Source organism: Triturus cristatus, chromosome 9 (genome assembly GCF_964204655.1).
Source record: "Triturus cristatus chromosome 9, aTriCri1.1, whole genome shotgun sequence".
In the NCBI taxonomy this organism is placed as follows: Eukaryota; Metazoa; Chordata; class Amphibia; order Caudata; family Salamandridae; genus Triturus; species Triturus cristatus.
The window spans coordinates 600,609,160-600,681,248 of NC_140592.1; positions in this window are offsets into that span (position 1 = coordinate 600,609,160).

Genomic DNA, 72,089 nt, shown 5'->3' on the forward strand with positions numbered 1-72,089 from the left:
CTTTGGAGTATTCTTGCTCTACTAATTTCATTTAAAGTTACTGTTGATACATTAGAAGGACATAGTGATAACATAACTAATATAGGGAAGGTTCAAAAGGTAGTTCCAACTAGAATAGATAAAAACTATTTACATAAAGACAGGTCAATAACAGATTTTTCTAACAATGTGTTTTCAAAGTTGTTGTATGAATATGTAAAAACTATCGACGTAAGGGATTGCTACGTTTGTATGCAATTACCTGCATCTGTATCTGAAGGAGTGACTTATCATCACCTTCCTGTAACATATGGAATAACATGTAGTGTAATAGCTAGTTTGTTGTATCAAACAGGTAAATTAGAGTATTATTTTTCAGATGTAGATACTATATTTTCACAAGTACCAGCAATTAACAAGCTAAATAAAGTAAAACCTGCAAAAGTATTAGGTGAATTTTTCTTATAGACAATTGAATTAACGTTAGAATATATATTTGGAAATAACTTGACTTGCAGTTTAAAGAAAGAGGAGAAGACATTTTTGGATATGGTTGAAGAAAGGAGATTGGAAATTCAAAGAAAGGTTTCAGAAAGGAAAGTGGAGAAAACGGTTTGGGATGTAGAAACGGAGAAACATTTAAGAGGAGAATCGAGTCCAATTATGGCTTTAGATTGGCCCCAGAAAGGGAAACTGTGTATAAGAAGGAATCAGATGGCATATGACAATTATTTTCTAGGGAATAGTGAGTGCCATGATACATACCGGATCATGGGAGGATGGGGATTTAAAGGTGGAAGAGATCCAGTCTTTCCAGGACTGTATTTCATTTGTGGGAACAGGGCTTATTATCGTTTGCCAGACCATTGGTATGGCACATGTTATGTTTGCCTGGTTTTTCCAAAGATGTTTCACATGGATAGAGGAGAAGATGGTGCACATAGTTTAGGTAATCATTTAGCACGTAGCAAGAGAGAATCTTGGGCTGAAATTGTAGGTGACATTTCTGGAGCACTGATACCCGCAGTGGGAATATCTCTGAATGCGAACAAAATGAGAAAACTTTCAACAGTAGTGGATCGCTTGTCAACAAGCACCGCTGGAGGATTCTTATTGGTAAATACTGAAATGGTTGCCATGTGTGCTATGGTAATGCAAAATTGACTTGCCCTTGATATTTTATTGGAAAAAGAGGGTGGAGTCTGTGAAATGCTGAAGGTTCAACATTGTTGTACTTACATTCCTGGTGAAAGTAAAGATGTGAACATTTATAGTAGGAATATTACAGAATTGCATGACGAAATTGTACCACTGGAGGTTGAAGGTGTTTGGGAAAAGATTGGTAAGAAAATATCTGCTATTAAAGACTTTGTAGTAAAACTAGGTAGTACATTTATAGGTAAGATATTATTTCCATTAATATGTGTGATTATTTTAGTATTAATAATTAGACTATGTTGTATTTGTTGTAGAAAAAATAAAAACCAGAAAAGAATAAAAAGAGAAAACTTAAGGATAAGAAACAAGAAACAGAATTTGAAGAAATGGAACTGGAAGAATTAAAGGATAGCATGTATAAAACAGCAAAAAGTGAAGAAACAGGGGAAACTGAAATATGAATGAAACAAGAAATCAATTCGAAATTTCCGTAAAAAAGAAAATACAAAATGTTATGTTAGTGTGGTGATTGCTGGAGCGGGTAGTACAACATTTTGTATACCCCCCCCATTCTGCATGTTTATATTAATCCAAATAATCAATTAATTGTAATATTATGAAGTGATAACTCACCAACTATATTAACAAGAGAAATACACGTGGGAATTGCACTTTGCATGGCTATATTAATGGTATGGCACAGTCAGCAACACCCGCAACTGTCCCGTGATGGCAGGTACACGGATAATTACACCTCACATGTGACTCCCAGTGTGCTACGATGTGACTATGTCATGTGTGTGTCATGTGTTCCCATGAGCTTTCTGTTGGTGTTCCGTCAACTCCATCTGATGTTGCAGCTTCCAACATGTGTATGTGTGCATTTGTGCATGACACACATATACGCACACCATGCCACATGTGGACTCACACGTTACATGTGTCATGATGGTTCGAAGATGACTTCCTGACATGAGGCAATATCGGCGTTGTATCAATGTCTGTGACATCAGTTTTTGACATGGACCCCTTAATGGAAATGTGTGTCATCTGTCCGTTTCCAGATAACATGTGACCTGTGCGTCTAGACTACCGCCAGCTGTCTGTATGAGATGACATCCTTCTAATGCTGATATGTGGATGTCTGTCACTCATGTAATGTATCTGGCTTGTCACTTACACTGGCCAACAGCTATTTAATGGCATGTCACGTCAACATTGCCATGCAACTATTGTGGCTGGCTCTTCGTACGAGTATCACCTGGCTGGCCCACGTGTCCTGGATGTATTGCACAGCACAGACTCTGTATTAAGCAGATGTGTATTAGCTGTTGAACATGTGCTCACCTCAGTGACATTGGTGTGGTAATGTACTCACTCTTCGTTATTCCTTCCAAATCTCTGCAGGGCACCGCCTCTCCCCAGACGAATGCCAGACTTGGATGCCATGCGTGAACATGACTGCATACGCAGATTCCGATTCTCGCAAGAGTTGATAGAGGACTTGACCCGCCGGCTTGCACCACACCTCCAACCCCAACACAGGTATCCTACAGCTCTGACCCCCAAGGTGAAGGTGATGGCAGCCCTACATTGTTTTGCCACCAGCACGTTTCAATTGACCATAGCTGATGTCGGTGGCATGTCCCAGACTATGTTCAGCCATGTCCTGCATGATGTTATAGAAGCCATGTTGTTGCACCTGGATGAATTCATCCATTTTCCCACTCGTGAGCAGTTGACAGGTGTCAAGGGTGAGTTCTATGCCCTGGGAGGGATGCCTCATGTAATTGGGGCCATTGATGGGACACATGTGGCTTTGGTACCACCACAGGCACGGGAGGTAGCCTATAGAAACCGAAGACATTACCACTCCATTAATGCCCTTGTGGTGTGTCTTGCTAACATGCTGATTTCCCATGTCTGTGCACGTTTTCCAGGATCCGCACACGATGCATACATCATGAGGCGTAGCAGGGTGCCAGAAATGATGCTGCAGCTGCACGCGGAACAAGCATGTCTTGTTGGTGGGTATACTCTGTTAGTCCTGTGTTCATTGCTATCTTTGTATCTTACGGCATCTCCTGACCCACTTCTTCACATGAAGTTTCCATGTAGGGGACTCTGGCTATCCCAACATGCCATGGCTGATGACGCCTCTCCGCAACCCCAGAACAGCTGCAGAACACTGGTACAACGACACCCATGGGCAGACGAGGCGCGTGATTGAGAGGACGTTTGGACTCCTGAAGAGCAGATTCCGGTGCCTCCACAAGACCGGCGGCGCCCTCCCATATGCCCCGGTGAAGGTCTGCAAAATCTTCATTGTGTGCTGCATGCTGCACAACATGGCAGTGGAGAAGGCCGTGCAACTCATCCTTGATCCGGATGAGGAGGATAATCCACCCGTGGAGGATGAAGGGCTCGGGCACGGGGCAAGTGAGGATGAGGATGAGGACATCCGGAGTCAGCGTATCCGCAACTTCTTCTCATGATGGTGAGTCCCTGTGCCTGAGTGTGCACGCTTTGAGCCTTGTGTGGCATGTGTTGCAATGTGTGTGTCGAGCTGACTGTGTGCTAAGTGACTTGGAGGTGTGTTCTGATGTGTCATTCAAGTCATGATGTCATTCCACACATATTAGCTGGGACACTAAATTTGTTAAGGGCATGGTGACAACATCATTCCTGTAGAGTACATGTACATGTCTGCGGATTACTAGCTCTTCGCTGAATTGTTGTGTGTCTGTCCTCCCCAGGTTCTTGCGGCTGTCGTCTGCTCATGTCATCATTGCCCTCCTGCTATTCCTTATGAGTATTGCAACGTGTGCTGGATCAGAGTTACATGCACAGACATGGTGAAAAGTCATTTGGGGTAAGGAGTGCAGCAAGGCATTTTGTGTGTGGTACGTGATATGTGGGGACTGCTCCTGTGCATGTTGTGTTACCATGCATACATGTCGACTCACCATGGGCCACATGACGTGTTGCATGGCTCCCATGAATTGATGGTCACCCTTCCTGATAGTCATCTGTAATGGTGTATGGATTCTGATGAAGGCATCAATGTGTGTATAACGTCTCCAAGGAACACACGGGATGCTAATGGTGGATATAGTGTGGGACATCCCCATATGAGGCTCAATGGGGAATTGTAGACTCTCCGTGTGCAGCAAGGGGTGTTAGGCTCAACCCCTTCACTTGTGTGCCAGCTCAGTAGGATTTACACATCTGTGTGTTGAAGGGGGTGCCCAGTGTAGGTCACACAAGGTCAGCCAAATGACCTGTGAGTCTGTTCCAATTGATGGATTTCCCTTAGTGTGAGGCTGAGTAATAAAGGTGTTTGTCACACTCCAAGGTGCCTCATCTCTGTCAATGCAGGTCTCTTGCCACTTTGCATGCGGCATATCTGGCATAGTTGTGGAAGATTATGCATAGGAGTCCATGTGTAGTTTAGCAACATGCATGTAGTTGCTCATGGGTTAGGCTCCCTATTGGGCATGAAGTACATGGTCGTGTATGTTTTTTGGCATGTTGGTCTGCACAATGGGCCACCAACAGCTGCTGAGGCTGTGTCTCCTGTGCGCAGGTCGGCCTTCAGTTTCCTGATCCGGTGTCATGCTTCTTTGGTGATTGTGCATGCATTGTGTCTGGGTGTGCCATGTGACACTGGACACTCCTTACTTTACACACGCGCCTGTTGCAGTTGTCCTTCTGACATCCTAGTCTATGTGTGCAAATTCTGTCATTTTGCAAGGAGATGCCGCCTGCTGCTGCGGCCCCTGCAGCAAGGGCCAACAGAGTATCCAGATCTGGCAACACACACGCCTCCAGGATGCTCCTCACTTCCTCCCTCCACCCATTCATTTTGCTGTCCTCAGCTTGTCTATGCCACTGTTGCCCCACGCGGTGCCAAAGGCTGGACCATCAGCACATGCAAGGTGCACATTGCACCACCATCCTGTCCTTGCATTACCCACATCACACTACAGTCTGATGTATCAGCCACACTCCGAGCTATGTCCATCCGCACATCTAACGCCTGCTGTCAGACACACCCTGGGCACACACACGACACCTTTGCATGCTGAGTGTGCAACTCCAACGGCCTACACTGCGCTGCCCCGCCTTCCAGGCCCTGTCACACCAACCAGGTCACGTCCCTAATACTCCCCACCGGCTCTGTAGCCCAGCAAGGGCATGGGAGTGGGACTCAAGGCTTCAGCATGTAGTATGGTGTCATCGTCTGGGACATGGCACAGGTATCATCTCTCAGCATGTCAATCTACAGAGTGTCCAGGACCCCCCTCTCCACCATCACATGCGCACAGCACCTCATCATCAGCTCGTATGCCATTGACAGCCAGGTGCTCCTCACCCTCAACAAAGACACAGACATTGGCAGTTCCATCATTCAAGTATGCATGAGATATATTGATGAATGGCTGCACACGAGCCACCTGAGGCTGGACTTGTACAGGACTGAGCTGAACATCTGAGGATTGTCCCCTTCCAGCTGGGTCAAGTGCCTGTGTCCCACCCGCAAGAGCCCTGCACAAGCACCCAGTGGCCACACACACAATATGGTGTGCATCATGTTTGGCTCGCTCACATTTGCCATGCTAGTCCACAGCATCTTTACCTCATGCTGCAACGCCCTCTGCATTATGCACATGATCCACAGATAGATCCACTCCAAGACCCTCCCCCAGGTCCATGACAAAATCCATGTCAAATACTGCCCTGCCCTCTACGGAGCAAGTACATCCAAACTCACAGGAAACTTGTCCACATCCAGGGGGCATCTGTACACCTCAGATTCAACACCCTGCGCCCCAGCCACCTCACCGTCCACCATGGATAGCTGCAATGGAGCACTGTCTGCTGCAGGGTGACCTCCACACTCCCCGCCCACACTCAGGAGGCAGTCCAAAACCCCGACCCCAACCAACCTTGTACGTCTGTCATCCTAGATCCTGTTGGGCCATCTCCGTGCATCCAACCCTGCCCTGGCCACCGTTCTTCACATCCACCGTACTCCAGCATACAGGACATTGTTCTCCCACCTGGCTACACATACCTGGGCCTCCCTCCCCGGGAACCTCCACATGAGCCATGACCTCTACGCCTTGATGATGATCTCCCAAATAGGTCTCTCCGCACAGTTTAGCAAGCCCCCTCAGCAGCCAGAGGCCATCACAGGTGAGTGTTGTGCTCCATGCCTACATTGAATGATACCTTGTGACCCATGTGTGTCCTGTACCAGACTCTGATCCCAGGGTATGGATGGCTGGAGTTGGTTCAACACTCAGCCATAGTTTGACATTTCCACACACATATGTCGTTGAATGATGCAAAATGACAAGAACGTCTCATGTCCAAAGTGAAATATTTATTTACGGTGGGGTAAGTGGTTTGGTAGATGCAATTGGGTGCTGTACCGGGGGAATAGAATCCAAAGTTCACAGGGGGAGATGGTATCCTTGGCATTGGAAGTCATCAGAGTCCAGACCACAGAGTTGGTCATCATTGGTCGGACTGTGACCAGCAAGTCCATGTGGCAGAGAATGTCATTGGATGAGGTGCTGGTGTTGCACCAGAGGGCCAGGTGCCAGGCTAGGTGACCTGGGAGATGGGGATGGTCCGCTGACTCTCACGGTCTTTTCCGTAGACGACCCACCTTCCTCCGGGGACCCTCAGATGCAGGCCTTGACGATGCTGGGGATGCTTCGTCAGATGAATCCTCCTCCTCCTCCCTCCCTGTGTCTGATGCTGGTCTACGCCTGGTGGCACAGGGAGGGCTTGCCAGGCATTGGGCGATCTGTCGGAGTGATTGGCTCACGTCCCTGTGCACCGCCAGGAGCTTAGCCAGTCTTGCCTCCATCCGTCCTTGGTGTTGTTGATGACTGGCATGATGCTCGACCTGCAGGTTCTTAATGTCATCGAGGGTCCCCTGCATCTCGAAGAGTCTTGACACGACCTGGTTGATGCCTCTGGTGTCACGCCGGTATGAGTCCAGGATGTTGCGTATGTGTGACATACCGGGGGCCTGAGCTGGCTGGTCAGGTTCGCGCCTCCGCCTGCCTCCACTCCCACCACCCCTGCCCACTTGAGCCTGGCCTGCCCTTGTGGGCACATCGGGTCTACGGGACCCCTGAGGGATGGCATTTGCAGGGTTGCCTGCCTCCTCCTGGGTGCCCGGAGAACCTTGTCCCTCCTGGTCAGACTGGCTCTGTTGTTCAGTGTGAGCAGGGCTCCTGGGTGTGTCCTGGGATGTGGCAGGAATGGGGGTGGTGGTTGGCACAGATGTACCTGATGCAGGTGCGGCAGGGGCGTGGGCACCAGAGGGTCCAGGTCGGTCGGGTTCATCCACGGAGTGGTGAGAGTCGTCGCTGCTGGTGGGATCATTTTCACACAGAGCCTGGGACTGTAAATCTTCCCCCCCAGTGTTGGGGGGAGATCGTCGACGTTGCCCTGTGTGTGAGAGAGAGAAAATGTTAATGGTGTTTCATGCAACATCTATGTTTCATACATATTCAAGTTGACACAGTTCCTCCAGGTAGTTGGATGTGCCTAGCATTCCTCTCAATGTCCACTTGGGGATGGGTATGTTGCGGGGGACAGATTGGGATGTTCTCCTGAGTGTTTGACCTGTAGATTGTTTGCTCTGATGCTTATTTGGCTCTGGATTGGTCTTGTTGTGTCACATGTCCATTGTGGGAGTGTGTAAATCCGTTGCCTGCCCCGGGGGTGTGTGCTTGTGTTAGAGGGGGGGTTGTGACAGGGCATGCTGTTGTGTGAGTTGTCATTGGGTCTCCCAGGTGATGTGTGTGTCCCCTCATGGTGCATGCTGGCATGACAGTGAATGTGAGTTCCTGTGCTAGATACCTGTGCCTGTGGAGTTGGTGTTTGAGTGTACAGTGGTCCCAGGAGGGCCTTGTGTCAGCTACCTTGTCAGTACTTTGCCAGATCCTGTGCATTGTGCATGGGTATGTACCTATGCCATATGGGCTGAGGGCATTGGTGTCTGCGTCTCATTTTCACAATGTGTTGTGTGTGACCCACTCTCCCAGCCTCCCGCACATCCAGTCTTTTGTTTGTGGTTGTTGTAGGCTTGGACATGGCCTTGCCTTGATTTTTGAAGGGTGCATGGAGACGTTAGTGGCATGAGCGTGGTTTTTTAGTGTGGTTGTGTGCGGTGAGTGCTTGGGGGAAGTTGCGTGCATTTGGTGTATATGTGGTGTGGATCCCATTGCCCCCATGTTACGTAAGTTGTTTGTGTACTCACCAGGCTCTGCGACTCCTTCCACTCCGTGTACTCCCACCGGCGGTAGCAGGGCCATCACCTTCTCCTCCCAGGGATGGTAGTGTACGGGTCTGCGGGGCGGACCACCTCCAGTGATGTTACTCTGGGCATACTCTTTGTTCATTTTCCTCTTGACCGCCCTGCGCAGATCGTACCACCTGGCTTGGTATTCATGCCTGGTCCTTCGGATGGGCGCAACAGCATTCACCTTATCTACAATCCTCTGCCACATGGCAGATTTTTTAGCTATGCTGGTCTGTCTGACCAATGTTCCAAACAGCTGTGGCTCGACTCTGATGACTTCGTTGACAAGGAGGTCCAGCTCCGCCGTTGTGAACTTTGGATTCTTGTCTGTGGGCATGGTGTGGGGTGTGGGTGTGGGTGTGGATGGTTGTGGGTGTGTGGGTGTGAATGTGATGGTGTGTGTGTGAATGTGAAGAGGGTGATGTTTGTGGAGGAGGTTCTGTGAAGGTGTGTGAGTGAAGGTGTAGTGGAGGTATGAGTGATATGGAGTAGTTTCTATGTGGAGTTGTTTCTCAGTGGGGTCTGGCAGCAGTGGGTCTGTTGCAAAGGCTCATGGGTTGTGTGTGCGGGCCCTTTTTATTGGTCCATTTTTGGGTGTGGCTGTGTTTGAATTTTGGTGGGTGTGTTATAAGAGATGGTTGTGATTTGGGGCCTTTGTTTGCCTGTTTGGATGTGCCAGGTCAGTCATTGAGATGTATTTTGTCATGTAGACGTGTTTTGTGGTGTTGTGTGAGTCGAATTTACCCTCCTTGTGCTGTTCTACAGTGTCCTGGTTCTGTAAGAGTCCTTTTCGCGTAGGTACGATCTGTACATATGCGATGCTGGGTGAGGGTGCTGGGGTACGGTGTTGGAGTGCGGCGCATACATGCGGTGGGGGTTCGGTGCATACACGTGCGGCCCTGGGGTACGGCGCGTACATGCGGAGGTTCAGCACGTACATGGGGGGACGGCGCGTACATGGGGGGAGGGGGGCGCGTATATGAGGTGGGAGGGCGCGTACATGCGGTGGGCGTACAGTGCGTACAGGTGTGGCCATGGGGTACGGCACGTACATGCAGAGGTACGGCTCGTACATGGGGGGTAAGGCGTGTACATGCGGTGGGGGTACGGTGCATACACGTGCAGCCCTGGGGTACGGCGCGTACATGTGGAGGTACAGCGCATACATGCGATGGGGGTACGGTGCGTACACGTGCGGCCCTGGGGTGCGGCACGTACATGCGGAGGTACGGCACGTACATGCGGGGGTGATGCGCCTACAGGGGGGGTATGGCGCATACATGGGGGGTACGGCACGTACAGGTGTGGGGCTGGGGTACAGTGCGGACAGGGGGGGTAAGGCGCGTACATGGGGGGGTACAGCACGTACATGGGGGTGTATGGCGCGTACAGTTGCGGGGCTGGGGTACAGTGCGGACAGGGTGGTGTACGGTGCTGACATATTTGGGGGTGGGGGGGCTGTATGCCTCGAACACGGGCATGAGTTTACCCGTGTACATGTGTGCTACTGTGTTGGCTCTGTGCAGGGACTTTATACGTGCGATTGTGTATTCGGACGGACGGTCGGGATCGTACTTGCGCGCTCGGACTTGTGTTTTACGATTTGCACGTAACAATGTCCGGATCACTCTCGTACACTTTTCCCGACGATATTCGGACGTGAACACTTTCCGACGCACTCTCGTAAACTTTTCCCGACGCTATTCGTAGATATTTTTCACGGACGAATCGTACTTGCCCGTTTGTACTGTGCTTCTCCGGCTCGTACGTAAACAAATACGGATACGGGTCGTACGCAAATTATTTTTAACAGATCTGAATCGGCACCTATATGATTAGAAACTAATATTTAACAACACATACACATAAAAAATAAAAAAACAAGGGGCGTATTTACAAGCACCGTGCGGCACTTTTGCGTCATTTTTTATATGGGAAAAGTGATGTATGGGTGGCACAAGGGGCTTGTAAATATGCCCCCAAAATTCTAAAATTAGTTATAGTTAGTAAAAGTTAGTTTATTATTTCCATGCAAAATCAATGTGAATGACATAAACGTTATAGATTCAAAAGTTATAGTTATATATTTAGAGTTATAACATAAAGTTATAATTATTCCCAAGCAAATCATGTTATAATTTGCGCTCCTCCATTTACAGTGCTGTCCACTTGCTAGCCAGACTAAATTAACTATAAATCAGCTATTATAAATGATGTTAGTTGTGATGCCATGAGTGTTGTTATGAATGCTATGCTTTAACATGCTATAAGTGATGAAATATAAAAGTGTATAAGCAGTGCATGATGAAGGCACGAGTTATAGTTAATAAATATATATATACATATATATCACTGAAAAGTACAAATGTCAAAGTAACATTATAGTTAGGTTTGCTAAAAATGTCTGTTTTCATGTTAAAAAACCTTAAAAATTCATAGAAAAAATCATTGGTTAAAACATTTGAACTACAAAAAACACAGAAATGTATCCATTATAGTTAGCAGCTGTTAGACCTTGGCATCTTTTGGTGTGATTTCCCATGTCTTTGTGTTTTCTGACCTCCTGTTTTGACTGCGTGCTGAACTTCATTTTGGCTGGTTTTAGGACTCTGGGCACCTTTTCACTGCTGACAAGTGCTAAAGTGCATGTGCCCTGTGCTTAAAATGTAAACAGATTTGGTTCCTCCATGATTGGCATATTTGATTTACTAAGTCCCTAGTACAGTGCACTACATGTGCCCAGGGCATGTTATTCAAATGCTACTAGTAGGCCTGCAGCAGTGATTGTGCCACCCACATGAGTAGCCCTTCAAACATGTCTCAGGCCTGCCACTGCAAATCCTGTGTGTGCCTTTTTAAACTGCCATGTCGATCTGGCAAGTTCAACTACTTGCCAGGCCAACACGAATAGGACACGTTGCAACGCAAACATTTACAATGCACGTTTTTACATCGCGGTTTTTACATCGCAACACCCATTACAACGCATGATTTTACAACGCATGCCATCACAATGCATTTTTAGAAACTACATTTACAACGCATACCATTACAACGCATACCATTACAATGCATAATACTTTTAGGGCAACAGTAGGGTAAGTGGTAGGTAGTGTTGGGATACAAACTACTATTCTCAGTCCAGCGAGTGCAACAGTGGGGTAAGTGTTGGATAGTGTATGGGTAAAAAATACTATTCCCACTCCAGTGAGTGCAACAGTTGGGTAAGTGTTGGATAGTGTAGGGGTAAAAATTTCTATTCCCCTGTACATCAGAACCCATATCCACCCTAAAACTGAAAAAAAATCCCCATTACTTACCTTATAATGCGTCGTGATGGCATGCGTTGTCGTGACATGCATTGTAATGGCATTCGTGGTAGGGACATGCGTTGTTATGGCTGTGTTGTAATGGCATGCGATGTAAAGGCTGTTGCGTTGTAACAGCTGCGTTGTAAAGGTAGTGCATTGTAATGACTGCGTTATAATGGATGTTTCCCGTATTTAAAAGGTAGGAAATGTGCTGTTGAGTTTTACATGCATAAAGAACAGATGATGGACAGAATGCTGAAAAAATAAAACATTCCCCCCAATCACAGTTCGGGATTTAATCCATCGATTTTTTTCTCACCACGCCATCCCAGTTTGGAACCAGCAATATGCAAATCAGTCTTGACCCTGCTTACTATGGGAACAGCCGAGCCCGAACTGCCAGGCCAGGTCCTCACTGGATGGGAAACAAGCATGTAGGGAGTGGTGGGAAAATAGGGCTGCCCTTGACACGTGAGGGCCGCCCCGGTGCTGAGGAACTTCGTTTTTCGATTGTGATCGTATCGACCCGCCATTTTGTGCTCCGCCGCCATCTTGTGTTGCCCTGGATGGATTTAACCCAGATCTCTTGACTGGGGGTGAATGTCTGCATTGTCAGCATTCCGTCCATCATTTGTTTGTTGTAACGCTTTTCGCCCTAAGTGGGATGGGTATTCCCAGACGTGGGACCCGTGCTCACTACGCCACTGGAGTCAAGCTATCCTGGCTGATGACGGCTGATAGCCAGAAACCGGTCCTAGGATGCTTGATTCCGGTCCAGGGAAGACATGGCTTGGCAGTTCGGGCTGGACTGTTCCCATGAGGCACAGGGTCAAGACTGATTTGCATATGGCCATGTCCAAACTGGGGTGGTGTAGTGGGCAAAAGAACGATGGATTTAACCCAGATCTCTTGACTGGGGGTGAATGTCTGCATTGTCAGCATTCCGTCCATCATTTGTTTGTTGTAACGCCCTCACTCAGGCAGCACGACGATCGAAGTCTTTTTCTGCTTTTCCTGCAGCTACGTGTCAAAATAAGTCTTCTGCCTCTATTTGCAAAGCTGGTGTTAGGATTGGCCGAGTACACTAATCCCTGTCTGGTTTTTCTAATCCCCGTCTCAACTATCTGTTGGTTCACACTATTCTCCTCAGACTTTATCTTATCGTCTGGCTTTCGCTATCCTCTGCTAGCATTCTCTCGTTTCACAACTGTCCTCCAACACACACAAACGTATCTCGCCACCCGCAAGTAAGTTGCGGATCTGTTAATGAATTAGTTTGAGGGAGGGGTGACAAATACAGTTGGAGGAGAGGTTTCTTTGAGTCATCTGATACTTTGTTTTCAAACCTTTCCTATTGGTGCTGTCCTGTTTTCCAACTTTTCTTATTGGCTCTTTTTTATATGTTCTGGGTGTGTATTTAGTTAATGTACATTTTACATATGTGGTATATAAGATTGTGCGCCACGGAGTGAAGTGGCAGTCTCCTGAGAACCTACCTCGTGTACTTCTGGGACAACTGTACTAGCTGCAGCTAATAAATCTGATCTTTTATGCCGACAGAGTGTCCCCGTGTCTCTGTGTAGCTAAGCAGGAGAACCCAGGAGATTAAGGCGTACCCTGTGCCGCCAGGTCCAATAGGTTCTGGTTCTTCAACTGGCGCCCAACGTGGGGCGGCTTCAGTGGTACCGGTCCTGCCCGAAGGTCGTGAAGAACCCCGCAAGAAAATTCTGGAGGAATCGCGAGCCACGTCAAGCGACCCCTGTATGTCGAAAGTGGACCGAAGGTCACTCTTTCCTGACGACTACTGACAACTGCTCTGACTGCCGCCCTGCCTTGGCCCTTCTTTTTGGTGATGTATGGTATGGCGAGACGATCGACGGGCCTCTGTTGGTGTAAGAAGACGTCCTTAGTTAAGTATTTCGTGGGTCGCGCCCACAATTTTTGTCCTTAGTTCCTCTGGTTCTTAGATTCGACTATTGCAATAGCCGAAGCCGAGAGTAAGTGCATTTGTGCTGCTTAAACTGAGTTTTACCCCCTTGAAGTTTGTGAACAGTCAGGTGAAATCACGAGATGCCTGGTCTGACTAAGTTTTGAAAACTTTGTTGCTTTGGTTGTAATAGGGATTCCCGGCTTGAGGACTCTTGTCCGATTCCTTCGGTTGGAACTCCCACATATGAGCTCTATTCAAAACATGGTATTGGCCTCATTGTCTTTAACGAGACATGGACCCGATACACGAAGAAAGATGGTGTTTTAAAATGGCCAGAAAATGGTAGTTTCGATTCTGATGTGCTAGATAATTTGGAAGCAGTTTTATTCAAAAGAAAAGCCCGGCCGGCAATATTTGACTCTTTCCGCCTTTGGCGTAATAAAGCCAAACAGAGAGAAATTAAGCAAGCAAAACGAGATAGCAAAGCACAGGGTATGACTATTATACAGGCTGCCCAACAATTCAAAGATGATGAAATTAATAATGCGATGGAAATTTCAGAAAAACAGCATCGTATGGCGATAGATAAATGTTATGCGGTATTGCCTGCTTCCCCTTCCAATAACAAGAAAGATTTAGAAGAAGATCCCCTAATGTCTCATTTATTGAGGATGCCTCCGCCCTATGCACAAGGTACTAATGCACCTCAGTTGTTACAGACTGTTCAGCTGCCAGCAGTACCTCCACCTGTTCCAGCTCTTCCGCCTTTGCCCCTTTTATTATCTCCACCTCTACCAGTGTTGCCTTTAACTTCAACTTCCTTGCCCTCATCTCCTGATCTTCGATTTCCTTTGCCTTCTGCTCCTCCTGCAATTACTGGTTCTCGTTCCACTAGTTCGCCTAATACCTTGTCCCCTATTCTTATGTCCAATTCTCTGTCTGTGCGTAAGCGTCTCACGGACACCGTTACTGGTATTCTATCACCTTTCTTTGAAGCTTTAAATGTGTTTCCGGCTTTTGCTCGAAGACAATCTCGTAGTCAGTTTCCAGATTCTGAAGAACGAGAAAGGTTGGACTCTCTCGCACGTAAATGGATCAAGAAGGGTCCTCAGTATAGTGTGCCTGATATTATGTCTTCTTTTTCACAATGGAATGCGCCTACGCAAAGATATGTTTTTAATGCAATGTGCGATACTCTCATTAAAGAATGGGAAGATGTGAATTCGAGTCCAATCCCACAGGATCTGTTAGATGTTCAGACCGATTTCGACAAAGGACTTGTTGTGGGTTCTAAGGTTGAGAAAGCTGTAAGGACACTTATTTCTTATAGATCCTTATTGTCCTCTCAGGCTTTCCTTGATTCCGATCCGTCGGTTAGACTAACACTCAAAAATTATCCTATGAGAGAGGTTCCTCCAGTATGGAAGGAAGAGGTCGCAGCAGTAGGTGCTAATCCAGCTATTCCTGCTCATTTTCAACGTATATGGGTACATGTTCCATTGAAACGATCTGAAGTTTTGGCTCTTAAGCAGACTCTACCGGATCCTCGTAAAAACCCTGCAGGTTATTATAAAGAACTATCACAGACAGTTGACGCTTGCATCATGAACCTAGCTGATATCGATATGTTGATGAGAAATGTAGTCCCACAGACAATATGGGCTAGGATTCGTAAAGAGAATCACGCACAGGAATTAGGTGCTAATTGGGATGTTATAACTGCCACAGATAGAGACCAAGTGGGTGGTGCAAAGCCTGACGCTTTGATTTCGGAACTCCCTGGTAGGATTATTACATTAATGAAAACGATGATGCCTGCCTTGAGAGTTAACTGGGATAAATTAGCAGCATGCAAACAAAAGAATGACGAGAGTGTCTCTGATTTCTTCACTCGTTTTGAAGAGACATTTTTTGACCACAGTGGTCAAGATATGGCTACAGAGGGTGGTCAGCGATTATTTGTGGACAAATTCGTATTTAATTTGCTTCCCGAGCTGTCACACAAATTAAAGATTCTGAAAGTTCATGGGCTGTTTCTTCTTCTGCCCAGATATTGGCTACTGCACAATATTATGAAAATAGAGATAAAGAAGAAAGAGAAAAGCAAGAGAAAAAGACGAAAGAACTGAAAACAAAGGTTCTCTTGCAACAAGCGTATCCTCCTCGCTATGTTCAGCCTCAGTTTCAACAGCCTCCGCAGTTTCAGAGGTTGTATCAAAAACCTGAGCCATATATTCCGCGACCTTTGTTAGGTCCTAATCAATGTGCCTATTGTAGAGAAAAAGGTCATTTTAAAAGTAGTTATCCAGTTTTATTGCAGCGCAATGGAGCATTATCTGCTCCACGAGGTCGTGCTTGCCTCCAGTCAGCAAACAGAGGTAGAGGTCGAGGTATGTCAACTCAAGAACAACGTTCCCTTCCTCTTCCCAATTCTGTGAATTATTTTGATCAGCAAAATGTTAGGACTACACAGTATTACAATGAGGATTGTTATGTAGAAGGCGAGAATGAGAGTCTTCATGCTAACTAGGACAGCCATGGACAAAGTAAGGGAGTTGTGTCGATTCCAGTAGATCAGAATGGACCCTATGTCAATGTCACTACAATGGGTGTTTCAGAGCCATTTCTCCTAGATACTGGTGCGATGAGAAGTTCTATCATTCATTCCAAACTCCCTGGAGCACCTTTGTCTGGCTTAACGAATATATCCGTAGGATTTTCTGGCGCCCCTGTTCGTAATCCGGTTTCTTGTCCTTTGCCTATTTCAATTGGCCCTTATGATTTGGAAGCTTCACTTCTTTTGACGAATGGTTGCGGCGAGAATCTGTTGGGTTTAGACTTATTGAAAAGAATGCATGCTACGATATATTGTTCTCCTTCTGGTGTACATCTTACTTTAGGACAAAAACTGATGTCTCCAATGTATTTGTCCAAAGATCAGTTTCCACCTGAATTGCTTTCTCTTCCGGCAACGCTTTGGGCCACGGGTCCGAATGATGTGGGTTGTCTTGAGATTCCACCTTATGTTGTCACTCTTAAGGCTAATGTTGAATTGCCACGTGTTCCGCAGTATAGAATTTCTACTGAAGGTGAAAAAGCGCTCTTGGAAATCATTCAAGATTTGATTCAGAAGGGTGTGGTTGAGGAAACGAGAGGTAACATATGTAACAGTCCTATTCTTCCTGTTCTTAAATGCACTGATCCTTCTCAGCCTCCTGTATATCGTTTCGTGATTGATCTCCGGGAGGTAAACAAAATTGTTGTACCACAATTTCCCGTAGTCCCAGATATCACTGCTCTGTTGACGATGATACCTTCCACAGCGACTTGGTTCTCTGTTATCGATCTAAAGAATGCCTTCTTTAGTATTCCCATTGCTGAAGAGAGTAGGGATATTTTTGGCTTCTCTCTTGGAGGCCGAAGCTTCCGGTTTAAGCGCGCACCTCAGGGCTATTGTGAAAGTCCCTCTATTTACAGTCAAGCTTTAAAATGTCATCTTGATGCTTTTCATTTGCCGTCGGGTGCTGCTCTTATCCAATACATGGATGACTTGTTGATTGCTGCTGATTCAGAAGATATTTGCAAAGATGTGACTGTTGCCTTGTTACGCCATCTGTTTAATCTGAATTATAAGGTTTCACCTTCAAAACTACAATATGTTCGTCGAGAGGTTACCTACTTGGGTCATCTCCTATCAAAGGAGGGACGACGATTAACCCCGGAACGAATTCAGGCGATTGCGCAAATGTCTGTGCCATCCACACAAAGGGAGGTACGTGCCTTTCTGGGTATTACTTCTTATTGTAGGCAATGGATCCCTAACTTCTCTCTACTGGCCAAGCCTTTATTGGCACTCACTTTGAAAGATACGCCTCAGCCCCTTCCATGGACTGACGAATGTCAGAGGAGTTTTACTGACTTACGTACTACTCCTGTATTGGGTACTCCCGATTACAGTAAATCCTTCACACTCTACGTTTATGAAAGAGACAGTAAATCCTTCACACTCTACGTTTATGAAAGAGAAGGGTGTGCGTTGTCAGTTTTAACGCAGCGATTTGGAGACAAACAACGGCCATGTGCATATTTTTCGGTTACATTAGACCCAGTAGCTAAAGCATTGCCTAGTTGTCTCAAAGCAACAGCAGCAGCAGTGATTTCTATTCGACAGTCTGCTGGAATAGTGTTAGATAACCCACTTATTGTTATGGTGCCGCATGCAGTGGATACCTTACTAAACCGAACAAAAACGCAGCATCTTACGAGTGCTCCTTTGTCTGGATATGAGTTGACACTTTTGGCTAGTCACGTGCACATCAAACGATGTAATACTTTAAATCCAGCTACTTTGTTGCCTCTTCCAGTAGACAAAGATGACCAAGAACAACATGATTGTTTCCTCCGTACTGAGGAAGAGACAAAAGGAAGAATTGACTTGAAAGATACGCCACTAGAAAATCCGGATGGAATTCTATGGGTGGATGTTTCTTGTTTCAAGCTTCCTGATGGAGCTACAGTTTCAGCCTATGCTGTTACTACTTTACATACAGTTGTGGAAACCGCACGTATCAGACACAATTCAGCCCAAGCAGCAGAATTGATAGCTTTAACGAGAGAATGTGTGTTGTCCAAAGGAAAGAGAGTAAACGTGTACACCGACAGTCAATACGCCTTTGGTGTAGCGTTTAATTTTGGACGTCTTTGGAAAGAGAGGGGTTTCTTTACTTCTCATGGCACAAAAATACAACATGGTCAATTAGTGACTGATCTTCTTGAGTCACTTTCTTTGCCTGCCCAAATAGCAATTGTGAAGTGTAGTGCACACAAAAAGATTACAGATGATGTTGGTCGAGGAAATGCATTTGCAGATGGAGTAGCGAAAGAGACAGCGAGAGACGCTACAAGTCGAATGTATGTGGCGGGTCCTGCAAATTGGGTTAGAGAGAGAGGAATGTATGAGGATACAGTGGAAAGTGTAAGAGCCATTCAGAAAGAGGCTACAGAGAAAGAATTGAGTAAGTGGAAAGAAAGTACAGGAATGTTGGATGAGATGGGATGTTGGGTGAAATTGCCTGAGCACCAACGTTGGCTGTTACCAGACGCCTATGTGCTGCCAGTATTCACCATGGCACATGGTCCAGCCCACCTAAGTGCAAAAGGTATATGCAAAAGGTATATGCAAGCTTCTGGCTTCAGTGTGGCAAAATGAAGGAATCCCATAGTGTGCAGACAATGTAGTGAAACATTGTATTGTTTGTTTGATGTACAATCCGGGAAAGGGAACCCCAACTACGGCAGGTCACTTTGCCCCTCCGACATATCCATTTGATGTGTTGCAGATCGATTATATTCATATGGAGCAATGCAACAACCTCAAATATGTTCTGATGGTAGTATGCGCCTTTTCAAGATGGATAGAAGCATACCCTCTAAAAGACAACACAGCCTTATCCACAGCTAAAGTTCTACTAAAAGAATTTTTCCCTAGGTTTGGTTTGCGGCGCATTGTCTGGAGTGACAATGGGAGCGAATTTGTGGGCCAAGTCATGCAAAAAGTCTGTGCGGGTCTTGGTATCAAGCAAAAATTCCATGCGGCAAATCATCCACAGTCAGCGGGTTTAGTAGAATGCTACAACGGTACACTAAAGTTAAAACTAGCGAAAGTTCAGGCTAGTACAGGAGGACTCAATTGGCCCGATGCTTTACCATTGGCTCTTCTGTCCACCAGGACTGCAGTGGATGTATGATGTTACATCGCTAACCGCCACAACGGCAGCAATGACCACGCAGTTTTTACATCGTGAAAGGCATTACATCGCACACATTCACCGCGCATGCAGTTCCCACGCTATTGTAGTGTCTCTGCTGCTTTAGGCAAATACAACGCAGTTCACGAAATCGCATGCTATTAAATCGTTTTTCCCACTGTGTTTATTAAGTATCTGGGGCGTGTTGTATTGTAAACCTGTAGTGTTAAATTTGTATAATATAATATGAAACGGCAACATACGCTCACCAATCGATTACTTAAAAAATGTTGTACATGTTTTCAATTAAAGGCTTTCTTTTGTTTTATGTTGCAGAAGCGCTTTTTGGGGATTAGTCACGGGCCACATTATCTGTTGCTGCTAACGCTTTTCAGAATAGACATCCAGCTCGATATTGCCATAATTCAAGTGCTTAAACGTCAGCTCCTGACCGTCATCCAAAACTGAATGCTTCAATCGGGCAATTTTCCTTGTTTTGTCACGTGTTTTTTGCCAAGCATCTAGTAATGAAGCTACACACAACACCAAAGTCTGACTTCATCATTCGAGTGCCTGTCCGTCATCCAAATCCAAATGCTTCAATCAAGCAATGCTGTGGAACATGCAGTACGTTTCCCTAGATTGGGAGGTAACCATGTTTTTGCAAAACTGCACGCATTATTATACAGATGTTTATAGGTAATTTTAAGTTCTTACCTTTGCGGAGGTCTGCCTTCCACCTGCTCTCTGTCTCTCGTCGAGTCCCGGAACAACGTCCATAACGTCTGTGCTACTTAGCATAAACCGCCTGTTGAGCAAATGAAAAAAAGACTGTCACCTTGCTATGTAATATTTAAAACATATATATGTAAGCCTTGAAGTCACATATGTAAGCCTTGAAGTCACTTACCTGGACGTGACCTGCCCTTTGTTCATGTCAGCACTCGTTGCATCTGTCATCTTTGCGTTGCATCTGTCACCTTCCGTGGCTATGCTATGAGGTCATGTCACAGCATAGCATAATGTGTATTACTGGTGCTTAAATCCAAACCGTTGAGTGTTCGTGCCCCACCCCCCATCCATCTGCCCCTGCTAATTGCATATTCATTTTTAGTCAATACAAGTCATCGCATAATGTCTGTCCCGTGGATATGTATTGTTAATAAATGAATTTGCATAATTCATCGCATAATGTCTGCCCCGTTTGCATACGCATATGATGTCTTGTCTGGCCCGTTTGCATATGCATCTGTAGTAAAATAATATTTGATAATCCGTTATGTAAAACGTTTTTCATGTCATAATCCGTCACATGCCCTGTGCTGTCATCTTCCGTACAAAAATGTTTTTCCCTAATGTAACCATATGTCATTCCATATGATGTCTGCCCCGTGGCGCATATGATGCCTTGAGAATCCCTCACGTGCCCCGTGCTGTCATCTTCTGTGCAATTGTATCTGTAGTTAAAAATGTATTTCCCTAATGTGACCATATGTCATTGCATATGATGTCTGCCCCGTGGCGCATATGATGTCTTGTCTGGCCCGTTTGCCCATTTGCATGTAAAACGTTTTTATTTTGAGCAAGTGCATGTCATCTGTAGTAAAATAATATTTGTCATAATCCGTCATGTAAAACGTTTTTCATGTCATAATCCGTCACGTGCCCTGTGCTGTCATCTTCCGTGCAAAAATTTATTTCCCTAATATAACCATATGTCATTCCATATGATGTCTGCCCCGTGGCGCATATGATGCCTTGAGAATCCCTCACGTGCCCCGTGCTGTCATTTTCTGTGCAATTGCATCTGTAGTTAAAAATGTGTTTCCCTAATGTGACCATATGTCATTGCATATGATGTCTGCCCCGTGGCGCATATGATGTCTTGTCTGGCCCGTTTGCCCATTTGCATATGCATATGATGTGTGGCCCGTGACTATGTTATGACGTCATCATGTCTGTCCCGTGGCGTGCTTATTTGGCGGCCCGTTTGCCATTTGCATATGATGTGTGGCCCGTGGCTATGATATGACGTCATCATGTCATATCCCGTCATTTTAAGCCTCGATACAAAAAGCGTTTTTATTTTGTCTTGTCCTCGATTTTCATGTTATTCATTCCGTCACCTTCCATCTCCCATCTCCTATGTCACTCCTATGTCACCGCAGCACGCATGTCATTAATCCCGTCACCTTCCATCCCCTATGTCATCGCAGCACTCGTTGTCATGGCTAGCGATGTTATTGCCAATGCGCATTAGTAGCATGCGTTCTAAAAGCATGCGATGTAAAGCCTCCTGCGATGAGAAAGTCGCGTTGCGATGGCAGCGCGTGAAAACACCATCGTTGTAATGGGTGTTTCCCGACTGCAGTACACTCTCGTTTGGGACTTAGCCCTTACGAAGTGGTTTTTGGATGCCCAGCTAATGTATGGGGAGTCCCTCGCCCTAAGAAATACTCAGACTTGCCATATCCAATGTTAATTGACTACTTGCATGACCTTACGACTAAATTGCGTGTTCTCCATCAACAAGTTCAGAGTGCTTTGCCGGAGGTTTCCACAGACCCAGGTCATTTCATTCGGCCAGGTGATTGGGTCTGCACAAAGAACTTCCAAAGGACGAAAAATTTGGAACCCAGGTGGAGAGAGCCCCGAATGGTTTTGCTCACCACAAGAACAGCAGTAAAAGTCGAAGGAAATAAAAATTGGATTCACGGCGTGCACTGCAAGAAAGTGCCTTTGCCTCTTCCATTCGATCAGTGGGTTCGTAGGGGTGTTGGTGACTCTGAAAGTGAAAAGGTTCCATGATTCATTCCTTTTAGTGATGCACGCCTGAATGGAACATTGTCTGAGAAAGAGGACGACGACATTCTGTAGGAAGCGATAATACCACATCATCGCTGGGATACGACAAATCCACGAACATTGTTCCAAGACCAAACAATATCTGATAAAGAACATTATAATTTGAGACCTAGACCAAAGAACTCTTAAGATTTCTCTCTCCTATGTAGTATTCTGTCCCGGTTGCAAGGTAACGGTAGGAGTCTTAGTTGCGACCTGAGTAGTGGCAATAGGCCTGCAGGACTTGCAGTCTCATAGGACGGCAGACTAAGTGATTGAGGAAGATTGCCGTGCGCATCCACTTAGAAAGATGGAGACTACATTAGGCAAAAGAGAAAGTAAAGATAAAAAGAATCATTGTAAAGAAATGTATAGCCGTTTTAGTATTGCTTTGTGTATTATTATATTATTGTGTATTCTTTTGGCGTGTATAAATTGGATTGTCATTGCTCTGCAGCAACAAGTTGTCTCTCCTTCTACTTCTTCATCTTCTTCTACTGTCTCTCCACATCTGTTTCATACCCTTCCTCAACATGAACTCATTAGAAGAACTGAATATTATAACAATTCCTTTGTCCAGTTGTTACATCAACATCAATTAGTGATCAATACAACTGACTGTTGGGTGTGTGGACTCATGCCACATACCGTAGAAAAAGGAATGCCGTATTTAGTCCTTCCGTTCTCCTATGAAGGTTCTGCTTGGGCTTATTTTGTTATCTTCTCCAATGCCTATCAAAGCAAATTCAGACGATCCGTTAGTTCACGGGTTAGTGATCTGGATTTTAGTCATAGTTTGTTGATAAAAGTAATGGTAGCTATGGCTAAAATCATGGAAAATAGTAAGATCTCCATTGACGAAAGAAAAGCGTACACTAACTGGAACGTCACCCATTATGTCACTAGCCTTGGTGATAAAGTGAAACAAGGAAAATGTCCACCGATTTGGACCATACCAAATCAGGGTAATTTCTGTTTACAGATAAATGTTCAGTCTGCTGACACTGTACAAAGAAATAGCTGTTCCCACACATATGTCTACTCCTCTTAAAACTCGCCTCCTCTAGTGCCGTCTCAAGGCACATATTTCATTTGTTATAATAGGGCTTACACATGGTTGCCAACTAGTTTTTCCGGTACCTGCTATATAGCTTTTCTTCTTCCCCCTACATACACCGCTTCTGCAAATCATCATCGAAACAGGTATGGCAGAGGGATTATTAAGGACACAGCAGGACAAGAGGGAGGAGATTTCCTCAAAGGATTTCTTCCTTTTTGGGGTCCAATGGCCAACAGCAGAAATATAAGGCAATTGGTTTGTGTCGTAGAAACCACCATAGACATCACTGTAGGAGCCTTAAGTAATATCACTGCAGAACTACAGGCAGATCGTCTTATGACTTTAATAAAACCGAGTTGCCTTAGACTTTGTTCTTGCAGACCGTGGTGGAGTATGCAAATTGATCGGGTCAAGTTGCTGTATTTTCATACCTAATGACGCTCCGACAGTATACCAAGCTATCTCTAAGTTACATATAATCTCTGAGTCGATTCATCAGGACGAAGGAGATTGGTCTTTATTAGAGTGGTTTTGGGGACTACTGTCCAAATGGGGTTGGAAGGTATTGACATTCCTTGGAGTAGTTTTAGCCATCGTATTCTCTTGTTGCCTTTGTATGCACTGTGGCCCCGCCATCTGCGACCTTTGTGTTACTATGTACATCCCTAAACCCAAGTCACAAAGAACAGAGAATATCAGAATGATGCTACAGCAACAGCTCGATGACCTTATGGCCATCGGCATTGACTCAGATTTATGTGAGTCTGAGTATCTTGCCTGAGTTCTGGCAAAAGGAGGGTCTGCGGAACTTCGATTTTCGATTGTGATCGTATCGACCTGCCATTTTGTGCTCCGCCGCCATCTTGTGTTGCCCTCACTCAGGCAGCACGACGATCGAAGTCTTTTTCTGCTTTTCCTGCAGCTACGTGTCAAAATAAGTCTTCTGCCTCTATTTGCAAAGCTGGCGTTAGGATTGGCCGAGTACACTAATCCCTGTCTGGTTTTTCTAATCCCCGTCTCAACTATCTGTTGGTTCACACTATTCTCCTCTGACTTTATCTTATCGTCTGGCCTTCGCTGTCCTCTGCTAGCATTCTCTCGTTTCACAACTGTCCTCCAACACACACAAACGTATCTTGCCACTCGCAAGTTAGTTGCGGATCTGTTGATGAATTAGTTTGAGGGAGGGGTGACAAATACAGTTGGAGGAGAGGTTTCTTCGAGTCATCTGATACTTTGTTTTCAAACCTTTCCTATTGGTGCTGTCCTGTTTTCCAACTTTTCTTATTGGCTCTTTTTTATATGTTCTGGGTGTGTATTTAGTTAATGTACATTTTACATATGAGGTATATAAGATTGTGCGCCACGGAGTGAAGTGGCAGTCTCCTGAGAACCTACCTCGTGTACTTCTGGGACAACTGTACTAGCTGCAGCTAATAAATCTGATCTTTTACGCCGACAGAGTGTCCCTGTGTCTCTGTGTAGCTAAGCAGGAGAACCCAGGAGATTAAGGCGTACCCTGCGCCGCCAGGTCCAAAAGGTTCTGGTTCTTCAGTGCGAGTAGCAGGCGTGGGCCTGCCAACTGGCTGGTGGGGTCAGGCTGACAACGCATCATAGTGCCAGAACTCCCAGACCTAACAGAGCAGGCCAAAAAAACAATGACCAGCGCACTGCTCCCCCTTCTGCAGGGAGTACCGGCCGTAGAACTGACAATCCCAAAACCTTGCTGCATACATATTAATACCCTAGGATATTCACAGGGATTCTTATCAGAGGCCCACACATGAATAAACTCTTGGCCTGCGCTGTGGCAGCTACACCCAAATAATTGGCAGAACTGAGGGTAAACAGACCAAGCTGCAGTTTGAAGCCTGCAAATCTACTCACACACAGCAAAGGAACATGAACAAGTCATGGCGGAAGGCTTGCATACCGACACCCAAACTTCAGCTGATGACTTGAAGGAACGGCTTCTCACAATGAAACACAGCCTCACCTCCATAGAAAATAAAATGGACAGCATGTGCACTTGCATGGACAAGATAGCCCAAAAACTTGTGAAACATGATGGATGGGCGTATTACTGAGGCCCAACACTGAATCTCTGAATTAGAGGACACATGTACCGGCTGAAAGGAGCAGTTACTTAATATGGAATGCCTGTTGAAGGTGATAGCGACCAAGAACGAGGACCTAGAATTAAGATCACACCGCAGCAATATATGCATCCTTGGTATAGTGGAGTTCACGAACACTGGGAGGATGGACGTATACTTTGAGTGCCTACACACCACTGTCTTTGGAGCAGAAGCGTTTTCAGTGCTGCTTGTAGTAAAAAGAGGCCATAGATCACTTACGGGTCGGCCCCCTCCTGGGGCCCCCCAAAGCCTAACATTGCCAGGCTGCTTAAATACCACGATCAAAATACTGCCCTCCGGCTGGCCAGGAAGCAGCAACAACTTACCTTTGAGGGGTCGGCCATTGCTATTTACTCAGACTTCACCATGGTGGTACAGGAGGCTCAGAAACAATTCTTGCTGGTGAAGAAGAAACTCCAACAAGTGAACATCACATAAGCCATGTTATAGCTGGCACGTCTTTGAGTTACACATCAACGGAAACAACACTTTTTTACAAACCCACAACATGTATCTGACTTCCTGAAGAACACCTCCAGACAATCACCCCTGAGGGCGGCAGACCGGGCTGCCTCCTGTTCTCACTCACCAATGTCAGAGCCGGGCTGAGGGAATGTGTGAAAAATGGCTTTGAAGAACCTGAGTCTATGACACTGATGCCCTGGCTCATGCCCTTGAATGGCATTTTAGTTTGGAAATTCACAATTGAACTACGGACCAGCTATATCTACGGTGACTGAGAGGGAGGGTAACCATATGCCAGAGATGTTCCTGTTGCACTGTTGCACTGTTCATAACTATATCGGACAAATGGGATAAGAAAGAACACTTTCTGGGCATCCTAACACTTTTCAGGTGGACCTGCTGGGCCCTCCTGTGGCACCCCAGAAGGACATCCCTACTGTAAAATGTTCTTGACTGTTGGCTGAGCCCTTCTGTCCTTACTGTTTCTTGTTCCCTGACCTTTTCTTAGTCTGCTCTCCTAGCAGATACCCTGTTCTATCTTCACCTATTCTGTTTTTTCATGGTGCTTGATGTCTACCGAAAGCTACAATCATTCAGGGAGCTCTAAACAAAGTTCACTTGTTAATCTCATTGCAGGCACTCCTGTTTCTTGCTTATAACTTAAATTCTTGTTTATAACTGGTTCACTCTTGAATGTTGGGAAAGGGGGGATGTTGACTCTGGCCGGTTTGTGCTGCTGTTGTGGGTGGAGGGTGGGGAAGGAGAACTTCTAATGGCTTATATGATGCTAAATAATGATGGCTATGGTCTGATTATGTTAACAAGCTGTAATTTGGAATCCGCGGTGTGACTCCCCCGATTTATCACCTGAAGATGCATATGCATGGCAGCTAATCCCACACAACTAAGATACAATTTTTAACGTGGAATGTGAGTGGACTAGGCAACCACTGCAAGCAAAGGGACATCCTAGCCTACCTGGATAGGTACAATATGTATTGTGCCATGCTCCAAAAAGCACATTCAGTCCCCTACACACATACTACCTTCACTTCCCAATGGGTGGCACATAGAAGCTTTGCTGCCTCCTCTACGTACGGCGATACTCATTAAGAAAAATGTCCCATATGCAGCTCTGGGCTCCATGCAGGACAAACTTGGCCGATATAACCTCAAGTGGGGTAGATTGGCATCACAGTCCATCACACTGGTGTGTTGCTGTGGCCCCAATAATGATGACCCTAATTTTGTTTGCTACCCGATTGGGTAAGATAACAGACATAGGGTCCACTCACATTGAGTGGGCGGACTTTAACATAAAAATAGACACAGCTGGATAGATGACATCCCCAGGCCCACCACCACACTAATGCCCAGCACCGACTCTGGGAGATTATCACTGCTTACCAGTTGATAGATGCCTGGCGGACCCCGCACCCCTCAAGAATGGAGGGAACGTGTCATTCCACAGTAGATAATACAACAAGGAGTCCGTCAGTCTAGAAGTTAGGCACGGTCTCAAAAGAGATAGATATAGATGTGGAGTATGAAAAAGAACCTTAGAGTGCTGAATGGTTATATAGGATTTCCATCAATAACCAGTGATTGGTAAGTGTCATCATCTGGATATCCAACCTTCCCACCACTATGAATCACTCCATCCTGGAGAGTTATTCGTGGTACGTTGTTAACCAGAGCACCTGAATAAGGCCCGGGAAGGGGGAAGGAAAGAAGACAGCCAAGCCACTAGCTAAGGCAAGATGTGCAGGTATATACCGAAATGATATATAAACAGTGCAGTGCAGTAAAGTGAAAATGTTAAAAAAGGAGTTGGAGGAAGGAAATGATAGTTTAATGGAAGATATTCCTACCAATCCTTATTTAAAAATGGTGCAGAAACAGCTTCTAACAAATAGGCTGTTTAACAATGTGGTCGACATGTTTCAGCCTGCTTGACCCCATGGTCAAATGGCTTTCGTCAGGACCTAAAAATTATTTATTGCTACTGCAACAATGAATGGTGAAAAAGGAACAGTGAGTATGTTAAAAATACGACCTTTTGCGGTGTACAACTCCTTCGTGCACTCAGTCTATAAAAGTAAATCTGTAGAAATACAGAAAACCAAGGAAAACAGAGTAAGGTAATATCAATGAACATACTCTCACACAAAGAATTGTGACCAAATCTCAAGTGCTTACCTGGTTAGCACGAGAAGTAAACCTCACCTCACCCGGTATCGACTCAGGTTTGAAGGAGGCCCCGCCCTGAAGAATTAGAGAAAGTGCGGGGAAATTGAAAAGCTGTGAACCCTGAGGTAGACGGTTCTTAGTTAAAAAATAGGAAATATTCCAAATGTCCTATATACGCTCTGTTATAAACTCTATAATGACTTCCCCTGATAAGTATAACAACACCAAAGTTAAAATCTCAATTATTAGTGCAATGGCGACTACGCACATGCAATACGCGGTTTCGCCAGTCTAGGTATAATAGTAAGGCAATGCGATCCCTTACCTCTCCGTCGGTACCTCGGAGTTGGTCTGAGCCGTTTGGGAGGTAACCGGCAACTCTCGTCTGCTGTGTTAAAAAACATATGGATGTGTGAAGTCACTTCATGATTGGTCAATCAGGAGCCAATCAATTCCATTGTTAATGTTTTTCTCGCTCGTGGTTTAGCCAATCAATGTCCGGTGTCTCACGGGACTGCAAAATGACTACAAACTGACGTCAGCGTACACGGAAGCCGTAGTTCCGTGATTACACGGGCTGTGAGCAAACTTTATCAATCACCATAACATGGACATTTAACAGCGTCGTAAATAGGCATGCTAGTTAACAACCACCTTGTGTCTATGAACCGCTAATAAATAGCCTAGTGTCAACAGTTGGGGTGCATACAACTAAGTGGAGTAGCTTATTAATGTCCAGTGTTCATATGGGCGCGGGACAGCCTAAGGGCTGGAACAGAAAACAAATCACTGTCTAGTCGTGGACAGGTACAGATGGCTAGTGAACTATCTGTATTACAGTGAGACCCAGGGAATATCGTCATTTAGACCTTTTCGATCACTGCAAATTTTAAAGACCCATCGTTGTTCTTTTAGAAATAAGTAGCGAGATATATCGCTGACATGGGATGGAATGAAAGGTTTTTCTAAAACTGTCCACCAGAAATCGTTAGCTTGGTGTTTAGCCTCTTCAAAGTGGCGTGTGAGTCTTGTGTTGGTCTTTTTGCAGCGGAATGTGCTCTTATGTTCTAGCATCCGCAGTTTGACTTTCCGGGTGGTCATCCCTACATATTGAAGTTTGCAGGGACATTCGATCATGTAGATTAGATTGTCGCTGTTGCAATTAGTGAAAGTTCTTTGTTCCCACGGTATATTAGTGCCTATGTCCAATGTTCTGGAATGACTGGTTTGTGGGCATATTGAACAAGTGCCGCATGGATGGTGTCCCTGTACTGCAGGTAGGTCCCATAAAGTGCCAACAGAGCGTGGTCTTTCTTCACGAGGTCTTGTATGGACCAGTTTATCTCTGAGGTTGCTTCCTCGCTTCAGTGAAAATAAGGGTAGTTGTATCTTCTCTTTGCATGAATTCAAGAGGCGCCAATGTTTTTTCACACTCTTCTGAATCCCGTTGGTTAGGGTACTGAAAGTATGGACGAAAGTTAACCTTTCCAGCGGAGGTTTAGCAAGGGGAGGCTCAATCAATGCTTCCCTGTTGTTATTAGAGGCGCGTTTAAACGCTTTCTTAATCAGAGTCTTCGGATATTGCTTGACAATTAGTTGATCTTTGAGATTCCTTGCATGCATCTGATATTTGTCAGATGTGGAGCAGTTGCGTCTTACACGCAAAAACTGTCCGTAAGGAAGATTGTCTCTCAGTGATTTCGGGTGTTGACTATCATATCTCAGGAGATAATTCCGAGACATCGGTTTTTTGTAAAGTTCACTTTCTAATCCAGTAGGGGTACTGAAGATGGAAAGATCTAGAAAGGCTAGTCTCTCTTTGTGTGCTTCTACAGTGAACCTCAAGAAGTTATTTCTGGTGTTCAACCAATGTAGAAAGGGGGAAATTGATGACGAATCATTTCCTGAGGCCTTTGGTTAAAGATATGCCAACATACCTACAAGATACTAAAGATGTCCTACGTCTACTGCCCACAGTTGATTATGATCCTGACAGAGACCTTTTAGTATCATTTGATGTAGAATCACTATATACATCAATCCCTCAGGACGAGACACTTGATACCATCTTCTCAATCCTGAGCAATACACACTTGGATACCATCACTCCGGTACATTTCATCATGACGCTTGCACATTTGGCTATGAAAGAAAAAAATTTCAAATTCGAAGACACCATATACCTGCAGGTCTCCGGGACCAGCATGGGGAGCATTTTTGCTCCCAGTTTAGCCAATCTTTATGTGCACTCCTTCGAACAGACACATGTGCTCAATGATGACAATCCTTTCAGCGACTCCATCAGACTATGGAAGCGCTACATTGATGACATCTTTGTAATCTGGCGTGGAGATTCGTCATCAATTTCCCCCTTTCTACATTGGTTGAACACCAGAAATAACTTCTTGAGGTTCACAGTAGAAGCACACAAAGAGAGACTAGCCTTTCTAGATCTTTCCATCTTCAGTACCCCTACTGGATTAGAAAGTGAACTTTACAAAAAAACGATGTCTCGGAATTCTCTCCTGAGATATGATAGTCAACACCCGAAATCACTGAGAGACAATCTTCCTTACGGACAGTTTTTGCGTGTAAGACGCAACTGCTCCACATCTGACAAATATCAGATGCATGCAAGGAATCTCAAAGATCAACTAATTGTCAAGCAATATCCGAAGACTCTGATTAAGAAAGCGTTTAAACGCGCCTCTAATAACAACAGGGAAGCATTGATTGAGCCTCCCCTTGCTAAACCTCCGCTGGAAAGGTTAACTTTCGTCCATACTTTCAGTACCCTAACCAACGGGATTCAGAAGAGTGTGAAAAAACATTGGCGCCTCTTGAATTCATGCAAAGAGAAGATACAACTACCCTTATTTTCACTGAAGCGAGGAAGCAACCTCAGAGATAAACTGGTCCATACAAGACCTCGTGAAGAAAGACCACGCTCTGTTGGCACTTTATGGGACCTACCTGCAGTACAGGGGCACCATCCATGCGGCACTTGTTCAATATGCCCACAAACCAGTCATTCCAGAACATTGGACATAGGCACTAATATACCGTGGGAACAAAGAACTTTCACTAATTGCAACAGCGACAATCTAATCTACATGATCGAATGTCCCTGCAAACTTCGATATGTAGGGATGACCACCCGGAAAGTCAAACTGCGGATGCTAGAACATAAGAGCACATTCCGCTGCAAAAAGACCAACACAAGACTCACACGCCACTTTGAAGAGGCTAAACACCAAGCTAACGATTTCTGGTGGACAGTTTTAGAAAAACCTTTCATTCCATCCCATGTCAGCGATATATCTCGCTACTTATTTCTAAAAGAACAACGATGGGTCTTTAAAATTTGCAGTGATCGAAAAGGTCTAAATGACGATATTCCCTGGGTCTCACTGTAATACAGATAGTTCACTAGCCATCTGTACCTGTCCACGACTAGACAGTGATTTGTTTTCTGTTCCAGCCCTTAGGCTGTCCCGCGCCCATATGAACACTGGACATTAATAAGCTACTCCACTTAGTTGTATGCACCCCAACTGTTGACACTAGGCTATTTATTAGCGGTTCATAGACACAAGGTGGTTGTTAACTAGCATGCCTATTTACGACGCTGTTAAATGTCCATGTTATGGTGATTGATAAAGTTTGCTCACGGCCCGTGTAATCACGGAACTACGGCTTCCGTGTACGCTGACGTCAGTTTGTAGTCATTTTGCAGTCCCGCGAGACACCGGACATTGATTGGCTAAACCACGAGCGAGAAAAACATTAACAATGGAATTGATTGGCTCCTGATTGACCAATCATGAAGTGACTTCACACATCCATATGTTTTTTAACACAGCAGACGAGAGTTGCCGGTTACCTCCCAAACGGCTCAGACCAACTCCGAGGTACCGACGGAGAGGTAAGGGATCGCACTGCCTTACTATTATACCTAGACTGGCGAAACCGCGTATTGCACGTGCGTAGTCGCCATTGCACTAATAATTGAGATTTTAACTTTGGTGTTGTTATACTTATCAGGGGAAGTCATTATAGAGTTTATAACAGAGCGTATATAGGACATTTGGAATATTTCCTATTTTTTAACTAAGAACCGTCTACCTCAGGGTTCACAGCTTTTCAATTTCCCCGCACTTTCTCTAATTCTTCAGGGTGGGGCCTCCTTCAAACCTGAGTCGATACCGGGTGAGGTGAGGTTTACTTCTCGTGCTAACCAGGTAAGCACTTGAGATTTGGTCACAATTCTTTGTGTGAGAGTATGTTCATTGATATTACCTTACTCTGTTTTCCTTGGTTTTCTGTATTTCTACAGATTTACTTTTATAGACTGAGTGCACAAAGGAGTTGTACACCGCAAAAGGTCGTATTTTTAACATACTCACTGTTCCTTTTTCACCATTCATTGTTGCAGTAGCAATAAATAATTTTTAGGTCCTGACGAAAGCCATTTGACCATGGGGTCAAGCAGGCTGAAACATGTCGACCACATTGTTAAACAGCCTATTTGTTAGAAGCTGTTTCTGCACCATTTTTAAATAAGGATTGGTAGGAATATCTTCCATTAAACTATCATTTCCTTCCTCCAACTCCTTTTTTAACATTTTCACTTTACTGCACTGCACTGTTTATATATCATTTCGGTATATACCTGCACATCTTGCCTTAGCTAGTGTCTTGGCTGTCTTCTTTCCTTCCCCCTTCCCGGGCCTTATTCAGGTGCTCTGGTTAACAACGTACCACGAATAACACTCCAGGATGGAGTGATTCATAGTGGTGGGAAGGTTGGATATCCAGATGATGACACTTACCAATCACTGGTTATTGATGGAAATCCTATATAACCATTCAGCACTCTAAGGTTCTTTTTCATACTCCACATCTATATCTATCTCTTTTGTGACCGTGCCTAACTTCTAGACTGACGGACTCCTTGTTGTATTATTCACTGAATGGGGGATTGAGTCTGTCTAGGTCTTTAAACTTTCCCTCGGACCCTTCCTTCCCTTTTTTCTGATTAATGTGCAGCTGATGGCTGCGGGTCCTGTTCAAACATAAATATCTTGCTGATCTAACTAGCCAAGGGCAGTTTATAATCAGACAAGATCCTGCACTGTTCGCTCTGTTGTTGACTTCCTCTTTTAGAGTATACATACACTTTACTGTCTCGTATCATGGCAGAACTTAGCGGTCTAGCTTATGATGACTCCACTCTCCAATCCATATTGGATAGTACACCTAGCATATTGGACAACACATTTGTTATACCTGGCACTAATATTGATGACTGGAGCCAGATATTGACATTGAAGAAATCACATACACGGACAACTATACATGGTGCCATTATGGCTGAATACTTACGGGGGAATTGTGCCCCCACAGGCCTAATTGTAACCAACGCCCCTCGCCTATTTTTACAAGATAAGAGATTTTTGAAAGATTGGTCCCTCATAGCGTGGCGCTGCACGCGTGATTGGCTCATTTTAATTATCAGCACAGCCAAACGCATTGCAGACACCATCCTTCTTGAGATACAGGTCTTAGAGGCCCAAATTAAAGTCACTGTCACAGCCACACTCTTTAAAAAGAACCAGGATGAAGCTAATAAAAGCAATAAAGAACTTAAAGATTCAATATTGATCACCAAAATAGAAAAGTTTAAAAAAGACCTAGCTAAATTTAAACATGAGGTGATATATCCTTACACCAGTGACTCCTATGTAGCACCCGAGTTTAACAACAAAGGACGCCGATATGGGTCTAATTACTCAGGGAGCAGCTCAGAAGATGACAATAATGACAATGATAATGGGGGTCCACAAGCTAATAGGCCACAATATAGAGGCCGAGGCAACAGAAGGAACTGGAGGGGACAATACACACCCCATTTTCAACAATGGTGGCCTCCGACACCTTGGGGATACCCCCCTCCCCCACAGCCGTTCCAGCCCTTTCAACCTAATCCGTTCCCAATACACCAACAGGACCCTAATTTCCAGCCTTTTTTAGGGTCAGGCCGAGGGAGGTCCAGAGGGAAAAGAAGAGGGCAACAACCACAGGTACACTGGAACCTGTCAACATCAATGCCTCAACAAATGAGCACACGCAGCTAAACCAAGAAGGGACAACCACAACCAGGCACGAGTACCGGGACGACTTAGTACTGAACCTGAGTAAGAAGATCTTGACACCTGACGAGACATCAATCCTTAACAAAGGACTTGGTTTTGTGACTACTACACACGGAGACGATTTCCAAGTACAGTGTGACTTGGCTAAATTTTTCCGCAAAATAAGATTACATTTTTACTTTAAGAATAAAGATACGTCCCTGGCCATACCCAGGGAAACAAATACTGGTCTGAAAGATAGGTCGACCTTCAATCCACCTCTACACGACGTACCGCCACAAGTTTTAACTTTCGAACAAGCGGTTACTGAAGAGATTACAAATCTATGTAAGAACAAGAAGAAATCAGATCAATATTGTAATCTACCCAAGCAGGAACGCTTGGCATTGAAAGGACTTATGGAAGACCAGACTATCGTAATAAAGCCAGCTGACAAAGGCGGAGCAGTAGTCATTCAGGATACTGAAACATATCGTCAAGAGTGCATTAGACAACTGGCAGACAGGAGATTTTACGAACCTCTCCAACAAGATCCTACCACGAGGATTCAGAGAGCCATCACTGAAGCAGTGGAAGAAGCATCAGCAAATGGCTGGATTACCTCACAAGAAGCTTCATTCCTGCAGACTCCTCATCCTGTGATGCCTTACTTCTACACTCTACCCAAAGTCCACAAAACCCAACGGCCACCACCAGGTAGACCCATTATATCGGGACAAGGGTCATTACTAGAACCCCTATCCACTTTTGTCGATCATTTCCTGAGGCCTTTGGTTAAAGATATGCCAACATACCTACAAGATACTAAAGATGTCCTACGTCTACTGCCCACAGTTGATTATGATCCTGACAGAGACCTTTTAGTATCATTTGATGTAGAATCACTATATACATCAATCCCTCAGGACGAGACACTTGATACCATCTTCTCAATCCTGAGCAATACACACTTGGATACCATCACTCCGGTACATTTCATCATGACGCTTGCACATTTGGCTATGAAAGAAAAAATGTTCAAATTCGAAGACACCATATACCTGCAGGTCTCCGGGACCAGCATGGGGAGCATTTTTGCTCCCAGTCTAGCCAATCTTTATGTGCACTCCTTCGAACAGACACATGTGCTCAATGATGACAATCCTTTCAGCGACTCCATCAGACTATGGAAGCGCTACATTGATGACATCTTTGTAATCTGGCGTGGAGATTCGTCATCAATTTCCCCCTTTCTACATTGGTTGAACACCAGAAATAACTTCTTGAGGTTCACAGTAGAAGCACACAAAGAGAGACTAGCCTTTCTAGATCTTTCCATCTTCAGTACCCCTACTGGATTAGAAAGTGAACTTTACAAAAAACCGATGTCTCGGAATTCTCTCCTGAGATATGATAGTCAACACCCGAAATCACTGAGAGACAATCTTCCTTACGGACAGTTTTTGCGTGTAAGACGCAACTGCTCCACATCTGACAAATATCAAATGCATGCAAGGAATCTCAAAGATCAACTAATTGTCAAGCAATATCCGAAGACTCTGATTAAGAAAGCGTTTAAACGCGCCTCTAATAACAACAGGGAAGCATTGATTGAGCCTCCCCTTGCTAAACCTCCGCTGGAAAGGTTAACTTTCGTCCATACTTTCAGTACCCTAACCAACGGGATTCAGAAGAGTGTGAAAAAACATTGGCGCCTCTTGAATTCATGCAAAGAGAAGATACAACTACCCTTATTTTCACTGAAGCGAGGAAGCAACCTCAGAGATAAACTGGTCCATACAAGACCTCGTGAAGAAAGACCACGCTCTGTTGGCACTTTATGGGACCTACCTGCAGTACAGGGACACCATCCATGCGGCACTTGTTCAATATGCCCACAAACCAGTCATTCCAGAACATTGGACATAGGCACTAATATACCGTGGGAACAAAGAACTTTCACTAATTGCAACAGCGACAATCTAATCTACATGATCGAATGTCCCTGCAAACTTCGATATGTAGGGATGACCACCCGGAAAGTCAAACTGCGGATACTAGAACATAAGAGCACATTCCGCTGCAAAAAGACCAACACAAGACTCACACGCCACTTTGAAGAGGCTAAACACCAAGCTAACGATTTCTGGTGGACAGTTTTAGAAAAACCTTTCATTCCATCCCATGTCAGCGATATATCTCGCTACTTATTTCTAAAAGAACAACGATGGGTCTTTAAAATTTGCAGTGATCGAAAAGGTCTAAATGACGATATTCCCTGGGTCTCACTGTAATACAGATAGTTCACTAGCCATCTGTACCTGTCCACGACTAGACAGTGATTTGTTTTCTGTTCCAGCCCTTAGGCTGTCCCGCGCCCATATGAACACTGGACATTAATAAGCTACTCCACTTAGTTGTATGCACCCCAACTGTTGACACTAGGCTATTTATTAGCGGTTCATAGACACAAGGTGGTTGTTAACTAGCATGCCTATTTACGACGCTGTTAAATGTCCATGTTATGGTGATTGATAAAGTTTGCTCACGGCCCGTGTAATCACGGAACTACGGCTTCCGTGTACGCTGACGTCAGTTTGTAGTCATTTTGCAGTCCCGCGAGACACCGGACATTGATTGGCTAAACCACGAGCGAGAAAAACATTAACAATGGAATTGATTGGCTCCTGATTGACCAATCATGAAGTGACTTCACACATCCATATGTTTTTAACACAGCAGACGAGAGTTGCCGGTTACCTCCCAAACGGCTCAGACCAACTCCGAGGTACCGACGGAGGGGTAAGGGATCGCATTGCCTTACTATAATACCTAGACTGGCGAAACCGCGTATTGCACGTGCGTAGTCGCCATTGCACTAATAATTGAGATTTTAACTTTGGTGTTGTTATACTTATCAGGGGAAGTCATTATAGAGTTTATAACAGAGCGTATATAGGACATTTGGAATATTTCCTATTTTTTAACTAAGAACCGTCTACCTCAGGGTTCACAGCTTTTCAATTTCCCCGCACTTTCTCTAATTCTTCAGGGCGGGGCCTCCTTCAAACCTGAGTCGATACCGGGTGAGGTGAGGTTTACTTCTCGTGCTAACCAGGTAAGCACTTGAGATTTGGTCACAATTTTTTGTGTGAGAGTATGTTCATTGATATTACCTTACTCTGTTTTCCTTGGTTTTCTGTATTTCTACAGATTTACTTTTATAGACTGAGTGCACGAAGGAGTTGTACACCGCAAAAGGTCGTATTTTTAACATACTCACTGTTCCTTTTTCACCATTCATTGTTGCAGTAGCAATAAATAATTTTTATGTCCTGACGAAAGCCATTTGACCATGGGGTCAAGCAGGCTGAAACATGTCGACCACATTGTTAAACAGCCTATTTGTTAGAAGCTGTTTCTGCACCATTTTTAAATAAGGATTGGTAGGAATATCTTCCATTAAACTATCATTTCCTTCCTCCAACTCCTTTTTTAACATTTTCACTTTACTGCACTGCACTGTTTATATATCATTTCGGTATATACCTGCACATCTTGCCTTAGCTAGTGGCTTGGCTGTCTTCTTTCCTTCCCCCTTCCCGGGCCTTATTCAGGTGCTCTGGTTAACAACGTACCACGAATAACACTCCAGGATGGAGTGATTCATAGTGGTGGGAAGGTTGGATATCCAGATGATGACACTTACCAATCACTGGTTATTGATGGAAATCCTATATAACCATTCAGCACTCTAAGGTTCTTTTTCATACTCCACATCTATATCTATCTCTTTTGTGACCGTGCCTAACTTCTAGACTGACGGACTCCTTGTTGTATTATTCACTGAATGGGGGATTGAGTCTGTCTAGGTCTTTAAACTTTCCCTCGGACCCTTCCTTCCCTTTTTTCTGATTCCACAGTAGATACCTCATGGTCATAAATAGACTATTGGCTGATCTCTAGAGGGCTAGGACTTTGGTCGTAGTGGACATCCCATTTGGCGCACTAGGACTCCAATCATTCACCTGTTATAATCGTACTGACCCCCATGTGCTTCCATGCTTTACCAGTCCTGGCAGCTCCCCTCATGCTCTTCTGGACACTCCATTCAGAATGGCGCTTGAAGAAGAGATACAAGACTTCTTTCAGCGAAACATAGAGTCTGTGCCCCTAATGGCTATTGTGTAGGAGGCCTTCAAAGTCACTATATGCGGGGTATGCATAGCGAAGGGAGGAAGGATAATGCCGGTCTTTCGCACTACCCTTCAAAACCTAGAGGCTGATATTAAACAGATGCAATGCGCAGATAGTGAATGCCTCTTGTGAAGACCTGCGAGGAAAGATCATGGATACGGTATCTGAATATCAAAACACAGTGGAAAGGAAGTGCCTGTTTCACAGGAGGTATTATCAAGCTCGAAGATATGGGGTGGAGGAAAGGCCAGGCAGGGCGCTTGCAGAACTATTTGCGAAACCAAGTTTTTCTAACACCATCTTAGAGATAACAGAAGCGGGCAGAAATGTATGCAGGGACACCTCAGATATACTGAAGGCATTTCATAATTTTTACACTGCTCTGTATACCACACAAAGGACACATCCAGTAGATCTAGAATCATATTTTGAAGACGTGGAACTGGGTTGGCTGGAAGATGCCCAGAGAGACTTACTCTCTTCTGAGATACAGGAAGAGGAGAATCACTCAGCAATAATGCAGCTCCTCTCTGGACAAGCCCCAGGCCATGATGGCCTACCCGCAGATTTCTACAAAACATATAGCAGCTGTCTGGCCCGATCCAGAAAAACTGCATACGAGGAGAATCTGGCATTCTCCTGCGGACAATGCAGGAGGCGCTCATTATCGTCATACAGAAGCCTGGGAAACCGGAGAATAAATGTGAATCATACATGTCCTCGTTCATTGATAAACTGCGATACAAAAATACTAGCAAAAGTGCTCGCTAACCTCCTGAGACTGCTCACGAATGCTTGGTGTTGCTGGACGAGTCGGGCTTTGTCCCTGGGCGAGCAATGTCACATGACCTTCACACTCTTTTCACTCTAATGCAAGACATAGACCCCGACCTAGCCACAGTGGCGATCTTCCTAGATGCCACCAAAGCATTTGATTCCCTTGAGTGTGACTACTTTTTGGCATGCTGGGTCGAATGGTATTCCCATTTCCCTTTTTGTCCTGGAAAACTCTGCTATACGACCAATTGCAGGCAAAAGTGCTGATTAACGGGATATGTCCCCCCTTTTTAAAATTACGCGTGGGACAAGGCAGGGATGCCCCCTGTCCCCCCTGCTATTTACACTGGCCATAGAGCTTCTAGCAGCCAAACTCCGGCAACACCACCGGGAGTACGCGATCCGGTATCCCACGAGACATCTGCTAGTCCCCTCTATGCAGACTATATCACATTGTATATTTGAGACCCTGAAGACAGCCTTAATCCAATACATAAGGAGTATATAAATTTTAAAGCGCGCTCTCGGATAAATGTCAATTGGGGAAAATCCCAAATTTTCCCTCTCACTCCTTCGGTCCGACGATATGTTCCAGACTATCCACTGACTTGGTGTGATTATGGGATCAAATATTTGGGAATCAATGTCACTATAGATAGATCAGAGCTGCTGCGAGACAACTATGGATGTGTGCTAGAGGCCCTAACGGTCTCAATAACGAGATGGATCTCTATGCCCCTTTCATTAGCCGGTCAGATCTCTTTGACCAAGATTGTTGTGCCGCCTAAATTACTTTATCTCTTCATTAATATTCCTTACTTTCCAGACAAGCCTTTTTTTAAAGCCCTAAAACCCCAGCTTGTCCAGTTGTTGTGTGGAGGGAAGCAGTCCAGGCTAAAGGGGGAGGTACTGACTCATCCATTTTTGAAGGGGTGTTTGTGTCTCCTGATATGGAACTCTTATTCTTGTATGCCCAGGCACACTTTGCAGCATATTGGTTCCGACACCCTCCGTATATGCCCTACATAGCAGTTGAACAAGGGTATATGTCTCCCGTCCCGGATACTTCATGCTTTGGCAAGCTGTCACAACCCATGGTGGTCGCCTGTTTAAGTGCGGCCTGGTGGAACATAGCCAAGAGCCTGCAGGCGCCCATGCTTTACTCCCCGCGGCTGGGAATTCATTATCATCCAGGCCTCCCGGTTATGCACGAAGCTGGTTGTCACCAGATGCTATGGAAAACTGAGATAAAGACATGGGGGAACCTATACAAAGATGGGGCATTTCGTAATAGAGAGGCTTTCTTCCAAAATGTACAGCCCTCCCACATGGAGCTGTTGTTCCTATATGTTAGGCTGTGACAGGATGATAGCACAGCTACCCCTGGATTCCCGAATGTGCCTCCAGTGCTGCCCCCATTGCACACATTACTCCAAAGCACTACACCCTCACATGTGCAGTCCATGCTCCATCATAGTATCAAAACATCAAGCACCGAGCCACCCCGGAATTCAGGATCACATTGAGATGAGGAACTAGAAGCCCCTCTTAGTGTGAACAATGGCAGCATTACTGTCAAAAAAAGGGGAAAATATTGGCAAGTAGTAGACTGCGCATTATACATTTTAAATATCTTCACCGTTCATATTATACTCCTGCTGAGCTTCACTGGTTTAACTTGCGATCAGACAATAACTGCGATAGGTGTGGCAAACCAGGAGCTTATTTCTTACACTTATCATTGGGATGCAACCCCGTTAGCGGATACTGGCAGGAGTTGTTTGAAACCTTAGGTCAGATGACTGGGACCCTGATTCTGACCACCCCACTCACGGCACTACTGGGTTATACAGAGAGAGTGGACCTCCTGGCCAGGAAATACATCTCATTTTGTCTCCTGCGCGCCAAACGAAGGGTGGCCTGCAGGTAGGGGAGAGGACTGGCCCCCAAGTTTAAGGAGTGGATAAAAGATCACATATTCTGTCAAGAACAATCACTTATCTTTACAGAAATACTGTCACTTACCACCCAGCCACGAGATATATTGGACCCCTTTTGAGCATACTTGATAGCTCACCTACTTGCACCAGCAACCATATGATAGGAAATGCTGATGTGGCGTGTGGGTGGAGGGGGAGACACATTCTTCCAGGGAAAGGAACTGTCAAATATTAGAAATAAATTGCAATATGGGGGGAGAAAGAGATTGTGAATTTGAAACTGCTTTTCTGTAATATTGTGGATACGAATGTATGAACATCGCTGGGGAAGTGACCAGACCATGACTAATGTAAACTGAACAAACTACTAATGATGCACATAATTATAATACCCTTCTAGATACCTGTCTGGATAGAAATAAGATGCTTTTTTCTTTTTGAATAACAATTTCCAATAAATAAAGATACAAAAAAGAAATCCTAGGCAGCACCCACAGGTCACCTTGGGGGCCACTGGGGCGCCAATGGGGTGGCCGGAGGTACTTTTCAGCATCAGGTGCCCTATGTTATCCTATTGTGGAAAAACATGTACTACATTTGGGCACTTCACAGCGGCTTATGGGACCAATCTCCTGGACTTAAGGTGAGTATGGGGCAAGGTCCAAGACAGCACCAACAGGTCAGCTCGGTCGGCACTAGGGCGTCTGGGTGCAGAGATGCTGTTCAGCATTGGGAGCCCAATGTTATCCGATGGGGATCTGTCCGGCCAAAAAGAGGCTGCAGGCTTGGATTGGGAAGCCTGTCCGTCTGAACCTCATGGGGGAATCTAGTGTCACAATGCTTGGGAAAGTGGGCACAAGTTTGGTCCTCTTGTCCACAGACCAAGGGCAACGGGTGTAGAGGTGTCTTTAGCCGTATGGTTTTTCATCACCGGAGCACTCGTGGTACAAGGGGGCCTCCAAATAGAGGCTGCAGGCAGCAGCAGGAAGTCCCTAGTTGGCAAGTCCAGTGTGGGTTTTGTCTCTGGAGAGTCAGGGAACCAGGCTGGCACCGTTGGCCCTCTTCAGCTCAGGCTAGTGGCACATGTGTAATGGTGCTCTCCTCTGTCAGGTTTTGGCAGTCCAGACTCCTCTCAGGTCTCTTTGGGTACCTGCAGGATGCAGGGAAGCAGCTCTGCTGCTCCACAGGAGTTCATGAGTCTTGGCAGAAGTTCTGGCAGTACTCCTAGGCTTTTGGACACTGCAGGATGAGTTGAATTTGGTGCAATTGTCGGGAACAGCAGATGGGCCGGCAGGGTTGGCAGCAAGTCAGTTGATTCTTCAACAGTTCTTGCTTTTTGCAGCTCTTCGGTCCTTCTTCTTACTTAGATCTGATTCTCTGGTTCCAGGGTACCCCTAAATGTGTGACCACTTCCTAGGGGAGGTGAGTATCATTCTGTCCCAGAATTCCTGATTTTGCCATCACCAATACGGCTACCTTTGAAAAGGTTGCCCACTTTAGAAGTGGCACTAGCCTGAGGGTGGACATGCCTATCTGATTAGATAATTTTCTGGCCTGTCCAGGTGACAAATGGCTCTGGACAAAGGGGGGTCAGCTTCTTCTCCTGTGAGAGAAACCAGATTCACATACCAAAGGGGGTAGGTGCTTTGAAGCTCCCCGTCCTTGGAATGTTAATCTGCAAGTCACCCCGTGGCAGGAGGTGAAAACACCCTCTGACCAAGCAGGCCTGGTCTCTGGCATCCTGAAAGCAAAGGCCTTCACCCTTGGGGGGTCAGGCACACGTCTCTGGGGGCGGGCAGACTAAAGCCAGTCAATCAACACCAGGGGCTGGTAGGCTTTTAGGGGGCACCTCAAAGGTGCCGTTTGGGTGCATGTATCACTAAATCCGGCACTGGTGTTGGTGCGTTTATTGATATGAGATGTTTTATAGCAAACATTTCTCTTGTCAGTGAAGCCATCATGTATGTTATGTTATATTATTTAGGCTTGTAGAGCACACTGTTACCCAAGGGTGTCCTGGCGCTGAGCACTATCTACCTGGTACCCTTGCCCCTGAGCCCAGACTGAGACTAATCGGAGAACAACCAAGTTTTCAGACCTTTCCTAAATGGAAGAAGATTTGTGGCAGTTTTTAGATGTAACAGAAGGTCATTCCACGTGTTGGTGGCTCCTTGGACAAAACTCCTTCCACCCCAGTAAGCATTTTTAGCTCTAGGAACAATAACCCGCTTTGCTTCCAATAAGCGCAGCATTCTCCCAGGGACATACCATTGAATGTGCTTTTTTAGGTCATCAGGGCCGATCCCCCTCAGGGAATTAACGACCGTACAGCGGGCCTTAAATTGAGCTCGTTGTTGTATCAGGAGCCTGTGAAGGTAATGTAGGCTCTTTCTGACTGAACTAAACCTAAGAGTGCCAGTAAGCAGCCTAGCTGCCGCATTCTGCACCCTCTGTAACCTGTTCAGATGTTTCTTGTGAACGGTCAGGTACAGGCTGTTACAATAATCCAGACGGGACAGAATGAGGGCTGAGACAACTGCTCTAAAACTTTTTTCAGCGAGGAAGAATTTTACTTTCCTCAGGGTTCTCAGGATGAAAAAACTTGTTGACACGACCCCACTTTCCTGGTCCCCAAATGTAAGTGAATTGTCCATGATCACCCCCAAGTTCTTGACTTTCCGCAAAGGGAGTGGGGGGTTGCCCATCTCACTGGGCCACCATGTTGGAGACCAGAGGTTGGGGTTGTTCCCAAAAATAATCACCTCTGTTTTGCCTGCATTTAACTTCAGGCAGTTAGCAGACATCTAGCCAGTTACTGCTAACATGCAGTCATGACAGCTAGGTGCCCTTTCCGCTTCTTTCCCCTGCAGAAGGGACAGCACGATTTGGGTATCATCAGCATAAGAGGTTAGTAATAGCCCAAAGGATCTTATGAGGGCAGCCAGTGGGCTTACATATATATTAAAAAGCGTTGGACTGAGGGTTGACCCCTGCATCACTCCACAGGGGAGGGAGAACGGTTTAGATCTATCCCTTCCTAAATCCACCGTTTGTACTGTCGGCCAGAAATGATTTCAGTAGGTTCCAGACCTTTCCCTGGACCCCCGCCTTCGATAGACGGCCCATCAATACATCGTGATGGACCGTATCAAATGCTGCCGACAAATCCAGCATAATCAAGATGGCTGGGCCTCCCTGGTCCACCGGCTCGCGGACCTCCTCCGTGGCTTTGATCAATTCTAGCTCAGTGATGTGTCCCGCACGGAACCCATACTGAGAAGGATCCAGCATATTGTTGTTTTCAAAGAACAGACTAAGTTGCATGTTCATAGCCCTCTCCAATATATTCGCTGGTAAGGGGAGTCGGGAGATGGGTCTATAGCTGTTAGGGCCAGCTGGAGTGTATCTGGGGAATTCATTTTCACCAGTGTCCAGCACGTTTTAAAATTTCTTCCCTGTTCACTTTTACTGCCTGGCAGTAATGGAACTGTCCAGCACAGGGGCATTTCTGCTCATGCAGATATGCCCTTGCATGTAATATAAGGCCCCCTGCTTTAGGGCTGTTAGGTCTGTGTATGGGTGACTTAAAATAGTACATGCAGTGTTAGGGGACATGGCATCCTGGGATGGGTGTCATGTCATGTTTTCACTTTTGTCTGCACCAAGACATACAGCCTGCAGTGGCAGCTTGTGTGAGTTTGGTGAGGAGCCCTTTAGGGTGGCACAATTCTTGCTGCAGTCCTTGTAGACCCTCTTTAGTGCCTCAGGCCCTAGGTATCAGGGGGACAATTTACTAGGGACATTCAGAGGGTACTAAAGGTATTGCAAAGCGGGGAAAACAATTGCAGTTTTCAGAAAGATGTCTGGTACTGGGGAACTGGTTAGCAGGAACCCAGTACACTTCCAGTCGAAATCACATCAAACACCATGCAAATAGTGTGTGTGGGGGGTGACCATAGAATAAAGGGCACTTTCCTACAGGAAAAACATATTTTGGTGAAGTTTTTCTTTCGATTGCATGTCTGAAAACGCTGCTTTTAGGAAATTGGCATTTTCTTACTTTAACCATTCAGTGCCTCTGCCTGTCCCTAGAATACACATCTGGGTTGGATGACAGCTGGGCTTTGTGCATTCCCCGTAGACAGACACACACAAAGGGAGCTGATGTGTGCCTAACATATCCTGATGGCCCATTACCAGGCTGATGGGTCTTCCTGAGCTAGACTGAGAGGGAGGAGCTGGCAATCGCACCCGAATAGGGCTGTGCCTGTCTCCACACAAAGAGCTGCATACCCCCCCTGTTGTGTGTCTGGAGCCAAGGCCAGGAATGACAGGATCATGTGCACTGCCAAGACCTTACTTTGAAGTTTCTCTACTTCAAATGCTAAAAAGGGTATAAGTACTGGACCTTTGACACCATATAGTCAGAACACTTCTGTACTCAGGAATTTCTGCCAGGAAGAGGAGCTGCTGTGCTGCCAGGAGGGACTGCCACTGTGCTACTTCATTTACTTTGTTGGCCTGCTGTTTCTTGCATGAGAGTGAGAGGACTGAACTTTACTCTCTCTATATCTTGCATCTCTAAAAGTTCTCCAAGGGCTAGTTTGGGCGTGGCTCCTATTTCTGAAGTATCAAGGATATCACAGACTTCCCCTGCATCTTGCTACCAGCACCTGGGCTCTTCTGCTGTTATTCCATCTCTGCCAAGTGGTGACAAATCCAGTCTTTGACCCGTGGAAGTGAGTGTTTGGTGCTGCAAACCAAGAAACCAACATATAAACTCCAAAGCGTCTTTTGGAACTGGCACATCCCCTGCCAAACTGATGCACTGCCGCTGCCTGTACCAGAGCCGTGATCACCGCTCACCGAGTGTGCGAAGCAATGACCTCAACTTACAATGCAGCCCTGACTTTTCCAACACAGCTCCTCCAAATCACCACTGCTAAGTGAGTCTTAGATAACGTATTGATGAGATATGTGACTCCCTGTCCTGAATCCAATGCTTCCCGGCCTGGCTTGGCTTCTACCTGATGCATTGCCTTCAGGCCAGCGGTTTGACATCAACAACTTGGAACTGATGCCCATAGGCTCTTGACATCGACACATCAATGACTTTGCCCGACTTTGGAACCCACGCATAGCCTGTGAGGCCCGCATATCACCTCCAGATTTCAACTTATCATGCCTGAGCATCGACGCATCCAAGCTACTGTCAGCAGGTCTATATGACTCCTGTATCCAGCTCGCACTCCATTGCAGTTGGACTGAACTTTTGGATTTGCCCTTATCAAGCATGACCAGATAGCCCCAGTTGGAGCTATTGACTTCTAAGCACTGCATTTTGATTTATTCTTGCATAATTTATAACTTGACTTGTATATGTTGAATATGTGTTGTTTTGGTTTTGTTTTGCTCAGATGAATATTGGCTATATTTCTAAACTAGTGTGGAGTACTTTTGTTTTCAATGTCTTACTTTGTGTGTGTGTGTGTGTGTGTGTGTGTGTATGCGTGTGTGTGCGTGTATGCACAAATACTTTACACATTGCTTCTTTAGTTTAGGATGACTGCTCTGTGCCAAGCTACCAGATGGTAAGCACGGGTAAACTTTTAGTGTGTACTACACTTACCCAGACCAGGGTTGTGCTTCCTGTTCAGACAGGGTGTATTACTCTGCCAACCAGAACCCCAATTTCTAGCAGCAGCGCTCACTATAATTTGTGCCCCTGCCATGCATTGCTTATGACCACATATATGACATCACTGATGCCATGCTATGACATCATTTATGATATTACTGTTGACATCTCAAATGACATCATTACACCAGTACACAGATCTACATCATTTTGGGTAAAACATTATTTAGAACTTGTACTGGTTGGCTTATGTAATCTACCAATGATATCCCACTTAAAACATCTCAAATGACCCATTCACATTCCAGAATTCTTTGAAAGTGCATAAGGAGAAGCCCCACTGCTGGAACATTTCTACTGCTTGGTAGGAGAAATGTACATTCTTGAAAGTAAAGTCAAATTTGAAGAATACATAAATAAGTACAGAGACATTTTAAGCAATGGGAAAAGTGGGCAAATGCACAGAGACCCCACTTTACAATGCTCACCTGTGAAATTGAACTTTCTACTTGGCCTCTGTCTAATCTATTTCTCCTCTCCTCCCTATCTATACTCTTGACTCAGTTTCTCTACCCAGTATCATCTTAAGGATGTATGGCTCCCGGACAGGACATATTTCAACTGTTGTGTGACTCTGTTAAAGTTTAACATATCATTTAGTACTGTTTGCCAACATGGATGGCAAGAGTTATTGGGAAATGGGTAATAAAATTCATATTTGTTCCATACAGGGACCCCTACAATTGTCTTGACTAGAGTTCCCAAAGACCATAAGATGATACTGCCGATCTATTCTGTCTAGCAGAAATTGTCAAAAGACTAAAATGTCAGATGATCTTCTAGCAGAAATTCATAAGACTATGATTAAAAACTTAGCAGCTTACTACACATACCACTTTATCAAGATTATATATAACAGAAAAATAACAGAGGTACATTGCTGTTGTACAACTCATGAACAAATACATACAAGCAAAACCACTGGAAGCTGCATTATAGAACATGCTTTGAGGTATGTGTTCCACTTCTTTACATATTTGGGGAACTTTTATAGAAGGCACCACAGATGCTTGTGCGGCCTCCTCTATACTACCGATTAGTCTGGCGCAAATTTACTGGCTTGAGAGGGCATTACCTAAACTGCATAAGTGACATGCATTAAAGGGAACCTTTGGCTTTGTTCCCATGCCACATTACAGATGCAAGAGCAATGGCAGGAAGGTGTTAGGAGGCACTCTGAGCATTCTCTTTATACAAGTGGCACACAGTCAGTGCTCTCCTCAAGGGAACCCCATAGAAGGAGGGAATCTCTAGAGGCTTGTACTCATTACGAACTAAGGCCGGGTCCCTACCTGCAACAAAATACATAAGAGTCACTTCAAGCATCTGTTCCGAATTTCACTTGTGCTCTCTTCAGCACTCATAGCAGCACATTGACCACAATAGGGTAGGGTACACAATCCCAGTTTGAGCCTGGAAAACCGAGTTAAGAGTGAGTAGTGACAAAAAGTGAAGCTGTGTGTGCATTATCTATTATATGCCACCAGAATGGGAGTCCTGATTTAATGGATTACAGGTGGAGGTGGAGATATGAGGCTCATTCTATGTCAGATTGAAGCAAGATAGGTTAGTAGACTATGGAAAGTGAGCTACATTATTTTTTGTAAAAACAATAAGCTTCATACTCGATAGATTTCTTTTTTTTTTCCTTGAATGTAATTATTAATGGATGGGGTTAGTATGAATATGATTTGATTGTTTTGTAGCTCAAATAATTATTTCAGATAGTTTTGATCCCTGTATCATATTATCCCCTGCAGTCTGCATATATATGTCTTTAAGATCTAGAGTGATGATGCAGACAAGGAGATGATGTTTTGATAGGGTGGTGGACCTATATTTTTCAGTCTAGCAATATGGCTGATTGTCTCTATACCACATAATATAACCAAGGGAAAACTAGGTAGGTAACTGGTGGTTTCATCTTGTTATATTGTTTGTATGGGGTGACACTGTAATTAACCCTTGAGTACAAAGGATTATATATTTTTGACTTACCTGATGAAGCAGCATTGATATATCTTAGGCTGAGGTCATCTGAGGATGTTACTCCGAGTTACCTCATTAAGTGGGATTACTATGAATAAGATGATGCTATATATTCTTTACTGTAGATAATAAGGGCTTATCTGAGAGGAATGTTGGCCCTATACATCTATATCATGGTTACAGTTCTTAATTTAAAGATGATGGACTCTTCACATAAGGCAATCACAATAGTATCACAAGTACTGGGATCTATATATATTTTGAGACATCGGATGGTTGCAAGATATCTCTAACTTAAAATAGGGATACTTTGTGAGTAATTTATGTTTCTGGGTTTAAACTACGGGGATATTTACTAACACCAAGATGGTGGATTTTTACAAATTCAAGCTATGGGAGTGAATCATTCCCTAGATAACAGGTGATTGTGAGATATATGATAACATTTGTTACCATTTGTTTGTACTAAGAGGTTTTACTTGAGATTGGTTGGCTGGATCTGTAATCATGTTATGATTACTAAGCACGAAGATGGCGGATCTTCGCTGCTTGGTATTATTGTGCGTTTTCTAATGATGTGTTGATCAATAGGAGTTGAACTACTTCTTTTTAAATACACTTCCTGCATAAGGCTCAGAATGCTGTCAGTTCGTTGAGCAAGTGGTGAGTCAATGTCACTATACTAAATGTAGGATATTAGAATGTTTTTTTATGATGGATAAGGATAATGGGAGTGTAGTTCACTTTTACTGAAGATAGTGATATTTGGGGATGGATGTTTTATCTCTTAATATCATGCCATGGAGGCAGGTGTAAATTTGAGGATAACAGCGAAACCATAAACTGTTCCGCTGTACAATTTGATTATAATGATTGGCGATGTGGAATATGAATATTTTAGGGGTACTTTATCAGAATGAATGGCTGATCATATCCTGGACTATAAAAGGGTTATTAATTCCAAGATGGTGGATTGACAGTACACTGGACTATCATGGACTCTTTCATTGCTATCTGATGTATATGAATACAACAATTTCTTCTGTTAATGTATTTAGAGTGTAATGGCCATTTGGTTTAAACCAGGGGGAGAAATCAATCTTTCATAGGAGTAATATAGTTTCTAAGTACATTTATTGCTATTACAAAGGGATTACCATTTTTACTTTTTGTGTCAAGACGCTATGTATGGTGAACTTTGACGATGTGAAGATATGTACTTCATGCATTTTTTGCATGATTTGTATATCATGGATATAAGTAAAAAGAGTAGTATTGAGAATACTTTTGCTTAATATAGATAAGGTATATGATTTTTTTATTTCTGATTTTAGTACAGTGGTATGTCTATAATATTTGATGTATGTTATTGTTTTATCTTTGAGTTTTTGGGATAATCAAATGTTAAATTATGCTTATGTGACAACTATGTCAGCTTACTCTGATTTGTGAAATTTGTTTTTAATGCCCAAAGGATATGTGGATTGTAATGGTGAAGAAATGGGTTAAGGTGTAAATGTTAAGTCCATTGGTTGATTTTGGACACTCGCTGTCATTAAATGTAGCACTGGGTGATGCATGAAATTTTGGTTTTTAGATGGTTTAAATTGTAAATAGTTTTCTGTATGCTTTTCTGCAGCCCAGATGAAGTCCACTTGAAAGGACGAAATGTGTTGGCAGGGCTGAACATTGACTTATTGTAAGATATAAAGAAGCATGATGAATAAACCGAATATTTAACAAATTTGTCTCCTTGAACATATTAATGGACTGAAAGTGCAATAAATTGGGATTAGTGCAGACACTGCTGGTGAAAATGTACATAGACTGATTAACAGAAGTACTCACTAGAAAAAGATGTTTGAGTGCTCCTCTGCTATTTTTATTTAAATTGCATATTCATGTAAGTTACGATTGGCACTCATTTATATTTAACTTTCTCATGCAGCATACTACAACATCAAGAAACCCAGCTGGTCTTTCCAACTATGGGCCATTTTGCAATGGTGTTATGCACATTTTTAAAAGATTTGCCATCAGTAATCAGCCATGATGGAAGGAAACAAAATTCTCTCTAATTACAAAACCTGATTCGACCCTGTTCATAGCACAGGAGCTACCCTGATTGTCAAATGAAATAGCATCAAGAAGACTACTATTGATTCAATTGCTGTTGTTATTTCCAAATGAGATGGCATCAAGAAGACTACTATTGATTCAAATGCAGTTGTTACTTATAAATGAGATGGCATCAAGAAGACTACTATTGATTCAAATAAAGTTGCTGGACTTCTAAAACAGTCACCATGATATACCATACCTCTTCTCCACACAGTGCGTAATTTATTCCCAAAAGCTTTTTTCAAGAATACTCAGCAGCACTGCTGAATGTTGGGCCCAGCGAATACCATGAATGCGTAGTACTAGCTCCAGCAACCATTCCTCTTTTTCACCACCTTAAACTTATTTCATCTGTAACTCACATTTGTAATTTGTGCATTCCTGTTTTCTGTGTTTGTTACTGTTTTCCTTTGTTTCTCTTGCTCCTTATTTCTCCCTTTCTCTCACTCTGGGCAGAAGTTCCATGTTGAACAATAAGTTCTAGACTCCAAAAATTAGTGTTGATGCCCGATATCTGCAATGACCTGAACACATTAAGCACTGACTCCAGGGCACCTTCAACCACTATAGCTGGGTTCTCACAAGGCTCTACCATCACTGTCCGCCACCTGCTCTCACCTCAACATCCTCAAACGTGATATAAATCTGTTGTGTTTTGAAAGCTGTGACATGAGAAATGCAAAACTGGCAGTTGGCAGTATATTTGAGTGTGAAATGCATCCTCATGTCCGACTTGGACACACGGACACATAATGTAATAAAAAGGCACAAAAAACACAAGTGCCACAAACAGCAGCCACTTGTGTTCTGATCAGTTGTTTTGCTCCTGTGCCCTTGTCAGTACTTAATTTGTAAAATAATAAGTGCCAGCGCCCTGAGAAGGAGGCCACTGCAGCTTGCACCACTCATCGCTCCTGTCATCACTGCCAAAATGACTACTGACCATCTCCTGTGTCTGCGAACATGACAGTTCAGATTATTCCAGGTACCCAAAACTAAAGGAATGGCTGGGGAGGCATGTGCATGTAATTTTTAATGTATATGTAGGCTATCCGGTTTTAGGTTTAAACCTATAATAACTGATAAAACCCCACCAGATGGGAAATAGCTCTCACCAGTGTAAACATATAAACACTGAAAAAACCCTTGCACAACCACAAACTTAATGCCATTCAAAGAAAGGGATAGCAGAGTGAAAGAGGCATTTTTATTTCTTCCTGAAAGGGCCAATACAATGTAACTTTGTTATATAAGGTAGCAGTAAGAAAGATTAGGCTAACATTATTCTGCTTGAGTTTTGTTGTTTAGGGATGTCACTAAAATCTTGTTTCTTCTTCCTTTTTTCAGTTTTATGGTCTTTGGTCTAAAGATTCAGGGTTAGAAGCATGTTTTAGGTGTTGAATATTTATTTTATAAACTGTAGAAAATCAGGAAATATCAAAATAATATCAGATTTTTTGGCTACGTTTGAGTCTTTCACTGATGGGGAAAATGTAAGTTTCATAAGAATCTTTCCCAATATGTACCATCACATTTACTGACAGAGAATGGGTAAAAACCCTTGATACATCAGCCCCCTTTTCTAGTGAGTCAGTATTGACAGTAGGTGAATTGCCAAACACCCCAGGCTTTAAACATTCAATACAAGGTATAGTGACAGGTATATGTGAAAAGAGTGTAGTCACAAAGCATCTGGGATACTGGTGAAAACATGACACCAGACTTTTGGAAAACATGGAACGCAGTGTTACTTGGGATGCTGCTGCAAAAAGTTCTTAACAAGTTCAACAAAGATTGTAGTTATTTTGTTAGTATTTACTGTGATTCAGCTACGTATATGAAAATGTTGTGTGATGACCTGTCAAAATCGATACCTGAGCTAAAGTGCTTCCCTGTAAGAGATCCTTGCCACTTGTTAGATGGTATGCTGAAAGCATCTTTACAATCTTCAGAGTTAATGAAGAATGCTATTGACATTTTAGTCCATTCTGGTGCACTGTTTTGTTATGCACCGAAACTAAAACACCGATATTTCTCATTTTGTGCTTTGTGTGGCATCAAAGAGAGAGTCATCCCAACTGTATCACTTAGATGGTGGCTCTCAGTCCTAGAGGCCATGAATGCTATATTATCCATGAGGCAACCGTTTACAGAACTTTTGCTGAGTGATGATGCCAAAGGGAAGAAAAGTGAGGATCTTTGGTCAGATATTGATATTGATTTGAAAAAAAGTACACTCTACTGCATTCTTAGATTTTTACAGGAAAGCATGACTGCTGTAGTGGATATAATAAAAAAAACTAGAGTCTGACAACACCCTTGTCTGCCAAGTGTTCAGTATAGTTGGTGTATATGTGAAACATCTCATTGAGAGTAGGCTCGGTGAAACTTTCCGTGACCTTGGCACGGCAACATATTCCATGTTAGAGTGCTTGCCACTTGGTAAGCAAAGAAATGTTGAGGAACAATTCAGGAACTTTTATTTTACAATTTATGAGAAATAGCCCTTCAACAACCATGGCATTTGAAGTCCATAAAGCCTCACCGTTGTATTCTGCACACGTTATAGATCCCTTCCATAAAGGGAAATTTTCTCCGGAGTTTCAAAAGTGCTGCCTCATTTGTGACTGCTTCAATTACTCTGAGGGTATACGCACCCAGTTTAACGCAAATGTTGCAGAACCTGTTGCAGAGAATCACAATCTTCAGGTGCACCAGTATTGTCATGGAAAGCTATGTCAGTGGCCAAAGTTAGCAAATTGTATACTGGCTATTTTGGCATTGCCTGTCTCAAGTGCCAATGTTGAGAGGGCCTTTTCACAGATAAAAGTTTACATGGGAAGGAAAGAGCGAGCATGCATGACTAAAGACTTTCTGAAGAAGTATTGTATGGTGTACTACGATAAGTTTCATTTGTAAAAATGTATTTGGACCTCATTTACAATGTACATAAACTGTCTATTTACCATGCACTATCAGTGTAGAAAGCAAGCAATAATAATAGCAAAAAGTTCCATACACACCGGAAAAACACTGTTTCTGTTGTTTTTAATTGTTAATTGCGTGGAAATTTGTAACCACTGATAACCACAGTTTTTTTAAAGTATTGAAATCACTAGAAAACACTGAAAACCCCCCACCAGAATTTACCAAAAATAGAAACTGAAAACAGGAAAGCCTATGTATATTGTATTTATAAAGAACCATTGTACTGCTCATCTCTAAATAAGTGAGCAGCGCTGCCATGTGGCAGACTGTTATAAGTCTGGTGTTGGTAATTAAGTGCCGAAGCTGAACACGGAAACCAATTAAGTGCTGGTGCTGAGCACCGGAAAGCACCATATCAAATTTAGCACTGACCCTTGTGGTAAATTGTTGCCATGATTGGCATGGAATTACGCAACATGGAATAACATCAGAAGTTTGCATAACAAGTGTAATGTGAAATTACTGAAATTATGCACAATTACGCCAGCATAATGGAAATCTCATTAAAGCCTAGACAACACCTCTGAACTTCACCCAACATGTTCCACATAGCCTATCTACAACCAAAACCCTTTCATTCCTAAGCTTCCAAGAGGTTTCACAGGAACTTGATTTGAATCATAGCACTTAGCAGCCTTGTGATTAGTATGAAGCACTATATAATTTCCACAAATTAACACAACTCTCTGCTCTTCATTGAATGCAGTGCTTTGAATGGATATGTAGACTTGTTAGTACTCACTATTTAGAGTACCTGTTTGCTCCTTAGATTACCGGTACTCGTACATTAAATATATTGCAGAAGTGCTGAAAAGTGCCAGTACTCTCCCTTTCAAAATGAAAGTGCAGGGACTCAGGCCGGACAGTACCTTCCCATTCAAAGCATTGATTCCTTTCTTAGGTGCAGTAGAATTCAGCAAACGAATGTGCAGTCTATGGAAATAACCACAAAATATTTAAATTAACTGTGTCCTCAGCTTCTCTCCTTCAAAAACTAATTTAGTTCTCAGCTGAACTGATTTATGCACTTCCTTTCTTGTGCTGTCTTTTGCAATTGAATCTTTCGTTACACGGTCATTAATGTAAGGACATTCTGTCAGAATTATGCTCATGCAATACCAGCGTTAACGTTTCATCTGAAAGCACTTCTCCATTCCTTATTGTCTGTGACAATCTGCTGGCATTCATCCTCTCATTTTCCTTCAGAATCTCAATACCTCAAACAAGAAAGCCCTTGCTGATGTTTTTTAGTTTATTTTCATATAGCCAACTCCACATCAATGAAAACTTTTCTGCAGGAGGGAAGTGGTCACCTTCATGGGTATTTGAAACTTGAGAGCAAAAGCGTTTATCCCTATTGACTTTGAATGAAATTATAATTTCTGACTCAGCAGGTCACATTGTGCTAATGTGCTTTCCCAATTTACTTCGACAAGAATCTCAAGAAGGATTAAAGTAGGCCTCATATTCAGTAGAGATTTCGAGACTGAGCTTGATCATGTTTTGATTTGATGGATTGGTCACTGGAAGGCAACTTGACAAATCCAGATCACAGTACCCACACTCCACCTTTGCTTAACACTCAAAGGCGCGGCACCTGTACTTTGAAAGTTAATCACCAGTGTTGAACTTTTAGGTCATGTGTTAGCCAAGACCTTTTGATTTTACTAAAATATTATGTTCTTGCCTACAGCATTGGCTACTTCAGCCACTGGATAGCTTCACTTTGAGTTTTTGCATTTTGCTCTTTCACAAGGTGCACATCTGCACACAAGGAGTTCTCTTTAGTGTCAGTGTTGCCTGATGTCATGTTTGGACACATTTGAAGTGATCACAGGGCACATTCCAGCTTTATCAGTTCCTGTCTCCTTCCAATGCTGTTGTAAATTCCTTATGAAGTGGAATGCTTCTATTTCATGGCAGACTATATTGTGGTCCTGGACTCTGCTTCACTTTGCCCAGAAAGAAAGTCAAACTTAATGGTTTTTAATTTGCAGCACACTTATTTTATACTGGGAACCCTCTATCTTTCCTTCTTTCCAACTTCTCTCTTTCTTTCCTTTTTTTACTGCCAAATTTCCCTTTCTCTTTCCTTTTGTCCTGCTGTATTTGTTTTTGCCTTCTTTTTTCCTTCTTCCCTTTTTGTTCCTTCTTTCTTTGCCTTATTCCAGTTTTCTTTCCTTCTTACCTTTTTTCTCTTCTTCCTTTTTATACTCTTTCATTCTTTCTTTCCTTTTTGGCTTGTTTCCTTTTTTCTATCATTCTTTCCTCTTTTACCCCTTCTTTCTTTCTTTCTTTCTTTCTTTCTTTCTTTCTTTCTTTCTTTCTTTCTTTCTTTCTTTCTTTCTTTCTTTCTTTCTTTCTTTCCCCTCATTCCTTATTTCTTTCCTTCATACTTTATTTCTTTTTTGCCTACATTTAGTTTTCATTCCTTTCATTTAGTTTTATTACTTGCCTTTAATAATTTTTACTTTTCCTTTTATTCTTTCTATTTTGCCTCCTTTCCCTCTTCCTTACTTTTGCCTTCTTTTTTCCTACTTTCCTACTTTCTTTCTTTTTTCCTTTTGCTTCCTTCTTTCTCACTTTTTGCCTTCTTTCCTTCATTCTTTCTTTTTGCCTTCTTTCCATTTTCTTTCCTTATTTCTTTGTTTGCCTTATTTTTCATTCTTTTTTATTTATTTTTCCTTCTTTTCTTCTTTCTGCTTGTCTTCTTTTCTATTTCTCTCCTTTTTTCTTTTTTGCATTCTTTCTTTATGTTTTTTCTACTTTCATTCCTTCTTTCTTTTTGCCGTTTTTTTTTCTTCCTTCTTTGGTTCCTTCTTTACTTTTACTTTTCTTTTTTCCCTTCTTTCCTCATTTCTTCCTTTTTGCCTTACTTATTCCTTCTGTAACATTAATTATCTGCACAGTGCTGCAAGTGATGCTTTTGTATCATGTATTTCTAATCTGTAGCAAACCTTAGATCTGAAGATTATGTTTTTGTGCATAGAGCCTCACATCTGCAGACGAAGTTCTTCTCTACACATGGTTTGAATTCAAACTTTGGCTATGGGAAACATTCACATCTCGATATTTTATATAATTTTTGATGTGCAGAACTGTCGAACATGATTGCAAACATTTGAAAAAAATGTTATTAACACATTTTTATAATTACACATTGTTTAATCTAGAATATAGAGTAGGTATACACACTATAAACACACTGTTTTGCTCTGACTTGTCATGTGATATCAGAAAGATAATATGTTTTATTAGGTTTGGTGGAACAAGAGCACCCTGATAAATTTGTGTACCACCCCACCACACCCAAGGTTCGCCCTCATTCAGAATTTGTGGAACTGAAGAACTTTTGCTGCAGAGCTTTCACTGGTTCCATCATCACAAACCCTTGATCTAATGGCCCATCCGCCACAATGCAGCCTGGTGGCAGTGAAGTGTGTCTCACCGTTTTTAGAAATGGGTGAGCATCACAGGTGTTTTTTTCTACCCAGGTCCATATTTTGACCTGAGAGCAAAAACAAACAATGGTACTGATAGAGAAAACTACTTATGTGTCAAGGTCATTGAGTTTTTTCTTCTACTGAAACAAATCTCCAAAGTGAGTGTTGGCTGCATGGACAAAAAAGCTCACTGTACTTGCAGTGCATTAATGCGTGCTTTTAGTACATACTTCATACCCTCAAAATCACTGAAGACATAGAGGGGCATATTATCAAGAACGGCGTTAAAACTATCGCAGGAAACTGCCGCTAAAGCAGCGATAATGGTCTTGATAATATGCCCTTGAGAATTCCAATAGAAACCTATGTTCTTGCGTGAACATGGGCTTCTATTGGAATTCTCAAGGGCATATTATCAAGCCCATTATCGCTGCTTTAGCGGCAGTTTCCTGCCGCTAAAACTGTGATAATGCTATCGCCTTTCTTGATAATATGGCCCAGAGAAACTTAGCAGTAAGGGTTGCATACACAACTGAAACACAGACTAAATAAAGTATTCCATTCTTCTAGAATTAGGCTAGCATTATCTTTAGTTAGTTTTGTGCAAAGTTGCTTACTTTTTTGCTTGTGTATTACATATATATCTATGGGTTATACATGTGGATGTGATAAGGCGGGCATTCATGTTGGAGACAATGGGGTTTGGGCGTAGGGCAGCCCAGCACGTAAGCTTGCCGCGCTGCCCTACGCCAAAGTAAAAAGGCCGGAATGCACCTTATTTATGCAATACGGTGCATTCCTGTCCTTTCCCCCTGTGCTGGTGCCGATGGTGCAAGGATGCCTGTGTTGCCGGAAGGATCGTTTTTGTGCAGGAAGGTGCACCTTATTGCACAGAAACAATCCTAGGAGGCGTTCTCCTCTTTCTATGTGTACTGCACAAAGCAGCACACGTAGCAAGGAAAAAATGAGGAGAAATAAATATATTTCTCCTTGTTATGCCTGAACGCACGAAGCGTAAGGTTTTAGTGCTTCCCCAGGTTTACATGCTCTCGTAAATTTGGGGAAGTATCAAAATCCATGGGTGTTGAGTGGGAAAACCCACCACAACTCCCACTGAATGCCTCCCGAGTGCAGAGCAAAGCAACGCAGTGATTTTCTCTACCTTGCCTTATTCTATATCTATTAGGCATTCAAAGCCAAGCATAGGGGCTTTGCATTGCCTCATACATATGATTTTGTAATTTCCATTGTCAGAGCATCACAAAAAGTGATGCTCCAGCAACACAAAGGGCTCATAAAGATAACCCTAAGTAACTGTATTCTTATAGGTTGACGAGACAATGGCTCACCTTACTTCTCTTATGAAGGAAGATGAAAGACCATCTCACAGTTATAGGCACTAAAGTTGGATGATGATATCCCTTGTTCCTTGCAACAGTCTTGCTGCAGGTTCTCCATACTAGTGGTGCCACATTTGTTGCTTGACTGGTTCTCGCACAGCCCTGCACTAGAGTAACTTTGCTCTCCTTTTGGGTGGAATTCTAGGTTGTTATCTGTCAGATCATAATGACAAATCCACTGCCTCTCCTTTTTGCCTTTTTACCCTTTACCAGGTGTTTCTTTAATGCTGTGATGTTCTAACCAATGTCATTTTATAATGGTATTTATTCTGTTCTAATCCAAGTCTACTGAAGACTGTCTATGCTACAATGATAGATTATGATCACTAAAACAATATTAATAAAATTGTAAAAACATTTTTTGGAAAACGTTTTTAAAGGGGAATAACAGAGGCAATGACAGAGACATGTCATTGGTGCGTAGTTACTAGAAGAAAGCTGTGCCTACATAGCCATTGCCCCAGCACTCATTTAGCGTAATAAAGGCGACCCATTCTGGAGCTTATTTATGAAACCCCTGCATTACTTTTGCACCACGTAAAGTAGTACGTGCATGACTCAGAGCTCTCATAAAGATTTATGAAGCCACACAAAGGCACCCTGCATGGCTTTAAGTGGCCTCCTAAATCATGAGTAAGGCAACGCAGCACCAGTCGCTGCTTCACCTTGCTCTGCACCCCGGAGGCATTCCATGGATGTTGTGGTGGGTTTTTTCCATGCAAGACCCATGGAATTTGACTCTGTCCCAGATTTAAGAAAAACATGGAAACCTGTGGAAGGGCCAAGTTCGCTCGTCTGCATAATTAGGAGAAATATGTTTATTTTTCCTCTTTCCATATGTGCTGCATTCTGCTCGGTGGCTTAAAAATGCTGCTGGGCCATTGTAAATATACCCCCAAATGTTTTAACATCATTTGCTTCCTCTGTGCAAAGGACAGGCAGACTATACAATAAAAAATACAGGCTTCCTTAGGATTAAAAACCCTAACCAATTTGAATATAGATGATCTGCAATGCATTTGATTAAGCTATTTTCTAAACCACATGTCTAGAAGAATGAATTGGATACTGGTACAACTCTGTTTGCACCACTCACGCGTGACGCTGCGGACTTGGATGACAAACCTGAAGAGATTCCTAAATGTGGGACTTCTTACACTTTTGGAACTGATTTTTTTTTTAAAATAGTTTTTATTGGCATTTAAAAAACATTCCAGTACATTACATTATGCGCATCACAACGAAAAGTGTATAGTAGACGTACACCCTAAAGAGCATGCATACAAAATACAGTGACATGTTACATCTCGGTTAAAAAAGGCTGTGCACCTGTATGTGAAAGATGGAGGAAACATAGTAACAGCAGTGGTAAAGGTAGCAAACAGTAATACAAAATGCACATAAGGAAGGACTTTGTAATACAGAGAAGTCAATGAACATAGTTGCAAAAGGTTTCATAAAACCAGTGCAACAAAAAAGTAAAGGAGAACAAAACAGTAAGTAAATCTAAACCGAGTGAGGTCCGCACTCATTCAGGAGACTCACAGAAGTATCAAAAGAGATCGTGTATCCGGATGATACCACTAGGGTGTCAGAGATCAGTGTCAAATATCAGGAGGGACTCAGGTGTCAAAACCTGCAAATAACGTAGTGGAAAAAGGAAATGGAAAGGGAAGAGGATGTAGACCACAGGTGTCCTCAAGACAGGTGTTGAGCATTTAGCACATCTTCACTGAGGTTCGCTAAGAGCGCATCCCACGTCTCAAAAATGGAGCCCTTGCAGAAACTTTTCACTTCTTCTCTGCATAGTAACGGTCAGGTTCGCAAACCGTTCTGCAGCCTCGTGTTTCTGGGTGTGGTTGTAGAGCCCCAAAATGCTAACCTCCCAAGTGTAGGTCATGACAGTACCTGTGTAACGAATCAGGTGTATTGTGACATTCTTTCAATAGTCAGTTAGTGAGGGGCAGGACCAAAGCATGTGTCATAGGTCTGCATCGGGGGTCAGGCAACAGGGAAAGACAGCATCAGTACAATTGAAATATTGATCTATTTTGCTGCGTGTTAGGCTGGTGCGATATAAGATGTAGTGCTGTTGTTATTTTGAAACAGACATTGCAGGATAGTAATGAAGGGTAAGATAAAACAGTCTGCAATTCACTGTCAGAACAAGTATGGACTAGGTTTTAGTCTCAGTATCTACGTAATGCACTGACAGTAATGTCTATGAGCACATAAGGCACCGACCGGCCACCGGGCTTGATGGCTTCCTGTACCTACAAAATTTAAATATTGAACAACAAGATTTTGTAGCTCCCCCCAGGACTGGCTCAGTACACTTGTAAAAGAAGCGTGTAATACAAACTTTCACGAAGTGAGCTCAGAGTTAGCTAGTTAGTCTTCAATAGACAGGAGGGTGCCATCCCGATATAAATTGCCTACAGTGTGTGAACCTGCCGTATGCCATGGCGTTAATTCCCGAAGTGAGGTAGACACATGCGTGCGTAGCATACCAAGCAGCTGCAATGCTGGAGCGTAGAACCGGATCGATCGGGTAAGAAATAGGGCTCAAAGAAAGCATCATTAAACAATCTGGAGAAGAAGTACACTTGGCAGAGAAGCCTAAGTGAAGGGATGGAAGGTGGCAAATAACCACTCTAAATCCCATTGGATTTGGGAGGCCAGATAATAATGTTCGAGGTTTGGAACATTGAACCCACCAATGTCTGTGGGTAGATTAAAAGTTTGAGTAGCGCTACTCTGCGATGCATATGGTGCCAAATAAGATGCCTACCATACGTTCCGAAGAACAGAAGAAGAGTCGCTGTATAACATTTTTAAAGATTTGCAAAGTAATGTGAGTCTTTGTAACACTACCATCTTTGTTAGAGCCTTCCTTCCTGCCACAGACAGCGGCAGAGTTTGCCAAAACAACATCTGCGCACACCATGTGGAGACCGCATGAACCAGATTACCCTCCAGAAGGCCCTCAGGTGTTCGGTAAACACATGTCTCCAGGTAATGAAAGGAGGATGACTGCATTGCAAGTTGAATGCCATGCACACTATACTGTGGGTCTAGAGTGCAATGCAAAAAGCGAGAAAAAGCATGCTAACCCTGAGGCCAGAAATGGTAGCAAATGCAATTAGTGAGTTTGCATCAGTGAAGGTATGGACTGAACAGCATTAAGACAGAGCAGCATATCATCTGCGTATAGGGAAACTGAGCGTATACCGTCACTTGAGGGTGAGCCAGGGGAAGCGGCGTAAATTTTTCAATCATTCACAACTATCCAGTATACCATGAACCAAACTATATATTACTTTGACTAAACCAAGAGTTTGTACCCATAGAAACTCTATAACCACTTACAAATCATGAGATCCTCCGATAGATCTTTGTAAGAGCTAATAGGGACTCAGATTATTTGAGACGGATGCAACAGTCAAAATACATTATGTCAGTTTAAACTCATCAATAAAAATCAAACTCAATATATTTATCAAGATACCTTTATTTAAGTTTCAAGATGAATGGTCAATACACAAGAATACATTAGTAATTTCAATACTTTTGTTAATTCAAATGCTTACAAGTACATCCACAATAGAAAACACAAATCATGGAAAATACATCAAAAATCAATAACTGGCTTGAGGGGAGAGAGAAAGACAAAGAAAGATATACATTGCAATGTCAAATATGCAATTCGAGATTCATAAGAACCTAGGTCAAGGAGCTATTGCATAGCGTGCAAAAGTCTGAATCAGCTAACCCTTCAGCTGAAAAGGTATATCTATTGCAACATAACCAGCCGGTGAAGTGTAAAAAGGGAAATCGGGATAGTTCAGTTCTGGGAAGAAGTCAAATTTTGGATTGACAGCATGTCATGCCCAGAATCACATGGAACTAACGAGCAGCCAGGAAAACATTGAGCGAGTCAGATAGAAACAGCCTGCCAGCCCAAGGTATTTTTCTCACAGAGTAGTTATACCCCAAAAGTATTTGAAATTCACCCCCTAATGTAGCTTCACAATTTTACACATTTTTATTGGTGAGGACCCATGGTGTGATCATTCATCAGTCTAGTTCATCTGAAACTTTAACAAGATGCTTTTGTTTCACTTGCAAAACTTCATGTCACCTCGAAAGTAGGAAGCACATCGAAACTTTTTTCATATCCATGCGCTCGATTCCACATTAGCCTTCAACATAGTCGACACAATTGTTCTTAGAGAGAAATACTCTAACCGTAGGAAGGAAACTCAAGTGATAAACATGCATTAACTGAAGCAAAAAGATCAGCATTTGTAGGAAATATGAAGGACAAAATACATTCTTCTGATGTGTCCGTTAAAAAAGAAAAATAATACACTAACAGTTTTTGAAGCCTTCATAGAAAAACCACAAATCATAATTTTCTAAAGAAAAAAACACACCATTATTAATAATATATAAGAAAATAGTGAATGCATAAGAATCAATATAAGAACCTCATCTCAATTAAACTCATAGGCATAGTCTGGTTTCAATCTGTAAAAGTATAAATAATCATTTTCTAATATGATTTTCATGATCATAGAAAACATAAGCAAGAATGACTTTACTTTAAGCATTTTCATTACCATATTTTCTACAATACTGTTTGCAAGTTACTTTTATACTATATTCTTTAGTACATTTATTAAGTTTCTCTCTCGTGACATATAATTTCCCATATAGCAGATTGCAACCCTCCTGCATGCTTTTCATTGTAATTTGTTTTTAATTCCAAAGTTGTTGTTTTACTCTTGCATGTTTTCACGTTGCACTATTTAAAATTCTCACGTTTTTTCAGTAACTACCACACTGATAGTAGTATTTATAAAATAAATATTAGTACACAATTAATGAGCAGACTTAATCGAGCAAAATGATTCTCAAAATAATCATGCTCCATCAAGGGGATGCCCTATTGCCGGCCCTGGAAATGCAACCAATGCACCAAAGGATCCAGTGCCACTGGCTGGTACCCCTTTGTATTGAGATGGTCTCAGATATAGCAAACAATTTTTACTCTGCCCATGGGCTTAGTATAAAATACATCAATCAGTCAGAGAAAGCGAAATCCCGGTCCATATTGGCAGGGACTCCAAATCGAAAAGGCCAATCAAGAGAGTCAAAAGCCTTGTGTAAGTCCTGTACTAGGCATCCCAAAAGGGAATATTGCTGCAGGGCATGTGCAAGTATCCCAAATAAAATGGCTGAGGTCCAAGGAAGTGTTTCTGGCATGTACAAAACCATTCTAGTTTGAGTGAATGAGCTGCGGAATCAAAAAGGCCCAGGCAGTCCGCCAGAATCTTTGCCACAATTTTGTGATCAGTATTTAGCAATGCAAGAGGACAGAAGGAGTGCAGGTCAACCAAGTCTCAACCTAGTTTAGGCAGTGAGATGAGTAAATTAATAAAACGAATTTCGTTGCGTGCACTGCATCGCATTTGGGGAAGCAGTGCATGCAACGAAATCCGTTTTATTTATTTATATGTTAATTTACCTGTAAACCTCCGTAATCCATAGTTTACTACCCCCCACCCTGCCCCTCCCCACTTCACTGCCCTGCAGCTACTCCTACTACCGACCGCGGCTAGCAGCAGGTAGAAGTATACAGTGTATTTACAACAAGGTTTATGAATACCTTTCTCGTTGCAAGTGATGACATTAGTGGTAGCCATGTTATGGTGCCTGGAGGTGTAAGAACCCTGGTTGCCCCGGGTATAGACAAGTGAGTCCGATCAAATGTACGGTAGGTGAGAGAGTCCAGTCCAAAACAATAAATAAGCAAAAATGCTAATAATAACAATACACAAGATATACCATTGAGAGCAGGTGTACAACAGGTGCTTGCCCAAACAGATAAAGCTAGAACCAGCTAGAAGGAGCTGGTCAAAGAAGTTAGCAGGGAAACAAGATTTGGAACAGGATGAATGGAAAATAGAGATCGGCTGGGCAACCACACAGGCCCCTGAATCCCATATACAAGCTAACTCAAAAGTGGCAGGGCAACACATAAAACCTGCAAGAAAGGTGCAAAGAACAATAGTGATTAAACCCCCTCCAACAGTGAATTAGGAAATGTATTGCAGAGAACAATCAAACAGGTGGGTGAGATCAAGTAATATGAATATGTATATACAGTCACGTAGATTATCAAAGTATAATCATTGGTCATCTGAGGAGTCCCCAAGGGCATTGCATCAGTGTTCGTGGGGATAATGTCAGATGTAAGAGAGTCTGCATCACTGTAGGATTTTGAGCCATCTTCGTCTGCACTGTAGTGATGTACTGGGTCACGAACGTTCGCCACTATTTGCAATGCTTTATGGCATTCTTGGATGACTTCCTCCAGGTTCGGGGAGCTGAGCACACTTGAGTCCACTGAGGTCTGGCATTGTGCATGTTTTTTTTTGCATTTGTTCCTTGTAGATAGAGGTTGCATGGCAAATGGAGCCTTGGAGGCACATGACCCAGCTAAACCTTGAGAGTCCATCCTCGACCAATCATCTTTAGGGACAGAGAAGAATGCCATTGCGCCATCAACCTGGACATGGAGACAGGCTGGGAAGACAAATGCATACTGCATGTGATGCTATTGCAGCCTGCCTTTACCTCAAGAAAGGTGTGACTTTTCCACAGAATGTAGTCAGGGAACACCATAACTTTGGCATTGTCAACTATCTGACTGTCTCTTTTATGTGCCTCATTTAAGATAGTGTCCTTGTCATGGAAGTGCATAAGGCATGCTCCCTACGGATGTGGTGGGGTGCCAGAAGGTAGGCAGCATATGAGGACCCTGTGAGCATGCTTCACAGAAAAGAAGGGTGGCAATAGTTTCATGGGAGTGAAACTCCGTATCCAGGTATCTTTGTATGTCTCCCCATCATTGCCCTCAGTCCCCTCAAGGAGGCCCACCACTTTGATAGTATTGCACAAGTTTGTGGTTGAAGAGTTGTCACTGCTTGTCCTGCATATCATACCCTATCTGTTAGTTTCCGATGGTCATCTCGCAGGAGGGCAAGGTGCATGGCAACGCAACAATCTTCAACTCCAGAGACATGCAAGACTGTTCGATGGCAGCAAGTACCACTTCTAATTAGCCAGTACTGGACTCCGAGTCTGATGGTCTGCGGGGACAGTCAGCAGCTTGCTGAGAGCACGGTGGTGATTTCGATGAGCATGAGCACACACAATTGGCACCAGTCCTGGGGTGTACCATCATAAAGATCCCTTGTAGGGGGTGCGTAACAAAAGGATCAGTACGCTGTAGTTATGGGCCTATTTGTGATTGTCAGAGCAGACTAAAACACCTCACCACACAAGCAGCCCAACAAACTGCAGGTTATAGAGGAGGGATACAGAGCAACACAAGAGTTGCATGTGTGGTATCACACATCCCAACAGGCGAAGTCAAGTAAGGATAGTGCCAGGCTGAAAGTAGCAACACAGGTGGTTAAAAGAGATCCAAAGAAAAGTGTGGAGCCACCGGCTTACAAGTCACAACAACGGATTGTGTGCAGTGGTGTGACAGAGCTCACAAAGTTTCTGTGAAGTCCAGACACCCGAAGGCAGCATCACTGCAAGTGGTGTAGAAAAAGCACATAGAAGCCCTGTGGCTCACAACAGAAACTCAAGGATGGGGACACTGGGGTAGGAGTGCTTAGGCGAAAGGAACAGTTTGTGTTTGACTTAGTAGCCTCCAAAATGTGGCCCTGCACCAACAGTGTGTCCAGACCACAGCACCAAGGTGCCCAATGTAAGGTACAAGTCTCACACAACGTTAAGGAGAGCAATAGTTGCAGTGATTAGGAGGAGGCAAAAGAGCCAGAAATGTGAACCAGTAAAGCGGTGCGGGGGGACCACACGTCCCTCCTGGAGTTATGCCAATGTGTAATCGATAAATCGGTCTGCCTGTACTGGCGTGCTTCCTGGAGTATAGCAATATATATAGTTGGTGTAGGCAGTATCACCAGTAACTTCCCCAGCAAGGATCAGCAGTCACATAAGGGCATGCATGTCCCACCCGGAATCAGTGCCACAATCCACTTGAAGGCACTGGGCTGCCAATGTCTTGTATTATCACCACCATTCCTGCTAGACTGCTCCAGCGGTTTGGCGTTCACGCCCAGCTCTCTCAGATTCAGTTCATGAGCCAGCAAGATAGTTTTCTCTTCCAAGGCTCTCTCAGCCTCAGCACCCTCCATGGTAAGTTTTTTTTCTGGCAAAGGCCCTCTCAGCCTCAGTCCTCCTCTTCTCCACCAGGGCTTTGCCAGCCTTAGCTCTTCTCTCCTCTGCAGCCAGTTGGGCCAACTGCACCCTCAGGTCCCTCTCAGCCTGTCAGTCATTTAAATCTCAGGAGACAGGGTTTGGGAGGAGACACTGCTTCCTGCTTTGGAGCCAGCAAAGAACTCCCTCTCTGTGGATTTCCCTTTCTATTCCTGGTCCTCTGTTGAAGCCACTCCCCAGCGTGCCTTCTCAAAAGCGTACAGGGCTACCTGAACACCCTGTTTGTGGACCTTGTATTCACAGCCAAATTGTAGACTGATAGGAAGATCCAGGGTTAGTCCCATTCTGCTAAGGCATCATTGCTGCAACAACAAAAAAAGAGTCCCAAGTTGATGAAGGTGAAGCAAGAGTAAAATGTTGGAAAATGATGAATTGAGAGAAAAGGGAGAAAATAAAATTGTGCAGTGTTCTTAGATATAGAATAGTAATGTACTTTAAAAAAAACAGGAAGAGGGAGAGAGAAGCTAAGATTCATTCAGCTTCCCAAACCAGTACTTAAATAATGAAGATGAGTGAATCACTAGGTTGTTTTCCAGAGTCTCTTAGAAATCTGTGATGAAGACCCTCAGCCACACTGTCACGGCAGCAGTATATCTTCGTTCTCTGCTTATTTGATTAACTGGGATGATTATCATAGGGTCTTGGCACCTGAGTGTGCTGGTCTTCAGGTGTTCAACATCCTCCACCACGAGGGAAACTGTCTGATGTGCGACAGTTGTGAGTTGGAAGACTGTTGGAACAAAAATTATTAAAAATATCTTCTCTACTATGTAGGGTTTTTTTCACAGGGGAGGGAGACGGTTAAAAAAGTGGCCGGTGCTTTATTGGAAAATTATAGGTCCAAAGCACCTTGTGTATGGTCGGTTGACATGTTTCAGCCTTAGTTGCCCATATAGGTCAGATGGCTTTCTTCAGGACCAGAGGATTCAGCCGTCTCAGATATTGAGGGGTTGTATATTTGCTATGTACGGTAAATGGATTCGCTCCCCCCATTAGGACAACAGTTTAAATTTAGTGCCTGTTGTAAACACTTGGTAATATGCCTTAGTTTGGTCTATTGCTGTGGAGGGCAAAGAAAAAATAAGGAAGGAGTTAAAGGCTTACTTATTATGCAAGGCAAGATTTTACATATAGGCTTGCATGTTATCGAAAAACTTGTTAAAGAGTTCTATTTCCTAATTAAGATGTTGTAATATATTTAAGAGTGCCTCACTTAGAGTTGTGGTGAGTGGCTTGCCATTTGCCAGGGGTGGTGGAGGTCATAATCTCCACCATTCTGGAGGATTGGCGCCTGCCATATTTAGAAATGTTCACCTGTCTGCCCAAGATTTCTGTTCCATTTGAGAAGCCACTTCTACATCAGCCCCTCTTAAAGCATTGGAGTGTGAGGAACGTGCGAGGGCGTGAAACAATATGGCCGCCCCCGGTGCGCTCCTCATCGTGCTAGCCCGTATTTGCCAATTTTCGGACGAAAAATAGCCAGAATCCTTTTTTAATTGATGGCAGCAGTGTTTTAAAGAATTTACCAACCCCTGTGGTGATTTTCCTGCTCTGTGCAGCATCGAGGCTCTTCGTCTTCCCTCCTGGTTCTACATCGAGCTCTCCACCAAGGTACTGCCCAGAATTCCTGTCAGGGGGCAGAGGTTCATTCAGGAAAAGGCCTGGCTTTGGCCTAACCACTCCCACAGTCAGTTTTCGCTGCTGCACCAGCGTCTTTTGAAGCATTTTCTCTTCAATATTTTCCTTTTCTTACATATTGATTATATTTGCCTGCTTAATTTTTATTTTTGGAGAAATGGAGAATAAAAATGGTCAAACTCCACATAATAAGAGGAAACAAAATATTTCTCCTCCTGTTAAATCTTAAGTTGTGGAATCTAGTGAACCTTCCTTAACTTAAATACTTGATGAGATTCAGGCAATTTGTTCTAGCACTGATACTATAGCGTCAGAGATTAAAAACTTGCGCAAAGATATGGCTAGTATGTCAATGAAGATTTCTGACAATGCCATCAAAGTCCAAGACAATAAAGTTTAAATTGATGCCTTTTCACCGCTTGTGGCAAAAATATCTCCTATGTATGCTCTTCATCTGGATTTGAAAAATCGTAACAGACAGTACAACCTACGCATTTTTTATTTACCAGAAGACGTATAAGGTTCTGATTGTAAATTATATTTGGAGAATTTGATACCTGGTCTTTTGCGCATCAAATTTACAGAGAAATGTGAAATAGATAAAGCTCATAGGATTCCTTCTCATCGTTATCCTCACCACACAAAACCGAGACAAATGATTTTTCAAGGTTTTACGTCACAATCATTTAGTCTTGATAAGTAAAGCAGCACGTGCAATTCCTTATTTAATGGTCAATGGTAATAACCATGACTTTGCTAAAAATACTGTTAAGACTCGCAAGGAATTCACTGACATTCATCCACGGTTAAGAAGTCTTGGATTTAAGTCTTTTTGATCCTTCAACAATGCGAATTTGGAAAGATAGTTTTTCAAAGTCCTTCCAGCGACCTGAAGATTTACGAATATTTCTGGATCAGCATTCACAGCACGCTATGGATACACATGATTCTGCTACTTGAACATTACTATAATATGTTTTTTCTGGCTAATTTAACTGTTTATTTCCTCACAGGGCTCCAATGGTTTGGTCATGCTTATAAAGCATGTGTGCGTTTTAAAGATATTATTAATGTTTAATTATGGTTGTTTTCTCTATGTTTGTTTGTTTCTTCTTTTTCCCTTTTTTTCCCCTACTACCCTTTTCTAAAACTACTATTTTTCTTCTTCAACTTTTTCTCTTCTTCTTAGTTGTATCTTTTCTAATTTACTATGGCTAATGCACACGACTTTACAATAGTCTCCTTGAATGTCAAAGGTTTATGACACCCTGTAAAACATACAAAGGTTCTCGATTATTTAGGTAGTTGTAAGACGGATATTTGTTTCATACAAGAAACACATATTGAAGACAAAGTTTTGAATGTGATGAAAAAGTGGGTTGATTCTATTATATCTTCTGCTGCCTTGGGTAAAAAAAAATGTAGTGGCTATTCTTTTTGCGAAAAGGTTACATTGTCAAATTTTAAGTAAATCTTCAGATTCAGAAAAGGTAGATAGATATGTCATAGCAAAAGTTAAAATTCATGATACAGTTATGTATTTACTTAATGTGTATGGTCCAACAGTTGATGATCCTAATCTCTGGTCCAATTTAAATACTGAAGTTCTCAAGTTGGGCAGCGTCCCTCTTATAGCTGGAGGGGATTTCAACCTCATATTTGATCCTTTATTAGATAGATCTTCTCTCACAAAATTTCGGCTACCTAAAGCATTTTTTCTCTCAATTTGTTTTCTAAAACTACAAAATTGGTGGATATCTTGCGATTACATTTTCCCAAGGAAAAAATGCTTACCTTTTTCTCTAACCCACATAACTGCATACTCAAGACTAGATTATTTTTTAATTTCCCAACAATTAGTTAATTCAGTTGTCACTCTTACTATTTACAATATTGATATTTCAGATCATGCTTTTATTTTCATGGTTCTACAACTTAACTCAAATTTTAGAACTCAAGCCAGATGGCGCATGAATACTAGCATTGTCCTCAATGAACAAAATAAACAAAAAATGTTAAATGCACTTCAAGATTACTTCCAACTCAACCCAGAAGGCTATACATCTATGGTAAATCGATGGGATGCTTTCAAGGCCTATATCAGGGGAGCCTCCATTTCTCTTATGGCACATGAAAACAAGATTTTCAATGACATAATTAAGGAATGAGATAAACAAGTTGCAAAATTTGAGAGACTTTTTATCACCTCCAATGACCCGCAATATAGACTGAAAATACAAAAACTCTGAGATGAGTTAAATTCAATCTTGAGCAAAAGAGTCGGTGTACAACTCTCTAACTCTAAAGCAAAGTTATGTTTTAATGCTAACAGATCTGGCCGGCTTTTGGCCAACTATTTATGTATTAAAAAAGATAAAATACAAATAAATTCAATTCATAGCCCCAATGGGAAAATTGTATTATCACAAAAAGATATTGTTTATGAATTCCTAAATTATTATGCTGCTCTATATAATAAACCTACATTTGATGACCCTTCTTTAATGGATTCTTTTTTATCTAAATGTGGTTTGCCTAAGGTTCCTCAATTAACCAAAAACAAACTAGATTTACCCATTGCTGAAGAAGAAATTCTATTAGCCATTAAATCTCTTTAACAAAAGAAATCCCCAGGCCCTGATGGCATTCCAGCAGAATTATTTAAGGAATTTCATTTGCAACTTATTCCTCATTCGTTGAAACTCTTTACCTTTTTTAGTTCTACAGGATCAACTTCAGGTTCTTTTACTAAGGCTCTGATTGTTGTGTTACCTAAACCTAATAAAGACCCTACACTTGTATCAAATTATCGCCCTATTTCCTTAATAAATCAGGATTGTAAATTTTATGCCAAAATACTTGCAAGTAGACTAACCCCTATTTTAGATTCTGTTATCCTTCCTGATCAGTCTGGATTCATGAAAAATAGATACTCTGTCAATAACACAAAAACTGTATTACATGCTATAGAACAGGGATCCATTTTATCCCTACCACCTGGAGTACTTGCATTGGATGCTGAAAAAACTTTTGACACATTTTGGTGATTCATTTGTCCGTGTGATATCTGCCCTTTACTCTACTCCTCGTTTATTTATTAATGGTCAAATCTCGAAACAATTTTTTCTTTTTAGAGGTACCAGACAAGGTTGTCCACTTCCCCGTTATTATTTCTTCTTGTTATTGAACCTCTGCTTGTTTCCATTAGGAAATGTAATGATATTGCTGGCATCAATAATAATGAGGTTAATATTAAAATATTAGCATATGCAGATGATATACTTTTATTAGCAACCCTG